This window comes from Medicago sativa, chromosome 6 (assembly GCF_051527215.1).
Source record: "Medicago sativa cultivar Bolivia chromosome 6, Bolivia_mono, whole genome shotgun sequence".
In the NCBI taxonomy this organism is placed as follows: domain Eukaryota; kingdom Viridiplantae; phylum Streptophyta; class Magnoliopsida; order Fabales; family Fabaceae; genus Medicago; species Medicago sativa.
Window position 1 is genome coordinate 56984770 of NC_140754.1, and position 72089 is coordinate 57056858.

The window sequence follows — 72089 nt, forward strand, 5'->3', positions numbered from 1 at the left end:
ACCAAGCCTATTTCGCTGACATGATTACTAGAAGATGCATAGAGGATTGAAACTACTCTTCGTCTCAATAATTGCAAAGACTATTTCACTGTTTTGCAATTATTGTCTAGATTCACTTGTTCCAACATCAAGACTCCGCTCTCGCTTTATGAATTGATGTTTGGGATGATGGATTAACGATTATCAAACCCTCCGCTTTTGCTTCCACAGTTTGATAATTGTTAATCCACGTTAAGACGGTGAATCTAGATTAGAAATTAGGGTTACATAGAAATTAGGGTTTAGGCTTGTTTTGTTTAGGATTGAGTCATTAGACTCCCCAACAATCCCAAGACGAAGAAGTCTACTCACTCATGTTCATCGTAGACATGGGGGAAGAAGAGAGATAAACAGTAAAATAAATTGCAAAGAAAGTAAAAAGGAAATAAATACTTTTTATTGAAATAATACTTGAAATAAACAAAGTAAAAGGTGATTGTTTATGGTGGAGAGCTACTCTATTTATAGCTTTACAATCGACTTAGAAACTAAGCAACTAAAAGGGTAAAACAGTAAAGCTGCAATAGGGTAACTTGGGCCCGAAGAAAAAGCAGCAAAAGAGACTCCTGGAGGTGGCACGGCCGTGCCACATGTTGGCACTGGCCGTGCCAAGCTTCTGACTTGGTGGGAACATATTTTTGTCCCGTATCTTCGTATTCTTGCGCTGTATTTGCTCCAGTCCTCTTTCTTTTTCTCCAAGACACCTTCCACCATATATTTATTCCTAAAATAAAATAAAACATAATTTGAAGTAAAATATTCTAAACTAAAATAAAATGCAATAAAATAAAATCAAATCTAAAATAAAACTAAACTAAATAAGGCAATAAATAATACTATCTATGACTCATCAAACTCCCCCACACTTGAATCTTTGCTTGTCCTCAAGCAAAAGGCAGCAAACATAGCAGCAACAAAAGATTTGATTATGGCAATATTAAGAACAAATGTCTCAAAAGAAAGGCTTTGCTTCAAGTACACTAATTACAATTTCAAATACTTCTCATGAACCTATTCTACCCAACATCAAGTCTCAAGTGAGTGTGTGTGTGCAGTCCAACCCTTTTCTTGCTCCTGTATAAGACAGATATTATGAGGAATAGGTTCTATCCTTAGTGCTTAAAGTAACCGAGAAAAGTCCTTTCTTCATTTCATATAAGAGTGATGGGAATTAAAGTTAAGATTGAATTAATTTAACAATTAAGCACAAGGGGCTGCAGATGCTTAGGGGCTATCTATCCTCGTAGGAAGTCTTCTCGGATGTAATTGTCCTTTCCCCCTAGATTCAAAATCACCCTAAGCAGTGCTGCAAATTTATTATTTGTTTCATCTCCGCGTAGGAAGTCTTTTTGGATGTAATTGTCCTTTCCCCCTAGCATTGATGAATTTTGTTTCATTTAAGTTCAAATTAAGGAGTCACCACCACAATTAGGAAATTAGGATGTAATTGTCCTTTCCCCCACATGTTGGTGCCATTCTCCTGCCCCATTTAACATTAACAAATTAAAAAGAATATAACAATTAAGAACAATTTGGTTAATTTTCCCACACAAACTTATACTACTTTTACTCTTAAGACTTTAAAGGGTCTAAGTTAACACTAAAGATAGAACGTGTTCCTTAAAATACCTATTCATACATTTGCTCAAGGATTGCAACCGGGTGCTCTTCTCATTGGAGAATTTTCACATTAAAACAAGATATGGGTATAGCAAGAACATAAGAAACACAAGAAACTACTTTTATGTACAAGAAACAACCTTTAGAGAAGAGACAAAACAAAAAATTTTCATGCCATATTTACATTAAAAACAAGCTACTTGTCATGCCTCTTGCTATAAAAACAAAACAAAAGAATAAAGTTCAAGGGAGTTTGGAAACACTACGACTCTAGACACTTTATTAGCCCCCCCCCCCCCCCCCCCCCCACACTTAGGGGAAGCATTGTCCTTAATGATTCAAAGAAAAAGAAATTAAAAGAAGAAGAAGAGGAAGAAATAGAAAGAGAAGAAAGAAGGAGATGAGTAGAAGAAGAATGAGAGAGATAGGAAGAAGAAGAAGAGAAGAGAAGAGAGGAAGAGGAAAGCTCACATTTTTTTATTGAGGTCCGTAAGGAGGACCTTGAAGTTGGAGGTGTTGAATCATCCGACGGAGCATCTCATTATTTTCATCATTGACGCGGTTGCCCCTTTGAACTTCATTGCGAAGGCCGGAGATCTCAACACCTTGCCTTTGTTGCTCGGTGCACATCCTCTCGATTTCATTGTGAATCCATGTCCATCTTTGATTTTCATTAAGCTCACCGGTTTCATGGCCATGGTGCCCCTCTTCATGGTGCAAGTTAGCACCTTCTCCTTCATCATGGTTCAAGTTAGCACCATCATGGTGCAAGTCATCTTGCTCACCAAGAACCTGCACATCATTAACATACAACCAATTTTCTTCCACCTCGGTGGTAGTCCGAGATGGGTTAGGCAATAAAAACATGATTGGCACATTTAGCTTAAGTTGGTAATGGAGGGGTGGACGATGTTTGATGAAATTCATAGCAATAAGGGTCTCTATGTTAAGCCTATTGTTTCCCTCAATTGGTTTGATCCCCTCATCTTCACCCACTCCAAAACACCTAGCTATGTATGTAATGATTCCACCCACCACTATGTCTCCTCTACCGGTCGGTCTAGTACCGACAAAGTCTAGGTGATCAATCAAATAAAAACAAGTATTGACGGGGTGGTTGTAGAGCAATGCCCATAACATGAACAACTCATCGGTTCTAGTGTTTCCTAGCTCAGTTCTACCCCAAACAGTGCAAGCCATTACCCTCTGAAGGTACCTAAGTACGGGGTTGTGAATGTTGCTAGCTTTGTTCGCCCTAGGGACGTATTTGTTAAGACCGGTGATTTGTTTCCAAAAGGCAGCTGGGTCATAGTTAGCCGGTTTTAGACTAGGATCCCAATGATCATGAATATATCCTTCATTTGCAAAACCTAAGGCTTCACAAAAGTGCTGAAGTGACATGTCATAATCAATATTCATTAACCGGAAAACAACTCTATGGTTAGGGTTATCATAATCCAACTTATCTTTGGTAAAATCTATTGAGCTCAAGAATTCATAAGTGAAATTTTCATAACCCCGCATAGGTTTCAGCAAATCAGTCCATCCTAACTTTCCTATCAGCCTAGAAACATCATCAAAAAGCTCTAGCACATCCAAAGTATTGGGATCAGGATAACGAGAAGGTTGCAAGTGTTTAGAGATGAGATTTTTATACCTGTCCCTTTGCTTGTTGTTTTTGAACTGGATCCCATGATTCTTCACTTGTGCTTGCTTCTTTGGGGGAGGTCCTCCTTGAGAGCTTGCTGGTTCTTTACCACTTCTTCTTGAAGCCATTGACCCTTGTTGGAATTGGTTTTGAAGTTTTAGGGTTTGGGAAGATTTTTGGTGGAAAGGATTGGTTTAGGGTTGGGGTTGATGTTTAAGGAAGGTTTGTTGGTTTGGATGTGGAGATTGGTTAAGGTTTTGTGGTGTTTGGGTTAGGTTTTGAAAGATTAGGGTTTTGGTGAATTATGGGTTTGGATGGATGAAAGATGTTTTTGATTGGTGGTTTTTGTTTTGGATAAAGTTTGTTGTTGATTGGTGAAAGAATTGAGTGGTTTGGTGAATAATTGAGGGATATATGAAGGTTTGAAGGTTTGAAGGTTATGGAGGTTTAGAGAGAAGTTTGAAAGATGAAAGAGGGTTATGGTTTGTGAATGAGGAAGAAGAAGAGAAAAAATATGAGTATATAGGGGCTAGAGATCGGGCACGGCCGTGCCACCCTTGGCACGGGCCGTGCCAACATTCTGACTTCATGCTTCAATTTTGCTTGAAAAATCTGGCACGGCCGTGCCAGTCTTAGCACGGGCCGTGCCAACCATCTGGTCCAGGGGGCTTCAAAAATTTTCATTTTCTTGAATCGTATTCGGACAATTACCTACAAAACAACCTAAAACAAAGAAAAACAAACAAAACAAAAGCAATTAAATGCGTGGGTTGCCTCCCACGAAGCGCTCTTTTAATGTCATTAGCTTGACGGTTAGAAAGAGTCCTTAGAATGGATCAAAGATATCATATTGTGTAGATGACGCTATAAAACGTTCTTTCACAACATGATCGTTAAGCATGCAACAAGAGTAAAGAGCGGGACCTTTCATAACATTTTCCAACTCGTATCCTACCATTTGATCACTCACTTGAAAGACTATCCTACCAAGTTTAACATCAATGAGAGCTCCCGCAGTTGCGAGGAAAGGTCTACCTAGGATTATAGGGACGTCGTCGTCCTCTTCAATGTCAACGACTACAAAGTCAGTGGGGATGTATATCCCCTCTATTTTGACGGGTATTGTTTTATCTTGGTTTTCGGGTGTCAAACATTGATTACGTTTGAACCTTTTAAACCGGTGATATCTTATTTTTTCTTGGGAAGGGAAAAAGTAAGCAAAACCCTTGAGAATCGAGGTCCGGGAGTTGTTTTCGCTACGGGAAGGTGTTAGGCACCCATAACGACTATAGTATCCTATAGGAACCGTCTTTATTTTCTACGCGCGCGCTTTATTTTTAAATGCTATTTTGAAATGCTATTTACACCTAAAGTTTGCTAAGTGAAGAATTGGAGGGAGAAGAATGTTTTTTTTTGGATTTTTATTTTATTTGAATTGAAGGAATTTTGTTCCTTGCCTACGTACCCGTTTAAGGGATCAAATCCACCGTAGTTCTCTTCCAAAAATGTTTTTGTTTTTGTTGGTTGATTTTAAGTTTGAAAATGGGATTTTGAAGAATAGAAAGAGGCCTCAAGGGCATGAGTTTGTAAAAAGTGGGGTTGGATTAGTCATTTGCAAAAGAAGTCAAATATGATTATTTTTCATTGAATTTTGATTAAGAAAATAAAAGGGAAAATTACAATGGGATTTTGATCCCAAGGTTTATTTAGAAAATGGTTTGAATGATGTTTGTTCACATTTTTTGGAAATTGATTTTTCTAAGTATAAAGCCTAAACATTCATCTAAGCATACAATCCTAAACATACATCTAAACATGCATATCCTAGCTATATCTAAAGTGAAGTGTGTGCATGTGTCGGTGCTTGTGTCGGTGTACATTATTAGAGTCCATTGTCCTTTACATCATACCCTAGATACATTCTATGGCCTCTTTGCCAAGAAATTAAAAGCATGAAAGTAAAATTTTACAAGAATTCCTAAATCTTTACATTCTAACTTTTGTATGGAATTGAAACTTAAAATGCAAGAAATAAAAGTGGAGAAAGAGATGAGATGTGGAATGAAAAGGGAATGCTTATGGAGAATATGAGAAATGAAATGAAATGGTTAGTAGCATAAGGCAATATCAAGGAAATAAAGCAAGAGAAACACTAGAACATAAAGGATAGAAAATGAGTGCAAACATGACTAAAATTTGTTCATAGAATGCAAGAACCATATGACCTATAATTCTCACATTCCAATACATTTTTAAAGGTTTAGAATCAAGTCTTGGAATGGGAATTAAGGCAACATGATTTACTTGGCATTTTAAGACAAATTTTAAGCATATTTACATTATTTAACTAAACAACTATCTTGTAAGCTAAGTAACTAACTAAATTCTATACACAAGTATCAAAATCAGGTTCAAACAGTGGCTAAAGCTCCCTCAAATCAAGTGGCATAGGTCACAAGTGTTCATCAAGCAATTAGGACTAAAATCAAACAAATTTTCATTCATTTTTAGCACAAAATATCACAAAATAGTAGGAAAATCACCACATTATCTTTTACCAATTTTATTATGCAAAATTATCACAAGAACACCACAAAATTATCAAGAAATGTGTATGAAAATTTTTAGAATTTTCCACAAGATTTTTGGACTCAAACTACATATGATCTTCACAATTTTTTTTACAAAAAAGGTAAACATTTCACAAGAAAATACTACGTACTTTTCAATCAAGATTTTAAAACATAGTCAACATCACAAAAAGGTCAAAAACAATCAAGAACACATAGAAAACTTTTTAGGAATTTTTTAAGAGGATTTTTTGTAAAGACATGGTGTAAACAGCACTGAACAGTGTTAGAATAGCAAGAAAACCATGAAACAAAGAATCAAACAGACTGATCAAGCCCAGGCCCACGTCCAGTTGGGAAACGGGTTAACAGGAGGCCTAGGGATCGTTGGATTGATCCGTCTGGATCAGATCCAAGATCCAACGGCCACATCATGCGCAAGTACACATTAAGAGGATGCACGCGCGCGCGTGGGAGGACAACATAGTATATAAGCAAAAACCTCTCACAAATCTTCATTCTTCTCTCCCCTTTCTCTCTCTAAACCGAATTCACTCTCCTTCTCTCTCTAAACACTCTGCAAATCAATTTTCTGGAATTATATGAACATGATGAAGATTCCGGCGGAAGGTTGAAGTTTCCGACGACGGTTACGGTTTCCGGTGACGGAACCGCCGCGTCGGAACTTCAACAAACGTGTTTTTCAAAGTCTTTTTACATCAGGATGCTCGAAATCTTCTTCTCGTTCCTATTCCGTAAACGATTTCTCCAGAAACCTTGTGTATAATCCTAGATCTATGAACTTGTTCTCGGAAATTTTGAAAGAAAGAGAACGAAAACGAGGAAGGAGAAGTAGGTTACCTGTGTTGATGTTTCGATCTTGGAGTGGTTTGAGGTGTAACTGATTCGATCTTGTTGAATCTGCTTCTTGTTGAGCTCGAACTTTTTCTTCTTCGTGTTCTCTGATCAATTTTCCTTCGACACCTCTTTTTCTCTTCTCAACCTCCTCTTTCTGTGATCACACCGAAATTCTGTGTTGGAATTGCAGAAAGTGGCAATTCGATGATGAAGATTCAATTGAATCTCTGAGAATTGCGAAGGAATTTGCTCAAATCTTCTTCGATTTCAATTCTGGTATGGCTGTGATTGATTTGTGTTGTTCGCGAATCTTGTTGAGTTTTGCTTCGAATTTTTTGTGTTGTGATGAAATTGATCACGATTTGATGTGGTTTTTTGTGGATTTGGTGATAATGTTCAGTGATGATGATTGTGTGTTGATGAGAGATTCGATTCTGGAAAAGTTTGTTATGGTTTATGGATGAAGATGAAGATGAATCTTCATCTTGTTCTTGAGAGTTTGTTACTGATTTTCGTTCTTTGATCTGGTGAATGGAGGAGAGAGAATGGGAAAATTGTTTGTGATGAGTTGGAATGTAATGATTGCCTCTGTGATGAGTTGGCTTTTTATAAGTGATGACTTGTGCAATCTGGACAAATAAAAAAACGACATGTGGCATAACTTTGTAACAAACTCCTGGACAAATGGACAAATGAGGAACTGACATGTGTACAGACTTGATGACTTGGACAAAAAGGACTAAAATGCAATTTTTTAGGAATTTTAGGACTAAAAAATAAAAATAAAAATAAAATGAATTAAAATTGGTAATTGGAAAATAACGTAAAGTGGAACGATTAAAATTGACAAAACGGACTAAAACGAACCAATGGCCTAAATGAGGTACTTTAAAGTACCTCTCTCTGCCGAAATTTCGTGTGAAATGACCAAAATGCCCCTGGGGCTGAAAACGACTAAAAATGACTCAGATGCAATTGAAAAATGGATTTTTAACAGAAATTGAATCAAAGACTCATACAAGCAAAATTAAAAGACTCAGAGACAATTTTTAGAATTTAAACAGGACTTTAACACATGAAAAGACTAAAATGCCCCTAGGGGCAAAACTGACTCAAAATGACTTCAAGTGCAATTTTTGAAATGGTTTTTGACATAGAATGAAACAGAGACTTATTCTAACCAAATGAAAAGACTCAAACAAATTTTTAAAAGACTGAAAGAAATTTTGACATAGGAAATGACTAAAATACCCTTACATGTGAATTTTGCAAATAACATTGAAATAGAATGCAGAGAAAGATGCAGTTGATCAGAGACAGTTCAAATAGCTTGTAATGCAAGAAAAGAAGAATTGAACAAGTATTTTTAGGTCCAAAATTAGGGTATAACAGGTATGTCCTTGACAAATCCTACAAGTTTCATGGTAGAACGATCTGCTAACTTCAATTCCATTTCGGTAGGTTTCAACTCTCCTATCCCTATCCTTTTAAGAAGAGACAAAGGCAGCAAACTAACAATAGCTCCTAAGTCAGGCTTTGTTTATGGTTTCATTCCCAATTTCACACGGTATGGCAAAGCTACCTGGATCTCTAAGCTTAGGGGGTGCTTCTCGGATGATTGCACTAGTTTCCTTAGCCAAGGCTATTGTCTCATTATGCTCTATAGCCCTTTTCTTTGAAAAAATTTCCTTTAAAAACTTGGCATATAGAGGCATCCTAGACAAAGCTTCAGCAAAGGGAAGTTTAATGCAAATCTTCCTAAGTATGTTAACAAATTTTTCAAACTTACCCTCTAGTTTAAGCTTTTCAGGATTTAAGGGGGATGGAGTTTTGTTTTCTTCAAGCGGTTTTGCTTCTTCTATCACAACTTTATCACCTAAAGGCTTGACATTTTCCTTCCCAATGTTTTTAACCTTAGCAAAAGTTTCACCTAACTTACTACCCCTAAAAGATATGACATTAACTTGGGCTTTGGGATTGGCTTCGGTTTGACCAGGAAAGACTCCCGGTGTTTGGGAAGATGTAGCCACTTGTTGGGCTATTTGGGCGATTTGCGTTTCAAGCATTTTAGAGTGAGTAGCAATAGAATCGACCTTGGTATTGAGCTTGGAAAGAGAATCATTCAGAAATCCAGTTTGGTTTTTAAGTTCTTGAAGTTGTTTGTTTTGGTTGGCAATAGAGTTTTCCAACAAAATTTCCAAATTGGATTTTTGAGTGAATCTTTGGTTGTTTGCATAACCGGGTGGTGCTACTTGTCCATAGGGATTTTGGTTTTTATAAAGATTTTGATTTTGTCTCATCCCTTGGTTGTATTGAGCATAATTCATTTGCTCAACACCATTAATAGCACTACCTAGTTGGCAATCAACACCAGCATGACCAGTTATACCACATATTTCACAAGAAGGAGTAGAAGCAGAATTGATAGCACTAACATTGAGTTTTTCAAGTTTTTCGGTTAGTGTATCAATTTTAGAAGCAAGGTGGTCATAGTTAGAGACTTCGTACATACCTGCCTCCTTTTTGGAGGATGAAGAACTAGTGGTGGCTCTCTCGTCGGTCCATTTGTAATGATTTTGAGCCATGTCTTCAATCAAGGCATACGCCTCCGTGTAGTTCTTGTTCATAAGTGCTCCACCTGCAGCTGCATCAACAGACATCTTAGTGGTATAAGACAAGCCATTATAAAAAGTGTGGACTATAAGCCACTTCTCTAGGCCATGGTGGGGACAAAGTCTTAGCATTTCTTTGAAACGCTCCCACGCATCATAGAGAGATTCCCCATCTTTTTTGTTGAACCGCGTGATTTGGTCTCTAAGTTTAGCGGTTTTAGATGGTGGAAAGAAACGGGCAAGGAATGCTTGCCTCATCTGATCCCATGAAGTAATGGAACCGACTTCGAGGGAATGGAACCAAGCGCTAGCTCTATCCCTTAAGGAAAAGGGAAAGAGATGAAGTCTTATGGTTTCTTGGTTCTCCTTCATGGTTCCACTAATTCGTAGGAAAACAGAGATGTGAAGATTGGGATCCTCAGTGGGGGATCCCGAGAATTGGTTTTGCTGCACCAAGTTAAGTAGGGCAGGCTTAATTTCAAAATTGTCATCCTCAACCGTTGGGTACACAATAACAGCTTGTGGCTCAGCCGTAGACGGCGTTGCATACTCTTTGAGAGTGCGATTGGCCATGGCGGTGTTATTTTGTGTCGCTCTCCTCCTTCTATGTAAGAACCTTTCGATCTCGGGTATGAATACCGCTCGATTTCTAGTTCTTCGCATAAAAGGTTGAGAACCCAAGAAGTTAATGATAACAGAAAAATAAAAAGTTAAAAATAAAAATAAAAAGAAAAGAGAAAGAAGAGAGAATTCTAATCACTAAGAAAAAGCTAATTAAATTAGTTAACTCCCCGGCAACGGCGCCTAAAACTTGATAGGGCCAAACCGCAAGTGCACGGCCTATCAAAGTAATAGTAGTAAGAAGAGTATCGTTCCGCTAGGGAGTTGTGAATTCAATTAACTTTTAGAGAATGATTAGAAGAGAGAAAAGTTTATAAGAAGGGGGTTTAATTGCTGAAAGTAAATAACAATAATGATAAAGGGCCTCGGGATCATTGGTTCATCATAATGACAAATCTTTCACTAGACAAGACCTAAACATCTAATTTCATGGTTTACACACTAATTTCTAAAGACCGGTTTCCCTTAGCCCCTCACCTTTCCGATGAAAGTCCGGTGAGAGTTTACTTCTAGCAACCAAGCCTATTTCGCTGACATGATTACTAGAAGATGCATAGAGGATTGAAACTACTCTTTGTCTCAATAATTGCAAAGACTATTTCACTGTTTTGCAATTATTGTCTAGATTCACTTGTTCCAACATCAAGACTCCGCTCTCGCTTTATGAATTGATGTTTGGGATGATGGATTAACGATTATCAAACCCTTTGCTTTCGCTTCCACAGTTTGATAATTGTTAATCCACGTTAAGACGGTGAATCTAGATTAGAAATTAGGGTTACATAGAAATTAGGGTTTAGGCTTGTTTTGTTTAGGATTGAGTCATTAGACTCCCCAACAATCCCAAGACGAAGAAGTCTACTCACTCATGTTCATCGTAGACATGGGGGAAGAAGAGAGATAAACAGTAAAATAAATTGCAAAGAAAGTAAAAAGGAAATAAATACTTTTTGTTGAAATAATACTTGAAATAAACAAAGTAAAAGGTGATTGTTTATGGTGGAGAGCTACTCTATTTATAGCTTTACAATCGACTTAGAAACTAAGCAACTAAAAGGGTAAAACAGTAAAGCTGCAACAGGGTAACTTGGGCCCGAAGAAAAAGCAGCAAAAGAGACTCCTGGAGGTGGCACGGCCGTGCCACATGTTGGCACTGGCCGTGCCAAGCTTCTGACTTGGTGGGAACATATTTTTGTCCCGTATCTTCGTATTCTTGCGGTGTATTTGCTCCAGTCCTCTTTCTTTTGCTCCAAGACACCTTCCACCATATATTTATTCCTAAAATAAAATAAAACATAATTTGAAGTAAAATATTCTAAACTAAAATAAAATGCAATAAAATAAAATCAAATCTAAAATAAAACTAAACTAAATAAGGCAATAAATAATACTATCTATGACTCATCACACGGCCCGATCAAGGAGAAGTATTGTACCTAGATCTCTAAGTTTCCTCTAACGCAGTCAGTGCCGTCCTCATTAGAGAAACAACGGAGGGACAGAAACCAGTATACTTCACCAGCAAAGCATTGTTAGGACCTGAAACGAGGTACCAGAGAATTGAAAAGGTAGCTTTCGCACTCCTCACAGCAGCCCAAAGATTGAGGCAGTATTTCCTAGCGCACACAATAATAGTTAGGATAAACCAACCCATAAGACAAATCTTGGGTCGCCCAGACGTAGCCGGCCGGATGATGAAATGGTCACTCGAATTTTCCGAGTTCGACATCCGCTACGAATCCAGAAAGGCACTGAAGGCACAAGTGTTCGCCGACTTCCTCACCGAGTCGACTTTCCCAGCTGAGGATAATTCCGAAGAATGGACCGTCTTCATAGACGAATCATCCAACTCCAAGGGAAGCGGAGCCGGAATAATTGTCGAAGACAACAAAGGTATATTTCTCGAAATTTCCCTCGCTTTGTCTTTTCCAGTTACCAATAACACTACAGAGTGTGAGGCCTTCTTAGCTGGCTTGCGAACTGGCAATGACATGGGAGCCCGAAAGGTGAAAATCTTCACCGACTCGCAACTCTTGGCTTCCCAAGTCACCGGAGAGTTCCAGGTAAAAGAGGACCACCTCCAAAAGTACGTCCAGTTGGTACTAGAGAAAATGAAAGAGTTTGAAACCGTCAAAGTAACCCACGTTCCTCGCGAACAGAATACTCGGGCGGACATTCTTTCAAAACTAGTAAGTACACGAACTGCGAACGGAAATAAAACAGTCATCCAAGAGGTTCTCAGCGAACCGAGCATCTAGGATAGAAGGAATCTCCCTCAAGAGATCAACACGATCATCAAAATGGAAGACTGGATGGGACCCATCTCTCGATACATAGAGAACGAGGAACTCCCTTCTGACCCGCAAGAAAGGACAAGATTGAGGCGAAGGGCTTGCTCATTCACTTTGATGGAAGGTACTCTATACAAAAGAGGCTTCACCATTCCCCTAATCAGGTGTTTAGGACCCAACGAGACCCAAGAAGTCCTTGCCGGCGTTCATAACGGTATATGCGGACAACACCTTGGTGCCAAAGCTCTCGCAAAAAAGATCCTACGAGCAGGGTACTATTGGCCCGCCATGTTAAAAGATGCCCAAGATTACGAGAATCTCTGCGATAAATGCCAGCGACATGGGGACATGCATCTAGCACCTCCCGCTGAGCTAACATCTTTGGTTTCTCCTTGGCCTTTTGCTTGGTGGGGCATCGACCTTCTGGGACCGTTCCCTAAAGCCACCGGGCTGCTAAAATACCTCGTAGTCACCATCGACTACTCAACAAAGTGGATCGAAGCCGAACCACTGGCTAAAATCACAGCTAAAAACGTACTCCGTTTCTTCAAGAAAAACATCCTAGCAAGGTTCGGAGTACCTGCTCTAGTCATATCCGACAATGGTACACAGTTCACGGACCAAAGGTTCCAAGACTACGTACGGAATATCGGCATCAAACAAAGCTTCACATCCGTCGAACATCCTCAAGCCAACGGCCTCGCCGAGGCTGCAAACAGGGTCATTTTACGGCGGATACGAAGAAGGCTAGACACGGCCAAAACTCAGTGGGCTGAAGAGTTACACGCGGTCCTCTGGGCCTACAGAACTACTCCCCATTCCACGACTGGCGAGTCACCCTTTCGACTCACGTACGGGACAGAGGCAGTCTTACCCATTGAGCTAACCGAACTCACATGGCGTACCGACGCCAGCACTAACTTCCCAGCCAATACGACAAATCTACGTGAAGAGCTCGAATTCGTTGATGAAGTCAGGATTGGGGAAACCCTACGAGAGGCAGCGCTAAAACAAAAAATAGCCGCTAGCACAGCAAAAAGGTCATGAAAAGAGAATTCGAAGTGGGCGACCTCGTTCTCCGGAGAAACCAGAAGGATTCTGAAGAAGGGAAACTCGCCGCCAACTGGGACGACCCCTACATGATCCTAATGAAGACCGGAACGGGGGCTTACGGACTTGAAGATCTCCACCAAAACGCAATTCCAAGGACATGGAATGCAGAAAAACTCAAAAGGTATTACACTTAGATGGCAGACAACGCCAATTCACTCTAGTATACATACTCAGTTCAATGCAGCGAACTCTTCGCTCTCAAACGAGCAAATAAACGGATGAGGAACGTCGTGCCACTCCAAATCCAAAAAGAAAAAGGATGAGAGGAATTTACACAACAAGTTCTTTCACTCCTCAGTACGTGCGCTTACCGCTGCGACATCACTGCTCGGCATGTTAGGTAGAACCCCAGCTCGCGATGGGTGATTCACGCCTCAGTGCGTTAAACTTAGAATGGTTTCTTCGTTCATCCGCTGTTACACGTCCATAACTTTGGACACACATTCAGATAAATGATCTCTTGGATGTGCAGTACTTCCAACTAATACTCCGCGTAAATAGTTAGAAAACTCCTTCCCAAACTCTTCCTTGCAAAACAACGCAAAGGTAAAAACTTTCCAAACGAAGTTACCTGGGAAGAAAAGGGCAAAACTTTGATTTCATCAAGTCATAGTAACAAAAGCTAGGTAGGAATGCTAAACTCTCCAGTCATTAAATCACTTCGTCGAAATAATGACTGTAGGGGGTAGTCCATCCCACCGCAGCAAAACACACTTCGGCTTAAGAGTTCCGCATTTCAGAAGCGGACAACAAATACAAGTCGAACAATTAAGGGCATATGAATTATTGCAATCTGTCAAACACACAAGATAGATAATTCGCCCTCAACAAATACTTCAAACAGTATTAAAAAGCCTCACACAACGAGCATTCAAATTCAAAACATTATACTTGAAAGTAAAACATACATTTCGGACAAGTGTAATTGAGAATGAAACAATTATATTATAAAAAGTGCTAAAACCACGAAGGGCGCACAATGTCATTACAAGCTTAATCGTTGAAGAAATTAATTACAAGGCCTCATCAGGCATGGGCTTCATCAACATGCCCATTGTCTTAATCGGGATCGGGGTGGAGGAGTGATCACCCCATCTTCCACTTCACTGAGGGGATGAATTCCTTCGACATTCAGCTCGATGCCCAGGTTCACCACCTTCAGCTGAGCCACCTCCCGGTCAAAACCAAGCTTGACGACGTCCACCAAGCTTCCTTCCAGCTCATCCTCTCCAGGGAGGTCCGCCTTCCTCAGAGCCTCCTCCAAAGACGCCTTCTCCTCAGCCAGCTTTTGGGAGGAGTGGGTTGCTTGCTCAAGAGCAGCCTGGGCCTTAGATAACTGCTTCTTCAAAGAAGCCAGTTGACGGTCACGCTCTTCAGCGACGGACCTCTTGCTCCTTTGATCCTCCTAAAGAGCAGCAACCTTGGCGGTCAAAGCATCCCGCTCCCGCACCAAAGCATCAACCCGGACTTCACCCTCCTGTTTTATCTTGGTTTTCGGGTGTTAAACATTGATTAAGTTTGAACCTTTTTAACCTTTGATATCTCATTTTTTCTTGGGAAGGGAAAAATAAGAAAAACCCTTGAGAATCGAGGTCCGGGAGTTGTTTTCATTACGGGAAGGTGTTAGGCACCCATAACGACTATAGTATCCTATAGGAACCGTCTTTACTTTCTACGCGCGCGCTTTATTTTTAAATGCTATTTGAAAAATGATATTTACACCTAAGAGTTTACTAAGTGAAGAATTGGAGGGAGAAGAAGATGTTTGAATTTTGTTTTATTGGACTTGGAGAAGTTTTGACTTCTTGCCTACATACCCTTTTAAGGGATCAAACTCCATGTAGTTCTCTTCCACAAAGATGTTTTTGTTTTTGTTGGTTGATTTTAATTTTGAAAATGGAATTTTGAAGAATGAGAGAGAGAGGCCTCAAGGGCATAAGATTGTGAAAATATGAGGTTGAATTAGTTATTTTGCAAAATGAAGTCTAAGTATGATTAAAATTCATTATGGTTTTTGTTTAAGAAAATAAAGGGAAAATCAATGGGATTTTGATCCCAAAGTTTATTTAGAAAATTATTTGAGTGAAGTTATTCATATTTTTTGGAAAAGAGAATTTTTCTAAATATCGCGATTCCTAAGCATACATCTAAGGCATACATTCCCTAAACATTCACCTAAAGTAACCATGTGATGTGTGTGCATGTGTCGGTGCTTGTGTTGGTGTACATCATTAGAGGCCATTGTCCTTTACATATGCCCTAGTTTACATGCTATGGTCTTGCAAGAAATTAAAAAAAAGGTAAAGTACAAGAATTCCTAGGTTTTACATTCTAACTTTTTGCATGAATTTTAAAGTGCAAGAAAATAAAGACTAAGAATATAAGATGGAGGAAGAAATGCTTATGGAATGTATGAAACATGAAGTAAAGTGGTTAGTAGCATAAGACATAATAGAATGGAAATCAAAGGCAAAAGAAACACTAAAAAAACTTGACAAAAGATAACAAGGCTCTTAACCTAAAAGTAGCAAAGTATGCCTAAAGTTTACCATAACATCAAAGCAAGTATATGACCTATAATCCTCACATCATGACAATTTTCAAAAGGTTTATTTCAGCCACAACATGAAAATTACAAAGTGATATCAAGCCTTAAAAAATTATGACTCATTATACGCCTATTTCACAATTTATTTTCACAAACAATACCCCATAACTCGTAACCCAAGCAATCAACAAATTGCATTCACAAATAGTAAAAGAGGACACAAATCAGAGGCAAACATATCACAAGATTGCATATCACATATCAACATCAAATTGACAAAATATCATGTCAAAACATAGCAAGTATTCACAAGAATTTAACAAGGAAATCAAAGACATTACAAGAGATATCACACATATTTTTTCATCAATTTTAACATGTAAAACATTCACAAAAAATATCAAGAAACACACTAAAACACATAGGAATTTTTTAGGAATTTTTTTATCAAAGTTTTTTTGGGCTATCAAGGGTGTAAAAATCAAATCACAGTATTCAAATAGCAAAAATACAGGCACAAACGAAGTCCACATCGAACAAAAGCCCAAGCCCAAGGGGGAAAGGGACCTGGAGCATCCAAACGCATCAGGAGCGTTGGATTGATCCAGTCCAACGAAACCCTAAATCTAACGGTGAAGGCTCCAGGTTCAGGGGTGAACCAGACTGGTTCAAGTGAACCGGTCTGGTTCAAGCCCCTTTATAAACATAAGAGGCCGGTCCAACCTCATTTGCCTTCTTCGTTTCTCTCTCTAACTCTCTCCTTCTATCTCTAGCTTCGCCTGATTCTCTCTTCCTCTCACCGGTTTCTGAAAGAAACTGGTCGGAGAAGATGAAGATCGGCCGGAATCTTCATGATTCCGCCGGAATCTTCATCCAAACCACCGTCACTTCCAGATTCCGACGAGATCTAACTCTCACCGTTTAACACAAAACAAAACCCTAACCTACACTACTTTTGATGCTGATTTCGAATATGAGTCCGGATTTTACATTTGAACGATGAATCTTAGTAGATCTACATATTCAAGCTTCGGTTTTAACATTTTTTAAAGTTTTTTTTGAGGAAAACGACTTCAAATCCATAGATCTATTTCGATTCATCGTTTAATCTTTCATAGAAGTCTTCGATGAAGTTTTAAAGCAAGAACGAAAGGGTTTTATGAGTCTCACCTGAACTTAAACGGAGATTTGAGTGAGACGATGAAGAAAAACCTTGCGAATCCTCTATGAGCCTCTGGTAAGTGTTGAACCGAAAATAAATCGGTGATCTCTCTTCTTCTTCTTCTTCACCGGTTCAATTCCTCTTTGATTTCTCTTCTTCTTCTTCCTCAAACCTTCTTCTTGTGATCGTTTTAGACTTGAATTGCAAGAAGAGGAAAGAAACAGTTCGATGATGATGATTTTCGTAGGAAATCACTGAGAACAAATGCGAATTTAACTGAATTTGACGAAGATTTTTCGAATTGAAACGGTTTTGATTTCGGTTTTCTGAAAGCTTGTGTTGATTTTGCGTGTTTGATGATGAATTTGATAGAAAATTGAGTCAGTTAGGGTTTGGTGATGATGAAGATTGATGAAGTTCTTGATGAACTTCAACAATGTTCTTTGATTCTGTTGAGTTTCGATCTAACTGCCAAGAGAGAGAAAATCTCTTTCTGTTTCTTGTGATTTGATGAGTTGGCAAGTTGTGAATGGAATTGTTGCTGTGCAATTGGTGATGTGGCCTATTTATAGCTGACATGTGTATTGCCTTGACCAATGGACTCGTGACACCTGGACTGGGCTCATTTGGCTCGGCCTTGGACTAATTTGGGACTTGGGACCCTTTTGCAATTCTTGAAAGTTAAAGGACCAACCTGCAAAACTAAAGAAAAAGACTAAAACAAACTTGATACAAAATAAGGACCATTCTGCAATTGTTAGAAATAATGGGACTGGACTGCAATTTAAAAAAGGGCTAAAACGTAAATTGAAAGAGACTTTTAAAAGGAAGATAAAATGGAAGAAAGGACTAAAGTGCAATTTTAAAATCTTGAAGGGCTGAAATGCAATTAATAATAAAATTGGAATAAAATTGGTAAATTGGAAAAATCGTAAAGTGAAACCAATAAAAAACACAAAATGGACTAAAATGAACCAACTACTAAATGAGGTACTTTAAAGTAACCTCTCTCTGTCAAAATTTCATGTGAAATGACCAAAATGCCCCTAGGGACTAAAACGACTCAAAATGACTCAGATGCAATTTTAAAATGGTTTTTTAACAGGGAGTTAAAGCAAGAGTTTATACAAGCAAATTAAAAGACTCAGAGACAATTTTTAGAGACTAAACAGAGTTTTAACACTGGAAATGACTAAAATGCCCTTAAGGACTAAACTGACTCAAAATGACTCAACTGTAAAAATTTTTTAAAAGGGATTTTGACATGAATTAAATCAAGGACTTTATTAAACCAATTGAAATGACTCAAAGACAATTTTCAGGGATTAAAAGGAAATTGGACACATGAAATGACTAAAATACCCCTTTGTTATGAATTTTGCAAATAATATTGAAGTGAAGTGCAGAGAAACATGCAATTGATCAGAGACAACTTCAAAATGACTTGATATGCAAGAAAAACATTTGGATGGTCTTAAATGTAAAAAGACATAGACAAATTCACAGTTTGAAAAGATTTTTGAAGCTAAACTGGGAGATAAGGCAGAGTAAAACATCAGTGTAAAGCAATAGCAAATTGGCAATCTTTCAAGAGTAATAGACATATATCAAAGATGGAAAAATATTCTGAGCAAGTATTTTTAGGTCCAAAATTAGGGTATAACAGCTGCCCCTATTTAAGTTTCTTTGTCCGGAGGGTCAAGAGACAAAGTCTTTGACTTGACGGGACGAAGATACTTAAATATTAACATTTGCACTGTTTTCAGACATTGACTGGGTAGACAAAACAGGGGACAAAAGATAGGTACAAGCTGTCCTTTGGATCGAACTCGCCACTTGACCATGTAATACAAACAGAAGGTGGGCACAAGCTGTTCTTTGGATCGAACTTGCTGCTTGACTGGGAATAGAGGTAAAAAACAGGTACAAGCTGTTCTTTGGATCGAACTTGTTACTTGACCCGAAACATAGGCATATAGGAAGATTCAAGCTGTTCTTTGGATCGAACTTGTCGCTTGATTGAAGATACAAACAGATAGGCAGGTACAAACTGTTCTTTGGATCGAACTTGCCATTCGACCTGGAGGCATAGACAAAAAATTGATACAAGCTGTTCTTTGGATCGAACTTGCTGCTTGATCAATATCACAACATGTAGGTTGGTGCAAACTGTTCTTTGGATCGAACTTGTCGTTTGACCGATAACAAAACATGAGTAGGGTACAAACTGTTCTTTGGATCGAACTTGTCGTTTGACCAGAAACACAGGCATATAAGCAGGTACAAGCTGTTCTTTGGATCGAACTAGCCACTTGACCAATAACAAGACATATAGCAAGATACAAATTGGAAGTTTGATTTGAAAAGATACAAATTGAGAGCAAGTTGATATTGACTTGATTTGAAGATAGACATGACCATTATTGTTGGCCCAAGAGCGAATTGAGAGTGAATTAATCATTTATTTAAATTGAATTGGAAGTTTGATATTGAAAGAGACATTGAAATTTGAAAACAATCAGAGCCATAGACAAAGACATGGACATATACATTGAATTGAATTTAGAGTTTAACAGAGACGTAGACATTGAATTGGAGAGTTGAAATTGAGTTGAATTGGAAATTGAAATTGAGTTGAATTGAAAGTTGAGATTGGACTGAGTTGAAAGTGGAGATTGGAGATGCAACATGTATGTATGGTTTAACAAGATCATTAAATGTATGAGCACATAAAATGCATGATTATGCATGTATGAATGCTTGAAATGAATGATTGGTTTATAGTTTGACAGAGAAGTTTCACAGAGACAGATGAAACATTGGAAGATTGGGCACGTAGTGGCTCGTGCTATAACATATTCACATGGAAGTCCTCTTTGGAGAGACTGTCGTTGAAAGACGTATCGAAACCATGGCTGAGGGCAATATATCATATCACATATACAAAATTTGTAGAAGAGGGAACTTTGGAAAATTCTTTGATACAAGTCGCCATTGCTAGGCGTGTCAATGCTGGGTAAACATTGGATGTTCGCATCTGTGGTCAATGCTTTTCATATCATTTTTCATTCTTTCCTTTTTATTCTTTCATTTTTCAATCCCATTTTTGCCTGAATCGCCCTTTCGGGTTTTCGACTCACCGGGAATAAATTCTTTTCATTGCCCCATTTTTGCCTGAATTGCCTTCATAGGTTGTCAATCAGCGGGGTGCTCATTTTTGCCTAAGCCGCCCTTTCGGGTTTTCAACTTAGCGAGCTTTTCTTTTGCATTTTTTTCACTTTCATTCTGTTTTTTCCTTCTTGCCATTGACCACAGATCATCCTGGGGAACACCTTGCTTGTAACATGTATTGGAATAGACATTGACACTCGTTTATTCATGCATGTTTCACTGGAATATACCTTATTGCTCATGTTTGTTTTCAAAATAGACAGGAAAAGATTTTTCAATTTCCAAAGATGATTGTTTTGGACATTGACATTATCAAATAGAAAGAAAATATTTTGTATATAGCATTGAAAGTAGCAAGAAAGTAGAGTTTCAAACAGTAGCACAGGCTCAAATTGATGTAGAAGAGTGAGAGTCAGCTGAAGGCATAACTCCACGGTTTTACAAAGCTTGGAAAATGGTAATTTTATTGGTTGGTGGTATATTGAACACGATGACCGCTACATTTCATATAAATTTTGAATTCGCAAGTACAGAAACTTCTGATGAAGACGATCATTGACAGCTGCAGATGCCCCAAGGGGTAATGGTGATTTGCCAGATATAGTTACTTGTCTTTCATTATCAATCTCATTTTTGCATGAACCGCCCTTTCGGGTTTTCGGCCCATCGAGACGCTCATTCTTGCCTGAGTTGCGTACAATCTCAGGGAGCTTTTTCATATTCATTTTTTGTCCCTAACTTTTGCCTGGATCGCCCTTTCGGGTTTTCGATCCACCAGGAAGCGCATTTTTGCCTAGGCCGCCCTTTCGGGTTTTCGACCTACCATGCTGTTCTTTTCATTTTTAGACAAAGTATTTCTTGACTATATCAGCATTTACAGGATTCGGAAGTTCAACACTATCCATGTGTGTAAGGATCAAAGCACCACCAGAGAAAGCCTTCTTGACAACATAAGGACCTTCATAGTTAGGTGTCCACTTGCCCCTTGGGTCGGGTTGCTGGCTTATCCTCCTTTTCAATACAAGTTTGCCTTCCTTGAATTCTCGAGGTCGGACTTTCTTGTCAAAGGCATTCTTCATTCGTACTTGATACAACTGTCCATGAGCCATAGCATCCATACGTTTCTCTTCAATCAAATTCAACTGATCATACCGACTTTGACACCATTCAGCCTCAGTTAATTTTGCTTCCATGATCACTCGAAGAGATGGAATCTCCTCTTTCAGAGGGAGAACTGCTTCCATACCATATACCAAAGAGAAAGGAGTTGCCCCAGTTAAACTGCGCACTGTAGTACGATAACCATGCAATGTGAAAGGTAGTATCTCATGCCAGTCTTTGTAAGTAGTGACCATCTTCTGAACAATCTTCTTGATATTTTTGTTAGCGGCCTCAACTGCGCCATTCATCTGAGGTCTATAAGGAGAAGAGTTGTGATGTTCAATCTTGAATTCTTCACATAAAGCTTGCATCATGCTATTGTTCAGATTGGAACCATTGTCAGTGATGATCTTGTTGGGAACACCATATCGACAGATGATGTTATTCTTGATAAACTTCAATACCACTTGCTTGGTTACATTTGCATAGGAAGCAACTTCAACCCACTTGGTGAAATAGTCAATTGCCACTAGAATGAAACGATGTCCATTAGAAGCCTTTGGTCAATTCTTCCGATCATGTCAATGCCCCACATAGAAAAAGGTCATGGGGAAGAAATAACATTGAGGGCATGTGGAGGCACGTGAATTTTGTCAGCATAGATCTGACATTTGTGGCATCTCTTGGCATGTCTGTGGCAGTCACGCTCCATGGTTATCCAGTAATAGCCGGCTCTTAACAGCTTTCTTGACATAGTGTGACCTGTAGCATGAGTCCCAAAGGTGTCGTCATGTACATCGTGCATCAATTTCTCAGCTTCTCGTTCATCAACACATCTCAATAAGACCATATCATAGTTCCTCTTGTATAGGATTTCTCCGTCCAGAAGGAATCTGCTAGCCCATCTCCTCAAAGTCTTCTTATCCCTATTGGAGGCACCAGGTGGATATTCATGATTTTGCAAGAACTGTTTGATATTATAGTACCAAGGTTTTCCATCATTCCTTTCTTCATCAGCCTGACCTGGCATATTTTCAATAGTAAACACATGAGCGGGTCTATCGAGACGCTGCACCTTGATTACGGGCACGTCATTCCAGTGATTCACACGAAACATGGAAGATAAAGTAGCAAGAGCATCAGCCCTTTGGTTTTCATCCCGAGGGATATGATGCAGCTCAACCTTTGTAAACTATGTCAATAGACGTCTTGCATAGTCACGGTAAGGGATCAGCTTCTCATGATGAGTCTCCCATTCACCCTTTATCTGATTAATAACAAGTGCAGAATCTCCATAGATGTCAAGATGCTTAATTCTCATATCAATGGCTTCTTCAATGCCCAAGATGCATGCTTTATATTCAGCCACGTTGTTCGTGCATTCAAAAGTTATTCGTGCAGTGAAAGGAATGTGGTGCCCCTGCGGAGTTACAATAATGGCTCCAATCCCTTTACCATAAGCATTAACAGCACCATCAAACACCAATCCCCACTTGCTATTGGGATCTGGCCCTTCATTTATCAGTGGTTCTTCACAGTCTTTTGCTTTCAGATACATAATCTCTTCATCAGGGAAATCAAACTTAATCAGCTGGTAATCATCAAGAGGTTGACAAGCAAGATGCTCATCAAGAGGTTGACAAGCAAGAGCTTTGTACACAATATCATATTCAGACAACAACATTTGCCAACGCGCAATCTCTCCAGTAACAGCAGGCTTCTCAAAGATGTACTTGATGGGTCCATTCGGGATATCAACCAAGTTGTATGATTCACCATATAATGACGTAGGCGTTTGGCAGCCCAAGCTAAAGCACAACAAGTTTTTTCAAGCATTGTATACCGAGTCTCACAGTCAGTGAACTTCTTGCTCAGATAATAGATAGCATGTTCCTTCTTTCCAGTCTCGTCTTGTTGACCGAGAACACAACCCACGGAATCGTCTAACACTGACAGGTACATAATCAAAGGCCTTCCTTCCACTGGCGAGACAAGGATAGGTGGTTCCAACAGGTATTCTTTGATACTATCAAAAGCTTCCTGGCATTCATCATTCCATACTACAGGCTGATTCTTTCTAAGCAATTTGAAGATTGGTCCGCAGGTAGTAGTCATGTGAGATATCAATCTTGAAATATAATTCAGGCGTCCGAGGAAACCTCTGACTTGCTTTTCAGGTTGAGGGGCCGGTATCTCTCTGATAGCTCGGACTTTGTCAGGATCAACTTCAATGCCTCTTTGGCTGACAATGAAGCCTAACAACTTTCCAGATCTTACACCAAATGTACACTTGTTAGGATTCAACAGCGGTTTGTACTTTCTTAATCTTTAAAACATCTTTTTCAAATACACAACGTGCTACTATTCATCACTTGATTTCACAATCATGTCATCAACATATACTTCGATTTCTTTGTGAATCATATCATGAAACATAGTAGTCATGCCTCTTTGATAGGTAGCACCAGCATTTATCAGGAGGACATTCAGGCCTTGTCGGTATCCGATGCTCCACAATCTTGGGATCTAGACCCGGTATGTCTTCATAGGACCATGCAAAGACATCTGGATAATCATGTAGAAGCTGAGTAATCTTCTTTTTCACTTCTGGCTCAAGTGCAGCACCAATCTTGATCTCTCGCTTGTTCTCTTCAGTACCCAGGTTGATAAGCTCAATCTCTTCCTGGTGAGGCTGAATGGCTCTCTTTTCTTGGTCAAGCAGTCGAGTGATCTCATACGGTATCTCTTCATCATCCCCCTCATCTTCAGCTTCATATACAGGGAATTCAAAATTTGGTTCAATCTGAATAATATGATTGGGATGATTTTAAAAAAATGTTTTTCATGCAGATTTTTGAAATTAATAAGAAAATACAGATGTTTTGGTTTTTTCTGGCATTACCATTATTTCCAAGAAAAAGGCATTAAAAAGTATAAAAACAAAGAGTCGCGGAAAAGACGACAACTTTTATTGATAACGGCAATGCCGAAACAAACATGCCCTTACAAGGATATCACTTTCGCCTTGGGCAGAGCGAAAGGATTGTTATTTTGAAAACAAAGAAAAACATGAGCAACACGACACATTACATGGAAGCATGCACACTACAAGAAAATTGCCATATACCTACGGAGGTTTATAGTGACGGACGAAAATCCGTAGGTATTGATAAGTTTTACCTACGGAAGTGGCTGTATGTATAGATATCTAAAAAAATAAAATAAAAATAAAAAAATAATACAAGAGAGCGCGCCTAATGAAACTATAGACCGGGAAAGATCCCGCTTTTTCCAATTTTTCCCACCTCTAAATTGAAAATATATAAAAAAAAACCCGACTCCATTCTTCACGTTCCAGAAAAACATTTTCACGTTCCAGAACACGGTTTCATTCTTCACCCGTTCCAGAATCCAAATCGAAATCTCACTCTTCCAAATCCTCAAATGGCCAAATCAAAACCTCACCTTTTCTACCCGATTGAAACCTCAGCCTCTCTTGTTCTTCTACGTTCCCAAATTGCAACACTATTCACACCCAAATCGAAATCCTTGAAGATCAACTGAAAGAATCTGAAGTCAAATCCCTCTGTCTCAAAGCAAACGAGATCCTGTAAGCCATCAATTGTCAAGTTTCTTCTATTTTTACTTTCTGTAAGTCATCAAAGGACAAAATTCTATTATTAGGTTTTCACTATTTTCACTTGATTTTTTGATTTATTTTTACTATAATATTTGATTTTTTTATTTGTTTTGATTACGTTTTTAGTATGATAGTATTTTTACTTACTGGGCACACTGTGATAATTGGGCACACTGTGATAATAAGTAGTAACAATTATTTTAATGAGAAGTTATTTTATTTTTTGGGTATCTTTCACAGAGATTTAGTAGGTTTGGGTTAATGTATTTGCTCTTATATACTGGCATAAGTGTTGTGAGACTGTTATTTGGCAATAACTTATCAAAACAGCTTATGCCATGATCATAAGCTGTTTTCAGCTTATTCTCATAAGTCTTCGAAGATAGGCTATTAAAATAACTAATAGTTTATGCAAAAGCAATATAACTTGATTTTGGCAAGAACTAATAGTTTTGTAAGACTGGTGTTTGGCAAAAACTTATGAAAACAGCTTATGACATGTTCATAAGCTGTTTTTAGCTTATCCTCATAAGTCATCGAAGATACTGATTTAACTTGGTTTTCCCATTTACTCTTTGACAAGGATACCAAAGCTACCAAACTCTCCTGCCAAACATAGTCTTAAAGTTCAGTATTATAAATTGTGGCTGCCACATGTGTCCACCGCTTGCAGAATCGCTTATGACCTATATGAATTGTGGTCATTGCTGCAAGCAAGCTCAATATGGTTGATTTCATATTGTGGCTGCCATTCCACTTACTCTTCTACAATTTGCATATAATATATAGTTACTTCATAATCAATGTCACCACATTTGCATCATTATACTTGTAATTGTGTATCCATGAATCTGCAAACCAATTGGTTTTCAGCTTCTTCATAATTTTATTATACTTTCTTCACTTTAATCAGAATTTTGGTTTTAAAAGATTCAGTAAATGTCATTGCATTGTATAGTTTCATTAAAATATTCATCATGCTTGTAGTTCTGTATCCATGAATCTGCTAACAAATTAGTTTTTTAGCTTCTTCATAATTTTATTATGCTTTCTTTTATTGAGTTTAATCAGAATTAGGATAATAGTATAGCATCATCATTAGGATCATGTAATCTGATTTTTAAAAGATTGGGTAATTTTTATTTGTCTATCACAGTCTTGCATAATGTTATTCTTAGTTCTTGTAATTTACAGTTTTACATGTATAGGCTGTTAATTAATCAACCTTTTAATGCGTACAATTGAAAAACTGTGAGCGTGATTCTTAAAACTAATGAATCAACATATGAATACACAGTTAGTTAGTTACCTATATTTCTCATTTGTGTCCTTTAACTCTTTTCTCAATACTCTTTATATTTCAATCTTCACGAACCATATCTTATGTCTCTGAGGGCATTATTAAACTTGCCTTCAATGCTATTTTCTTGATTCAGGGTTTAGGATTTATACAAACAAGCTTGAACCTAACACTTTTAATATAATGTTACCATGAAGTTGATAAACTTTTATTATTAATCTCTGATTAGTCAGCAAATCTATAATCAGGAAAGCTATGATAATGCCAACTAGCTTTTTGGTATTTTTTTGTGATTCAGAATCCTAGACCATTGGTTTGGTGAAGTTAACGATGAAGGAAGACAGTCCATTCCCACAAATTCAGATTCAACAGATGTGCAAGGAAGTAATGGTGCGGAAACTGGTTCTGGTCCTAATCATACAGAAAGTGTCATCCATGAGTCTGTAGAATCTCACTCCATTCCTTCTGACATAGAAGCTGAAGAAGAAGAACGTATTGTCGAAGGTATAGATTATATACCATTTTCTATTTTGTTCATTTGTGTTATTATTTGAATATGTTTTTATGTTATTATGTCTTTCCTTTTACTTGTGAATGTAGAACCAAAACGACGTAGAGGTCCAACAAGAATGTTAGATATATGGGAATTGGATGATGATTTCATAATTGTTAAGTTGGATAACTATGGACGACCAATTGGTGACGAAGGGACGGCTTTTACCCGTTTCTTAGGTAGTATTGTTAGAAGGTCTCAATATGCACCCATCAACATCAAAACTTGGAAAGTTATGCCCTCAGATAATAAAAAAGCGATGCTGAAACAAATAGAGGTATTAAGTTTTCAAGTTTTTTAATTATTTGTGTATCAGAATTTGTAATATAACTTACATTTTTTATTTAACATCTCTCAATGTGTAGAAACGATTTGAGTTTGTTCCTCCAATAACTGATGAATTGCGAGGAATTATAAAATCTGATTTGAATGAAAAATGGAGACAATGGAAGGGTGATTTAAAGGCAGCTGGATTTGACTCAAGTAAAACAGTAGATGAAATTGTATTTGGAATTGAGTTACCTGATGCTAGGATTGACGAAGCTCAATATCGTGGGTTGGTTGAATATTGGTTCTCTGATGAAGCAAAAGTAAGTCCAAGTCATACATATTATACGTAATACACTAAAATGCTTATCATTATGACTAATATTTTATACCAATTGCAGAAAGCGAGTGCAATCAATAAACGAAATCGTGCCAAGTATCAGGATGTCCATTGAATGGGGACAAAAAGTCTCCCAAAATTTATTGATGAAAAGGTTTGATTTTTGTATTTTTCATTGGATGACCTGTATTTAAAAACAATAAACATATAACCTGTTTGTTTGGTTTTTAGATGAAAAAGGGAAAAGGAGTGATGTCTGGCGTCAAGATATTTACATTGAAACTCGCACACGTAAAGATGGGTCAATTGTCAATGAAAAAGCTGCAAGAATGATTGTAAGCATCTAACATTTTTGGAACGCAGAATGATTCTCTGTTTTTCTGAATTTTGAATCGAATGCCTGTTATACCATTTGAAAGTATGATATCTTGCTGTTGTTTGATTTCTTGTAGTAATTATGATTTGGTGAGATATGGAAAACCAGGAGTGAGTAGAGTATTGTTTGTTTTGTGGCTTGTAAAATATAGTTTAGGTGCTTTAGCATGTTAGCAACAGGATCAACAAATTAAATGCTTGAGTAAATATTTTTGTCACTATGTTTTGCCAACTGCTTTTGTATTAACAGCAGCGCCAAGAAACTCTAATGCCTTTTCATGCCTGATTGCCAACTATTTTAAATTCTGATTTGGGTTTCAGGAAGAACTAGAAAAACATAGTAATGAGTCTGGAACATCTCAATCAACTCAAAACAAGCAGGGTTCTATGTCTTGGAAGGATGACATATTTTCTAAACTACAAGGAGCTGCAAAGAAGGGGCGCGTGCGATATATGGGTAAGTTACCTAAATCTAAAAAAATCAAAGGTTGATTTGTCTGAAAATGAAGAGCTGCGTGATAGAGTTAAGACTATGGATGGCTTGTTAGAAAATGTCATGACTTTGATTCAAAGTCGATTTTCTGGAGAAGATGTGAATGAGATAATACAAGCTGCTAGACAGGTACTTCTGAATTTACTAATCTTCGTATAAAAATACAAGTTGCTTCATTGATTTAAGAGAACATGGAATTTATATAATTACATGTTTATGAAAACAATACTAGTTTTGTGTTTGAGTTACACAATTCGTTGAATTTCGCACATGGTGGTTCGCACCATTTAGCAATACTTTTGATGTAATACTAATCTTTATCTGCAATTTTCGATTTTTTGTGATATAGGTTACTGATGCTTCTAGTGTTCCTAACCCTTTGAATTCCCCTAGTCCAAGCAATAATGAAGATAATGAAAATGGTATTCAATTAAATATCACTGAAGTTGTTAATATTTTCTTTGTTTTTTAGGAGTCATATTCTCAATGATGAATTGTGTTATTATTCATCTTTTCTTTTTATTTCTTCTAGGTGAAGATGAGGAGGCTAATATGGAGACTTGAAGATGGAAATTTGAAATTGGAAACTAGGCTAGACATTGTTTTGGTTTTTTTCTTTATTGACATAGTTATAAGGCTTTGTATGCCTAATATTGTTCTGTCTTGTTTTGGTTAATGCTCTAAAGTACAATAGGATTGACATGATTTAGCTTTTGTTAATTTCTATGTTTGGAAGAATTGGTGTTAATCTTCAATATATATGGTATGGAATCTTTTTTTGGTTTCTAAATATATCCATTTAATTGCCTAGTTTGTAATTTGATTAATTTTATAAAATAAAATTTTCAAATAATATAGCATCAAGAACGTGATGTGTACACTAATTGCAATGAAATGCGTACGGTAACAAATTTATACGAACAAATGATAGGTCTCGGCAAGTTTTTAGTGACGGAAATTGTTGTAGGTAAAAACCATTTGCAGTTCTATACCTACGTCCAAATCTGTAGGTATAAAGCATTTGTAATTCTGATTGGGTTCTATACCTACGCCCAAAATCCGTAGGTAAAGCATAATTGTCTAGTCCAACGACTATTGATTCCGTAACTATAGGATGTAGTGACGGCTCAAATCCATAGGTATAACACCAGTATCCACCACGAAAAAAATGGCCGTAGGTATAGGTATTTTGACATATACCTACGGCAAAAGGATATTTACCTACAGTTTTTGGCTGTCACTAAATGTCAAGTTTCTTGTAGTGGCATGACTAAAGGGACACCAACGGCCTCCCAATTTCTCACGGTGCCTCCTGGTACAACAAATGTAGGCACATAGCTACTCTCAACAGCATCTTCAGCAATAGCATTAACGAACCCAGCACTATAGAAAGTTCCTGTTGAAACGCCCGAGGTCGGGGAGAACCCAAGGCTCTCTTTACGCTTGTTCTCCTGAATCTGTATCACTTTGCCCCAGCCAGCAGCTTGCCCTTCTTGAACAGTTTTCTGGGCGTCTTTCAATGAAGCCATACTAGCACTAGCTCTCCGGGGTTCTGCACCATCAACAGTCAAGCCTTGAAATGACGTCCCTTCAGTGGACCCTGCTTCAACACAAGAGAAAGATGACACTTGGCTAACCAGATACGCTTCTTCACCATGTACAGTGACAAGCTTACCATTCCTCACAAACTTGAGCTTCTGGTGCAGAGTAGAAGTTACTGCCCCAGCGTCGTGAATCCACGGTCTTCCGAGGAGACAACTGTAAGAAGCATTGATGTCCATAACCTGGAAAGTGATCTGGAACGTCTCAGGACCAATGGTAATTGGTAGATCTACCTCTCCAAGAACATCCTTGCGAGATCCGTCAAAAGCCTTAACCAAATAACTACTTCCCCTTAGAGAGAGTCCATGATGACTCAACTGTCTCAGCGTAGACTCAGGCATTACATTTAAGGATGATCCAGTGTCCACCAATACATTGGATATCATGTCAGACTTACAGTGTACTGAGATATGCAAAGCTAAGTTGTGGTATTTCCCTGCTTCGGGGAGCTCATCGTCACCAAACCCCAAGTTATTGCAAGCAGTAATGTTACCCACTATCCTATTGAACTGATCCACAGAGACTTCATGATCAACATAGGCCTGTTCCAGTACCTTCATTAACACTTTCCTGTGAGCTTCTGAGCTCAAGAGCAGAGACAAGATGGATATTTTTGACGGAGTTTGCAGCAGCTGGTCTACAATCTTATAATCGCTCTTTTTAATAAGCCTCAGAATTTCGTCCAGATTAGACTCTTCAATGGACTGGCCTGATGGGCCGGTGTTCTTGTCAATAGGAGGAGCATCTGGTGGAGTTATTGTGGCAACAGGTGTAACCACCTTCTTTTGGAACAAAGGTGGACGAACTTTTTCGCTTCTTAAAATTGTAACTTCTCCGGCAACGTTATCAAACGTAGCTGGGGATACCAGAGGCACTTCTACCCCACTCTCAATCATAGTTGCATCATACTTGTAAGGGATTGCCTTAGTAGAGGCATAAGATACTGGGCCAGGTAACCTGATCGCTAAGGGTTCAACATCCCTTGTCTGAGATACCCTTCCAGCAGGAGAATCATGAAACACTGGCACAATTACACAAACATCACTGGCAATCAACTGTTTATAATCCATTAGGCTCTGTATATCATCTTGCACCACACAACAACCCATAGGATTTTGAAGACATTCTGAACAAGAAGCATGATCGTGATTGAACAAAGAAGCTTGGCAAAGTTTGACATATAGTGGCAAGGAGTAGCGACATTACGGACATCTAAAGTGGGAGCTTCTCGAGGAACACGAACTCCTTCGAAAGCCTCGATCATGTTAACGGCAGCATGGTTTGGAAGTGGATTGTCAAGAACATGAGGAACACTATTTTCGAAAGTCAACCGTCCTTTGTCTATTAAGTCTTTTACAACATATTTCGGAGCGTAGCAACCCTCAACATCGTGGCCTTGAGCGCCCTGATGGAATTCACATGTGAGATCTTATCGGAACCTGGGAGGCAATGGCGTAGGCGGAGGCTTGCCTGGTCTGGTGACGCAGTGTCCTTTAGCGAGTAGGGTTGGGAGCAGATCAGCATACCGCATTGGTATTGGTGGAAAATAAGTCTTGGGCCAAGGACCCTGTTGTTGCTACTGCTGCTGTTGAGCGGGAGACTGGTGTTGTACCTGCTGAGCAATGGCATTAACGGGCACTGATGGTTGACCCGGTGGCAGAGGGTATTGCTGGTAGAACGGTGGGAAGAAAGGATGTTGAGAGTACTGCATATATTAGTAGGGCAGGGGTAACTGGGTAGCAGCTGTAGACTGGTTACCAGATACCATCCCTACTTCAGATTCTTTCTTCTTATGGTGGCCATTACCATACTTCTTTGGCGCGCTAGCTGAGGACTCACCTTTTTCAAGTATAATGATCCCTTCTCTGACAGCTTCGTCTAGACGAGTTCCCATAGTAACCATATCAGAGAAATTATTTGGAGCAGAGACTATCATTCTTTCAACATATTCCTTCTTCAAAGTTTTCAGGAATGTCTGTGTCAGTTCTTCCTCATCAAGCCGAGGAGAAACACGGGCAGCCGCCCCTCTCCATCTTTGAGCATATTCACGGAAAGTTTCCTCTGACTTCTGAGATAAAGACTTAAGATAATCTCTATTCGGCTTCAAGCGGGTGTTAAACTCATAGTGATTTTCAAAAGCAGCAGCGAGTTCCTCAAAAGTATGGATATTGTCTTTGCTTAAACCAGTGTACCAGTCTGCCGACGTACACATCAGCGCATCATTATCTGCGTAGTTGGCCATCTTTCCGACGTACCGAATGACATGGCTATGTGGACAAGAAGTTCCATTGTATTTGTCAAAATCTGGCACTTTGAACTTCTTAGGAACCTCAAATCGGGATACCAGGCATAGATCACGAGCCTTAGCAGAAACATCGTTCCCACGGCTAGCTTTGACCTCACGGAGTTCTCCAGCTAACTCTCTTAACTGTTTTCTCATAGCCTCCATTATAGGGTCTTGTCCACGCGGTGTATCAACATCGATTACCTGTTGCACAATGTGTACAACAAGATCGGTAACAACAGTAGTCACTTGAAGCATAGAGATAGGTGTAGAGGCAAAAGTTGTCACAGGAATCTGTCCTTGATTGCCAATACCAGAAATACCAGCCGCAGTATTAGGAGCATAGAAAGCTGAGAGTCCATAAGGGCGTCCATTGGGCATAACAAACCGAGCATCAGAAACAACAGTAGACAGTGGGATAGATGGAATCATTTCAGTAGAAGCTGGGACAGATGTGGCTGGTTGTTCTTGTGTAGCCATCATAGTAGACATAGCGTCATGAGCCTTAGCCAAATCTTCTTTCATAGCAGCCAATTCGGCAAGGAGCTGAGCATTCTCTTCTTCAAAGTTAGCCATATTTCTTCTCTTATACAATCTTGTTTGATGAACTCTATCTGGTTGGTAAACCTTACGAGCACGAGCCACTTTTCAGACTGCGGCAGAAGAACCAGGAGGCAATGAGCATGAGGGAAAACTTTTGTGACCAATGGATGCATATGATGCATGAGATGTGTAAATGCATATGCAAAAGAGACTCTTTTTGTGTTATCGAAGGGTTTTAGACAAATTAGAAAGTTGTAAACATTACTAAACAAACTGAAACATTTAAACATCACAAGGTCTTACAAGATAGCTCCCTTTGAAATACTAAGCCAAGGGATAGACTTTGAAATGTAAGACAAAAATAACAACTGGGCATAACAACAAGAAATGGAACTCCTCAAGCATAGGAAGTGGAAGCATCATCCCTGGACTCAGTCTCAGACTCATAACTGCAGTATCGGGCATAGAAGTTACGGGCACCCCTAGCCCTCTTGGAGTCTCTCATAAGCAACTCATCCTTTTCTTCAATTTCTCTCCTAGCTTTAGCCAACTCTTTCTTCATTGTCAAAACCTCGTGAGTCTTCTGTTCATCTTTCCCATCCAAAGTCATGATCAAATTCTCAGCCTCATTGTATCTAGTCTTCCACTGATGCTTCTCTCGGCTCTCCATAGCTTGATGCTCCTGATACATCTCCTGAGTAGGTGGGAGTAGAGGCAAAGGCATGTTTGGAATAGATGCAGACTGTAACACTCTAAAAATTAATATTTAATTGTTGAATTATGCTAGTTGGAGAAATTCTTGTGTTTAAGATTAAATTGATGTTATGATATTTAGAATTTATGTTGAATATGAGAAAATAGATTATGATGGTTAATGACGTACTATGAGGATCATCAAGTTGAGGAGGAAAACAAATAAATAAAAAAAAATTATATAGGAAAAGGGGGAGGTGTCGAATAGAAGTAAATAATTAAGTGGGGGAGGGAGGAGTAAAAATAATAGGAAATAGAAATAGGCAGAATAATAGTAGGAGGTAGCCCAAGTATAAATAGAGAATTAACAATCAGAGTTCTCATTATCTTCTGAACGTGAAAAGGAAATAGAAGAGAGGAGCGGAGGCAGAGAAAACCCTAGCGTAACAAGGTCAAGCCAAAACCAGATTCTTCAAAGAAGTTGAGGTAAGGGGGAGATTCCTACCACTTTAGGTTGTTTAATTTATGATGATCTATTTAGTATGATGTATTAATGTAATACGATTTATGATGGAATTAAGGTGATGAACAATGGTAATGATGTTGTTGGATGAATGGAATTTACGAGATCAATTTAGGGTTTATAATTTGTGGTTTTAATCTTGAAAGAGTAGGTGACCCGATGAGATAATGGAAAAGTTAGTGTGTAGTTGTAAGGGTAACCCTAGGTAATGTTCCCTATCAATCTAGGATTAAACGAGGTCAAGAACAAAGGTTTATAGCCAAGTTAGGAACATATTCGAGGGTAAAAACGCTGTTTTCTGAGTTCTGGAATCGTCCCAATCGTGCCACGATTGAAGCCCAACGTGCCACGATTTTTCCAGAAACGAAACCCATTTTTGATCTGTCCAAACGTGGCACGATGGGAACTCAACGTGCCACGATGCACTGCAGACTTAGACTATTTTTGACCTATTTACATGCCTCCAAAAGGTTCCTAAGATGAATAGTAAGGCCCCAAATCAATAAACTTAATTGAGGTGGATCTAATTAAGGGTTATAGGAGTAAATCTCTTTTGCCATAATATATTTAAAATAAGATGGTCATCAAAAGTATTAGAGAAGAGTAAAGGCAGAGATAAGATAAGTTAGAAATAACATGAACTAATGCAAACCAAGAATATGAAGATAGAATTATAGGGTATAGACGGCAATAATGAGGGACTAATACATGAGGATAGAATCTTAAGAACGTGAGAAGCTAAAGGTATAGACGGAAATCATTATGTGGGAACAGAATAATAAAAGTCTTAATGATTGAAGGAGAAGAATATAATTGTGTTTTGTATGAGTAATTAGATGTAGAGGTCGAGTGTATACTAATGAAAGGCATAAGTTTTAAATATGATATGAGTATGATAAAAATCATGAGTTAGACATGAGTAGACGAGTGTATGGCATTAAATAATGGTGAGTTACTAATGACGTAAGGTGATGATGTAAAATAAAGTTGTTAATGTTAAAGACGAATGGTGTGGAATGACGTATGACGAAAAATGACGAATGACTATGATGTAAGGATGATATGTAGTTTATGGGTCTTCTAAATGATGTTTTGAGTATGTCTTCATGCATCATATCATATTGCATAATGACGAATGACGAATGACGGATGTAAGTTCAGTAACATACCTCTGACTTGCATCATTATGACGTTAGGATCCGGTACCGGCATGCATGTAGGTCTAGGAAGGAAGTATGTTGCATATAAGTCGTAAATAGGAACAATGTGGTATGTGCTAATGATGTGAATTGTTGTGAATGTTAAATTTGAGTGCTTTATGATGTATGTGTTTTTATGGCTCTATGAAGAGAATGGTGTAAATACTATGTAGGGAGGACTGATGATAAAATGATGATATAACTATGACGATGTGACAATAAAATTTATTTTTCTTATGTATCCTAATGTATAATATGATGTGATTTCTCACCCCTTGCTGTTGTTTTTTGTGTTTGGTGTCTGTACTCTTTGGGTACAGATATTAAGGAAGAGGAGAATTAGCTTTGTGGGACGCTTAGAAGGTGGCAACGGGAATATACCTCCGTAGCTATTTATCTTTACCATTAAGTAGTCGAATAAATGCGTGCTCTGATTCTGTAACACTATGGTTGGGGTTAAACGTTGAATGTCTTTATTTTATGAAGTTTAAGAACCATGACTTTTATGTTACTAATAAGCAAATGCTGATGGAGGATTTGATGCTTTTGAATTATGAAGTATTATTTAAAAGTATTTTCTATTGTTGAGTAAGATGCACTATTTATTTTTATTTAAGGTATATCAGACGAATGACGAAGTGTAACATCCGTTTTATCTTAATTTATACTTATTATTTAAAACAAGAACAATGTCGGGAATTAGGGTGTTACATAGTTGGTATCAGAGCAGGTCGGTCCATCCGGCCTAGGACTTAAAAATGATATTCTACCCTGTAGGCGACATGTGTATAAAGCACTGTAGATGCCTAACTTTTTAGTGTGCTTGTCTTGACAATGCAGATACGATATGGCTGGGAGGAATGATCAAGCAATTGCAAATGCCATGACTGCAGTGGCTCAAGCCTTGAACAATGCATTGCAAGGACAACAGAACCAACAGGGAGAAGCTGATGAGCTCCGTCTGGACCGGTTCATGAGAAACAAACCGCCTACCTTCAAGGGGAGGTATGATCCTGATGGTGCACAGAACTGGTTACAAGGGATTGAAAGAATTTTTAGGGCGATGGCGAGTACTAACGCACAAAAAGTTAGACTAGCGACACATATGCTGGCAGAGGAGGCTGAGTTCTGGTGGGAGAATGCTCGTCAGAGGCTTGAGGGTGCAGGTAATGTGATTACATGGGAAATCTTCAGGGAAGAATTTTTGGGAAAATACTTTCCTGCTGATGTGCGTAACAAAAAAGAGATTGAATTCCTTGAACTGAAACAAGGGAATATGACGGTGGCTGAATATGCTGCGAAATTTGAAGAGTTGTCCAGGTTTTGCCCCTACATTAATGCAGCAGATGCAGAGGTTTCCAAATGTTTAAAATTTGAGAATGGACTACGCCTCGAAATCAAGCAGTTCATCGGTTATCAACAGATTCGTCAATTCTCTTCGTTAGTGACTGCCTGCAGAATCTACGAGGATGACAGTAAGAAGAGGACCAATCATTACAAAATTGCCAGTGAGAGGAGGAGTAGAGAACAGGGTCGTAGCAAGCCTTATAGTGTTCTAGCTGATAAGGGAAAACAAAAACTTCAACATAATGGTACGAGTGAAAAGGAAACAAGTGAGGGAAACAATCGCCCTCCTCTGAGGTGTTTTAGTTGTGGTGCTGAGGGTCATCGTGCTTCAGAGTGCAAAGAAGGTGTTAAGTGTTTTAACTGCAACGAATTGGGGCACATTAGTACTAATTGTCCAAAGCCGAAGAAGGTACAGAATGGAGGAAAGGTGTTTGCTCTGAGTGGGACAGATGTCCCTAGTTCTGACAACTTGATTCGAGGTACTTGTTTCATCAACAATTTCCCTTTAATTGCTATTATAGATACTGGAGCTACGCATTCTTTTATTTCTCTTGATTGTGTTAAAAGACTAAACCTTGTGGTAACTTCTATGTCGGGTAGTATGAAAATAGATACACCAGCTAGTGGCTCAGTAACAACCACCTTGGTATGTAGGAATTGTCCGTTGTCTATTTATGGAAGAAATTTTGGGATGGACTTGGTTTGCCTACCTCTGAGTCAACTTGATGTTATTTTAGGAATGAACTGGTTGGAATTTAACCGTGTTTACATCAATTGTTTCACTAAGACTGTGTTGTTTCCTGAACCGGAAGAGGAAAGAAATTCAAAATTTGTAACGGCTGGAGAGATAATGACATCTTTGAAGGAGGATGCACAATTATTCATGATGTTTGCTTCTCTGAAGTTAGAAAGTGAGCCCAAGGCTTTTGATCAACTAGTAGTGTGTGATTTCCCAGAAGTATTTCCAGAAGATATTAGTGACTTATCACCGGAGAGGGAGGTTGAGTTCTCCATAGACTTAGTACCTGGGACTAGACCTGTGTCAATGGCACCCTATAGGATGTCTACGACAGAGTTGGGTGAATTAAAGAAACAATTGGAAGAGTTACAACAGAAAAAGTTAAAATGATTCGAGAGAGAATGAAGGCGTCGCAAAGTAGACAGAAGAGCTATCATGATAAGCGAAGGAAATCATTGGAGTTTCAGGAAGGGGATCATGTGTTTTTAAGAGTCACCCCGGTGACGGGCATTGGACGTGCTTTGAAGTCTAAGAAGCTTACTCCGCGTTTCATTGGCCCTTATCAGATTATAAAGAAGGTTGGTGAGGTGGCCTACCGAGTTGCTCTACCGCCGTCACTTTCAAATCTTCATGAAGTGTTCCATGTGTCCTAACTTAGGAAGTATGTTCATGACCCATCTCACATAATCCAAATGGATGAGCTACAAGTGAGGGACAATCTGACTGTTGAAGCATTACCTTTGAGAATAGAAGATCGGGAGGTCAAGGTTTTGAGGGGCAAGGAAATTGCATTGGTAAAGGTGATATGGGGAGGGCCAACCGGAGGAAGCGTAACATGGGAACTGGAGAGTCGGATGAAAGGTTCCTATCCAGAGTTATTTCCTTCAGGTAAATTTTCGAGGACGAAAATTGTTAAAGTGGGGGAGAGTTGTAACACTCTAAAAATTAATATTTAATTGTTGAATTATGCTAGTTGGAGAAATTCTTGTGTTTAAGATTAAATTGATGTTATGATGTTTAGAATTTATGTTGAATATGAGAAAATAGATTATGATGGTCAATGACGTACTATGAGGATCATCAAGTTGAGGAGGAAAACAAATAAATAAATAAAAAATTATATAGGAAAAGGGGGAGGTGTCGAATAGAAGTAAATAATTAAGTGGGGGAGGGAGGAGTAAAAATAATAGGAAATAGAAATAGGCAGAATAATAGTAGGAGGTAGCCCAAGTATAAATAGAGAATTAACAATCAGAGTTCTCATTATCTTCTGAACGTGAAAAGGAAATAGAAGAGAGGAGCGGAGGTAGAGAAAACCCTAGCGTAACAAGGTCAAGCCAAAACCAGATTCTTCAAAGAAGTCGAGGTAAGGGGGAGATTCCTACCACTTTAGGTTGTTTAATTTATGATGATCTATTTAGTATGATGTATTAATGTAATACGATTTATGATGGAATTAAGGTGATGAACAATGGTAATGATGTTGTTGGATGAATGGAATTTACGAGATCAATTTAGGGTTTATAATTTGTAGTTTTAATCTTGAAAGAGTAGGTGACCCGATGAGATAATGGAAAAGTTAGTGTGTAGTTGTTAGGGTAACCCTAGGTAATGTTCCCTATCAATCTAGGATTAAACGAGGTCAAGAACAAAGGTTTATAGCCAAGTTAGGAGCATATTCGAGGGTAAAAACGCTGTTTTCTGAGTTCTGGAATCGTCCCAATCGTGCCACGATTGAAGCCCAACGTGCCACGATTTTTCCAGAAACGAAACCTATTTTTGATCTGTCCAAACGTGGCACGATGGGAACTCAACGTGCCACGATGCACTGCAGACTTAGACTATTTTTGACCTATTTACATGCCTCCAAAAGGTTCCTAAGATGTATAGTAAGGCCCCAAATCAATAAACTTAATTGAGGTGGATCTAATTAAGGGTTATAGGAGTAAATCTCTTTTGCCATAATATATTTAAAATAAGATGGTCATCAAAAGTATTAGAGAAGAGTAAAGGCAGAGATAAGATGAGTTAGAAATAACATGAACTAATGCAAACCAAGAATATGAAGATAGAATTATAGGGTATAGACGGCAATAATGAGGGACTAATACATGAGGATAAAATCTTAAGAACGTGAGAAGCTAAAGGTATAGACGGAAATCATTATGTGGGAACAGAATAATAAAAGTCTTAATGATTGAAGGAGAAGAATATAATTGTGTTTTGTATGAGTAATTAGATGTAGAGGTCGAGTGTATACTAATGAAAGGCATAAGTTTTAAATATGATATGAGTATGATAAAAATCATGAGTTAGACATGAGTAGACGAGTGTATGGCGTTAAATAATGGTGAGTTACTAATGACGTAAGGTGATGATGTAAAATAAAGTTGTTAATGTTAAAGACGAATGGTGTTGAATGACGTATGACGAAAAATGACGAATGACTATGATGTAAGGATGATATGTAGTTTATGGGTCTTCTAAATGATGTTTTGAGTATGTCTTCATGCATCATATCATATTGCATAATGACGAATGACGAATGACGGATGTAAGTTCAGTAACATACCTCTGACTTGCATCATTATGACGATAGGATCCGGTACCGGCATGCATGTAGGTCTAGGAAGGAAGTATGTTGCATATAAGTCGTAAATAGGAACAATGTGGTATGTGCTAATGATGTGAATTGTTGTGAATGTTAAATTTGAGTGCTTTATGATGTATGTGTTTTTATGGCTCTATGAAGAGAGTGGTGTAAATACTATGTAGGGAGGACTGATGATAAAATGATGATATAACTATGACGATGTGACAATAAAATTTATTTTTCTTATGTATCCTAATGTATAATATGATGTGATTTCTCACCCCTTGCTGTTGTTTTTTGTGTTTGGTGTCTGTACTCTTTGGGTACAGATATTCAGGAAGAGGAGAATTAGCTTTGTGGGACGCTTAGAAGGTGGCAACGGGAATATACCTCCGTAGCTATTTATCTTTACCATTAAGTAGTCGAATAAATGCGTGCTCTGATTCTGTAACACTATGGTTGGGGTTAAACGTTGAATGTCTTTATTTTATGAAGTTTAAGAACCATGACTTTTATGTTACTAATAAGCAAATGCTGATGGAGGATTTGATGCTTTTGAATTATGAAGTATTATTTAAAAGTATTTTCTATTGTTGAGTAAGATGCACTATTTATTTTTATTTAAGGTATATCAGACGAATGACGAAGTGTAACATCCGTTTTATCTTAATTTATACTTATTATTTAAAACAAGAACAATGTCGGGAATTTGGGTGTTACACAGACACATATGTCATGGCGGGGTAAGGCATGCCAATCTTCTCAGCCTGGTTTATCACCCACTGAGTATAGGTCTCATGAGAAACACCGGACCTCACACCCATATGCTTCACCTCTTTCTTCCGAAGCTTGGACCAAGCCTCTATGAAATCTTCTCTTATTCCTGTGGGAGCATTAGAGTAATGGAAGAAGTAAGGAGATGTAGCAAGATGGATGGGCTTCTCTTTCATCGAGAAACCAAATTGTCGCAAGGCGAGCTCCGGGTTATAGTTGATTCCACCCCGGGTACCAAGAAGAGGTACATTAAGAAACTTTCCGCCACCGAAGATCATTTCTTTGACTCTAGCAGCGGGAGTGAGCCAAACCACTTCATTAGGGGTGAGAGCCATGATCCTCTGTGAAATAGTCCAATTCACTGGATTATCATGGAAAGACTTTGGAAGGTGCGAAATAAACCACCTATAGAGGAGAGGTACACAGCAAAGAATGTATCCACGACCCTTGCCGGATCGATCATGAATAGCATGGTATGTGTCAGCTAGCAAAGTAGGAACCGGATTCTTGGAGTGGAAGATCATAATAACATTCATATCCACGAAGCCATCAAGATTAGGAAAGAGAATAAGCCCATAGATGAGTAGTGCAAGAATAGCCTCGAGAGTGTCCTGACAAGTGGTTTTGAGGTTGGCTTTCTCAAGTAGATACTCCAAAGTGAACCCTCGGATGTGAGCCTTAGTGACAAGATTCTTGGAGACATCGGTGGTCTTGAGATGAAGATCACGGGCAATAACCAAAGGAGTAGGAGGATTCTCAAGTCCCGCGAAAGGTACCCCCTTAGCAATAGATAGATCCATCAAGCAAGAATAAGCCTCGAGTGTGGGCACCAACTGAAAGTCGGGAAAAGTGAAGCACCGATAGTCCCGATCATAGAATTGCACTAGAGTGTGCACAAGCTTCTCATCCACATTAGTCCGGAGAATGGTAAGTAAATCCCCATAACGGTGTCGGAAACCAATCGGATCCTTGATCTTAAGTGCCAAATCTCTCAAACTAGCCAAATCCACTTCTTTGAACTTGTAGGACTTAGTCTTCCCCATTCCTACAATGTTTACAAATTCAATTTGTCTAGGCCCTTCGATAAATGCATGGGAAGAATTTATGCATGTATGCATGTATGCATGATTATGTTCAAGTACGGAGAAAACATGGTGGGTTGAAATTCAAAGTCAAGGGGTCATGGGTGGACACGGTGTTCGGTGAATCTAGGGATTTGGATAATAGTAACCGAGTTCTGAAAAGGTTCCCAAGTTGCAACCTCTCTGACATATGTCATGGTGCCATGAGACAAACACTCGCTCCATGATTATCCGTAAGAAGGTCTAACTTGAGTGTAGTATCGCGTGACGACTAAAACTCGAGACAACACTTGGTCTAGCCTCCGCACTACATCCTAGAAAATGGCCATGGATGGGTTTGGTTATCTACGGTTCATAGCGTCATAGAACAATTAGAAGTAAAGTGCCTAAATGCGACAACACGCGCCGACAACATCACCCCCAAAATGCCTCAGCTATGTGGGATTGATCGCATAATCCAATACACGAGGCAACCCTCGAATGAATTGTCGATTATATCCCCCCTAAATCCTAAGTTCGCTCAGCCCGGGTGTAGGACTTTTGATATTCTCACCCCCACACGTTTGCAAGAATCTAAACAATTATTCACATAAGGAAGCAAGTAAAAGAAGCAAGTAAAACACAAAGCGCAAGCGTGAAAATAAAGACTAGGCGTAACTCTCGAATATCCCCAGTGAAGTCGCCAGCTGTTTTATCTTGGTTTTCGGGTGTCAAACATTGATTAAGTTTGAACCTTTTTAACCTTTGATATCTCATTTTTTCTTGGGAAGGGAAAAATAAGAAAAACCCTTGAGAATCGAGGTCCGGGAGTTGTTTTCGTTACGGGTGTCAAAATGATATTTACACCTAAAAGTTTACTAAGTGAAGAATTGAAGGGAGAAGAAGATGTTTGAATTTTGTTTTATTGGACTTGGAGAAGTTTTGACTTCTTGCCTACATACCCTTTTAAGGGATCAAACTCCATGTAGTTCACTTCCACAAAGATGTTTTTGTTTTTGTTGGTTGATTTTAATTTTGAAAATGGAATTTTGAAGAATGAGAGAGAGAGAGAGGCCTCAAGGGCATAAGATTGTGAAAATATGAGGTTGAATTAGTTATTTTGCAAAATGAAGTCTAAGTATGATTAAAATTCATTACGGTTTTTGTTTAAGAAAATAAAGGGAAAATCAATGGGATTTTGATCCCAAAGTTTATTTAGAAAATTATTTGAGTGAAGTTATTCATATTTTTTGGAAAAGAGAATTTTTCTAAGTATCGCGATTCCTAAGCATACATCTAAGGCATACATTCCCTAAACATTCACCTAAAGTAACCATGTGATGTGTGTGCATGTGTCGGTGCTTGTGTCGGTGTACATCATTAGAGTCCATTGTCCTTTACATATGCCCTAGTTTACATGCTATGGTCTTGCAAGAAATTAAAAAAAAGGTAAAGTACAAGAATTCCTAGGTTTTACATTCTAACTTTTTGCATGAATTTTAAAGTGCAAGAAAATAAAGACTAAGAATATAAGATGGAGGAAGAAATGCTTATGGAATGTATGAAACATGAAGTAAAGTGGTTAGTAGCATAAGACATAATAGAATGGAAATCAAAGGCAAAAGAAACACTAAAAAAACTTGACAAAAGATAACAAGGCTCTTAACCTAAAAGTAGCAAAGTATGCCTAAAGTTTACCATAACATCAAAGCAAGTATATGACCTATAATCTTCACATCATGAAAATTTTCAAAAGGTTTATTTCAGCCACAACATGAAAATTACAAAGTGATATCAAGCCTTAAAAAATTATGACTCATTATACACCTATTTCACAATTTATTTTCACAAACAATACCCCCATAACTCGTAACCCAAGCAATCAACAAATTGCATTCACAAACAGTAAAAGAGGACACAAATCAGAGGCAAACATATCACAAGATTGCATATCACATATCAACATCAAATTGACAAAATATCATGTCAAAACATAGCAAGTATTCACAAGAATTTAACAAGGAAATCAAACAAATTACAAGAGATATCACACATATTTTTTCATCAATTTTAACATGTAAAACATTCACAAAAAATATCAAGAAACACACTAAAACACATAAGAATTTTTTAGGAATTTTTTTATCAAAGTTTTTTTGGGCTATCAGGGGTGTAAAAATCAAATCACAGTATTCAAATAGCAAAAATACAGGCACAAACGAAGTCCACATCAAACAAAAGCCCAAGCCCAAGGGGGAAAGGGACCTAGATCATCCAAACACATCAGGAGCGTTGGATTGATCCAGTCCAACGAAACCCTAAATCTAACGGTGAAGGCTCTAGGTTCAGGGGTGAACCAGACTGGTTCAAGTGAACCGGTCTGGTTCAAGCGCCTTTATAAACATAAGAGGCCGGTCCAGCCTCATTTGCCTTCTTCGTTTCTCTCTCTAACTCTCTCCTTCTCTCTCTAGCTTCGCCTGATTCTCTCTTCCTCTCACCGGTTTCTGAAAGAAACTGGTCGGAGAAGATGAAGATCGGCCGGAATCTTCATGATTCCGCCGGAATCTTCATCCAAACCACCGTCACTTCCAGATTCCGACGAGATCTAACTCTCACCGTTTAACACAAAACAAAACCCTAACCTACACTACTTTTCATGCTGATTTCGAATATGAGTCCGGATTTTACATACGAACGATGAATCTTAGTAGATCTACATATTCAAGCTTCAGTTTTAACATTTTTTAAAGTTTTTTTTGAGGAAAAAGACTTCATATCCATAGATCTATTTCGATTCATCGTTTAATCTTTCATAGAAGTCTTCGATGAAGTTTTAAAGCAAGAACGAAAGGGTTTTATGAGTCTCACCTGAACTTAAACGGAGATTTGAGTGAGACGATGAAGAAAAACCTTGCGAATCCTCTCTGAGCCTCTGGTAAGTGTTGAACCGAAAATAAATCGGTGATCTCTCTTCTTCTTCTTCACCGGTTCAATTCCTCTTTGATTTCTCTTCTTCTTCTTCCCCAAACCTTCTTCTTGTGATCGTTTTAGACTTGAATTGCAAGAAGAGGAAAGAAACAGTTCGATGATGATGATTTTCGTAGAAAATCACTGAGAACAAATGCGAATTTAACTGAATTTGACGAAGATTTTTCGAATTGAAAAGGTTTTGATTTCGGTTTTCTGAAAGCTTGTGTTGATTTTGCGTGTTTGATGATGAATTTGATAGAAAATTTAGTCAGTTAGGGTTTGGTGATGATGAAGATTGATGAAGTTCTTGATGAACTTCAACAATGTTCTTTGATTCTGTTGAGTTTCAATCTAACTGCCAAGAGAGAGAAAATCTCTTTCTGTTTCTTGTGATTTGATGAGTTGGCAAGTTGTGAATGGAATTGTTGCTGTGCAATTGGTGATGTGGCCTATTTATAGCTGACATGTGTATTGCCTTGACCAATGGACTCGTGACGCCTGGACTGGGCTCATTTGGCTCGGCCTTGGACTAATTTGGGACTTGGGACCCTTTTGCAATTCTTGAAAGTTAAAGGACCAACCTGCAAAACTAAAAAAAAAAGACAAAAACAAACTTGATACAAAATAAGGACCATTCTGCAATTGTTAGAAATAATGGGACTGGACTGCAATTTAAAAAAGGGCTAAAACGTAAATTGAAAGAGACTTTTAAAAGGAAGATAAAGTAGAAGAAAGGACTAAAGTGCAATTTTAAAATCTTGAAGGACTGAAATGCAATTAATAATAAAATTGGAATAAAATTGGTAAATTGGAAAAAACGTAAAGTGAAACCAATAAAAAACACAAAATGGACTAAAATGAACCAACTACTAAATGAGGTACTTTAAAGTAACCTCTCTCTGTCAAAATTTCATGTGAAATGACCAAAATGCCCCTAGCGACTAAAACGACTCAAAATGACTCAGATGCAATTTTAAAATGGTTTTTAAACAGGGAGTTAAAGCAAGAGTTTATACAAGCAAATTAAAAGACTCAGAGACAAATTTTAGAGACTAAACAGAGTTTTAACACTGGAAATGACTAAAATGCCATTAAGGACTAAACTGACTCAAATTAACTCAACTGTAAAAAATTTTTAAAAGGGATTTTGACATGAATTAAATCAAGGACTTTATTAAACCAATTGAAATGACTCAAAGACAATTTTCAGGGATTAAAAGGAAATTGGACACATGAAATGACTAAAATACCCCTTTGTTATGAATTTTGCAAATAATATTGAAGTGAAGTGCAGAGAAACATGCAATTGATCAGAGATAACTTCAAAATGACTTGATATGCAAGAAAAACATTTGGATGGTCTTAAATGTAAAAATACATAGACAAATTCACAGTTTGAAAAGATTTTTGAAGCTAAACTGCGAGATAAGGCAGAGTAAAACATCAGTGTAAAGCAATAGCAAATTGACAATCTTTCAAGAGTAATAGACATATATCAAAGATGGAAAAATATTCTGAGCAAGTATTTTTAGGTCCAAAATTAGGGTATAACACCTCCAGCGAAACGTTGTTTAGGGCAGCAGCGACCTCCAAAGCCTTCATAGTGGCAATAACCCCATCAGTTATCGCCTTACTCCGGCCAGCTGGACCCAGATCCTAGACGATCTTCAGCTCAGGATCATCCAAGAAAAGGGTCGACTAAGGGCCACGCAGCTTCGGTTTGGACCACACCTTCGAAAGCTGGAGTAAGTCTCCTTTTTCAGAGCGGACAGGGACGGCCTTGATCGACGTGAGTGGATCCTCAGAAGGCACCCTCACCCTCTGCCTCTTTGCAGAATCCTGCACCACAGCTTCAGAGGACGAGCCAGGAGCAGAACTAGCAATAAGATGCTTAAGAGATTGAAAAATTTTCGCCTTCTTCTTGGTCGATATCTTCTTGCTCGCCGCATTCACGAGGGCCCCTAAATCCTTCTTCATTTTTCCTGCAATACAAAGATAAAGAAGCTTCGTCAGATTAGGGGAACAAAATAAGAATGTGACAAAAAGCAAACAGTTGAAAGATGGAAGAAAATATAAACTACCGAGGCAAACCTCAAAGTTCTCGGAAGTCAGCAACTCGTGGGTATTGATGGGGCGGGGCTCTGTTACAGGGGTCCCGTCCGCACTCATCTATGGGTTACCCCGTTTGTCAGTCTTAACCCTCTGCGGGAGAGACTAAACAAAAGCCCAAAGTTGATGACCCAGGCTTCTCTCTTCATCAGTAAGGTTGGCGATGGTTCGACCAAAGTCCCTCGGTTCATAGGCAAAGTGGTCCTGAGACCAGCACAAGTGGAAGAAAGGACGGCACTCCTGCTCGGCATCCTTAGCGGCTTCCAGGAGGTTGTCCAAAGCGGCCGTACTTTTCGGCCGGATCAAAAAGAAACGCTCTTTAAAGCTCCGGACCTTTCCGGCAAAAATCTCACACATCTTCTGGGTTTGGCGAAAGGAAACCCAGTCTGCGCCTCTTTGCACGGTGAAGAAGGAGAAGAAATCATTCTTAGAAGCTGGGATGCGGAGATAATCGCACAGCAGCTCGAAAGCCCTCATGAAGGCATAAGAATTGGGATGGATCTGAGAAGGGGACAACTCGGTCCAACGAAGCATATCCTGCTGCAAATTGGAGAAAGGAAGCTGGAAACCCATGTCTTTGAAAACCACCTCATACATGGGAAAGACATGATTCTCATACTCCAAACACACCCGATCAATCGTGCTTGGAGGAATCAGCTCCCAATCTTTAGTATCGCCTAAAGCCCCAAAAGGGATCTCGCCCACGCCATCAACAGCGAAGACAGACTATGTTTCTAGAGGTTCCTCTCCTAGCCAGGAAGTAGTAGACTTTCCTTTTTCCGCCATGAAAAACCTGAAAAAGCAAGGGAAAAAGTGAATCCAACATTCACATCCACCCTTCCTTCACCCATCAGGTCATCCACGGCAAGGAAGGGATCAAAACACTACCACTAGAAAACACGAGGAATGACAAGTCCAACTCAAGCGTCGGGAGATCAAATCCCAGCGAACAGACCCAAAGGCTTATAGACGAAGCCCAAGCCTGTCGCCAATGTTCTTCTAAATGCTAATAGAAAACAGACAGCATACTTGCAAAGACTCCTGATGCATGGTGGAAACCGCCATATCCAACGGCAGAAACCTCCGAGTCGGAAAAACTTTTGCCCTAAGAGCGTACATTCCTACGGTTTCTAAAAAGAAGCAGAAACTAAAGGAAACACAAATGAAAAAACGAAAAGATGAGTATCAGAAGGTTACCTATTACGATGGATGGTTTGGACTTGAAGTAGAAAGTTGAATGACTGGAAAGGTTGTGCCTTTGAGAAACTCTAGAGAAAACTTCTAACTCTCTGAGAAAATGAAACGAAGTGGTATTCCAAACAAACGTTTGGGCTATTTATACTCGTTTCATAAACCACTCAAAAGTCACGACTTTCTATTCAATACAGCCCTTTACATACGACTCTACTTCCCCGTAGCATTCCTACGGTCCAGATCTGATCAAACCATTCATCCAAGGGCTCTGATTGTTGGTAGCGGTTCATGGAACTCAGGATTGAATCAACGGTTATGATGACACCTAGGAAGCACAAGCCGAGAACACTCTACAGACTATAGGTACTCAAGTACTACAATAGCCTTTACACATGTCATTCAGAAACCAAAGGTCATGTCTCTTCAACTTTTCCCTTGAAACGGGAGCATTAATTACGGAATGACATTCGACCAAACTCTCTAGCAAGGTAATCTTTCCATCCGATCCTCCGTTCCGAACATCAGGATGTCGAGCACGACTCATCAAAAATGGCAAACTCATTCAAGCACAAGACGAACAGGGCTAGGGAAGAACGAATCCGCTCGTCTCGCCCTACTAACGCTCTGGACCACCCGCACAAACTACACTCTTAATCAAAAGACCCCAGGTCTGGCGAGCAAGACTCTCTTTACCCTTCAATGGGAAAGATGCTCGACAAGATAATATCCTCCAACGGTCGGTCACCAATGACCAAACGCCCGTACTTAAGTCGTCACTCTTAGTCAAGAGCGACGACTTGGGGGGACTACTGTTCTAGACCGACCCAAAAGATCTTTGGCCCATTAGCTTAGGCCCAATACAATCCAAAGCCCAAACTCCACGTTTGGCATCATTGCTTGTAACATACCCTCTCTCCCTGAGGGGGGTGCACGAAGCAAACGAGACCGGTTCAAACAACCCTCAACGTCTCTTTGCACATTCTGCACGTTCCTGCAATAAACTCTCTGGCGGTTACACTTCCAACGATTTTGTGACCGCCAGAGCCAGGTGTTCCTCCTCAACGGCTCTCCAGCCCTCCGCCTCTATAAATAGGAAACTCAATGCAGTCCCCAAGGTAGAAGTCTTTCTTCCTCTCAAACCCTCACTATCTGAATCTCTGCTGACTTGAGCGTCAGAGTGCCTGCAGGTACACACCCCCCATTCGCACCAACAAGCATTCCAACACAGTCTACCACCGTAGCAACCACCTCATCCAGAGCACCGGCAGTAACCTTCTGGTCATGTACGATCAGATATATTTGTTATTTGGTGTTAAAATATTATATACATATATATATATATATATATATATATATATATATATTGATGAAATATGCTATTATGTGTTATTTGGGGTATTATATATTTAGTGGGAGACTATATTTAGTAGAGAAATATAATTATTAGAATAAGTAAATTTGGGGGTTGAAATAGAAAGATGAGAGTTATTAGGTCTAATTAGATTTAAGAAGAGAAGTTAGTATTATAAATAGAGGAGATATTAGGTTGAAAGACTAACATATGCAAAAACAAGGATTTGGAGAAAACAAGTTTTAGAGAAAAGAGAACAAGAGGTGAGAAGAACCAAGAGAAGGGCTGCCAATCGATAATTCTAAGGTAAGGGTGAGACTATCATTCGGTAATATTAATTCTGTAATTCTGAATTTGCAATTAACATGTTCTAGGATTATTTTGTGAGAATTTGCAAATTAGGGTTCTGAGAGAGAATTGATGATTAGATGATGAGAAGTTGTTAGATTGATGTAGAAATTGTGTACAAATCTTAGATAATCCATGGGTAATCATAATCATAGAGCTTGAAGTGAATTTATGTTGTTCTTGAAGGTTTTCATGAAAAATGGGTCAAATGGTGATTTTTGTTGAAAGGGTGTTTTATTTCAAGTTTTATATGGATTTGGGTGTCTTTTCATGTTTAGAAACGTTGAAACAAACTTTGGGACCAGATTTGGGCTTAGGGGATACAAAATTGAGATTTTGGGATGAAAAATGGAGTTTTCCCGAGAGCTATCTCTGACAGCATTCTCTGTTTCTTGTTTTTGCATCTTTTTCACACATTTCGGTTTTGAATTGACTTTAGGTGTAAAAACTAAAGTTGTAGGTGTAAACACGAAAGTTTTGAATTGGAGTTATGGTCAAATTACTGCACGTATGTCACAGTGAATTTTTATGGACTTTCAGCACAACTTTTCCGAATTTAAAATGAAAACTGGTATTGATCGGTACGGAATTGTGTTTTATCTTGGTTTTCGGGTGTCAAACAATGATTACGTTTGAACCTTTTTAAACCGGTGATATCTTATTTTTTCTTGGGAAGGGAAAAAGTAAGCAAAACCCTTGAGAATCGAGGTCCGGGAGTTGTTTTCGCTACGGGAAGGTGTTAGGCACCCATAACGACTATAGTATCATATAGGAACCGTCTTTAATTTCTACGCGCGCGCTTTATTTTTAAATGCTATTTGAAAGTATTTATTTAAACCTAAAGGTATTCTAAGTGAAGAATTGGAGGGAGAAGAATGTTTTTGGATTTTTATTTTAGTTGAATTGAAGGAATTTTGTTCCTTGCCTACGTACCCGTTTAAGGGATCAAATCCACCGTAGTTCTCTTCCAAAAATGTTTTTGTTTTTGTTGGTTGATTTTAAGTTTGAAAATTGGAATTTGAAGAATGGAGATTGAGAGGCTTCATGAGCATTGAGATTTAAGAAAAAGTGGGGTTTGATTAGTGATTTGCAAAAGAAAGTCAAAGTATGATTAAAGTTCATTGAAATTTGATTAAGAAAATAAAAGGAAAATTCAATGGGATTTTGATCCCAAGGTTTATTATGAAAAATGTTTGAGTGATGTTATTCATATTTTTTGGAAAATGATTTTTCTAAGTGTAAATCCTAGGCATTCATCTAAACATACAATCCTAAACATACATCTAAACATGCATATTCTAGCTATATATATCTAAGGTGAGGTGTGTGCATGTGTCGGTGCTTGTGTCGGTGTACATTATTAGAGTTCATTGTCCTTATTACATCATGCCCTAGTTTACATTCTATGGTCTTGCAAGGAATTAAAATTGCATAGAAGTAAAGTACAAAAAGTCCTAATTATTACATACTAAGCCTTGGTAAAAATTAAAGTGCAAGAAATTAAAGGTGAATATGAGATGAGATGAGAATGCTTATGAAGAATATGAGACATGAAATGAAATGGTTAGTAACACATGACAATATCAAAAGAAATAAAGCAAGAAAGACACTATAGCACAAAGTATAGAAAACAAACCAAAATAAAGGCAAAATGAGTGCAAACATGACTAAGATTTGCTCATAAGATGCAAGATCCATATGACCTATAATTCTCACATTCCAACACACTTTTAAAGGTTTAGAATCAGATTTTGGAATGGGAATTAAGGCTACATGGTTAATTTGACATTTTGGAAGCAAACTTAGGCATATTTGCATTATTTATTTACACAAGTAACTTGTAAACTAAGCAACCTACCAAGATTCACAATTATGCAACAATATCAAACACAAACAGTGGCTAAAACTCCATAAAAGTAAGTGGCATAGGTCACAAATGTTCATCAAGAAATTGGAATTGGAATCAAGCAAACTTCCATCCATTTTTAGCACAAAATATCACAAAATAGTAGGAGAATTAGCCACATTATGTTCACCAATTTTTAATATGCAAAATTATCACAAGAGCACCACAAAATTATCAAGAAATGTGTATGAAAATTTTTAGAATTTTTTAAAGAATTTTTATATAAAATTTCACAAATTTTTTAACAAAAATAGTAAACAATTGACAAGAAAATACCACACACTTTTTAACCAAGATTCAACATATGACAATATCACAAAAATATCAAAAAAAATGATCAAGAACACATAGGAATTTTTTTAGGAATTTTTAAAGGTTTTTTTAGGCTAAAAATGTGCAAGAAAATCACTAATTTTAACAAGAATAGAAAAAAAATGCTTCAAATATTTTTCTCAGGCTTTAACACAAAAAAATGTCACAAAAATGTTAAGAAAAATATCAAGAACACATAGAAAAATTTCTAAGATTTTTTTGTGAACAAATTTGGACAGGTAGGGATGTAAATAGCAGCACACAGTGTAAAAATAGCCAAAAAAATGAAGGAAGATGAAATTACCAGCAACCTTAGGCCCAAGCCCAACACTAATACTGGATCTGGATCATCCAGATGCCTCAGGGGCCATTGGATTGATCCAGATCTAGCAAACCCTACATCTAACGGTCTAAACGTAGGGGAATCTGGCAAATCACACCTGGCACATGAATCCGACAGATCACCAGCGTACACGTGGCACACCAGCACATCTAATGATCAAAACGCAAGAGAACATGGTGTGGATCCAGGGACGCGCGCGCGTGGGATCCAGAACAGGTATAAAAGCAAAAACAAGGGGAAAAAGCACACAACACCTATATGACTCTCTCTCTAACATAGTTTAGAGAGAGAGAGTCTGCGAAAATTCTTTCTTCTCCGATCAGACCAAAAACCTCCGGTCACCCTCAACCTTATTCCGACGCGGTGGCCGGTGGTGGCACCACCGCGTCGGAGCTCGATCTTGCTCCGATTTGACGAACAAAAACAGTTTTAAGCGTATTTTCTTCTTCTTTCTTTGAATTCGAACTCAGTTTTTAGGAAAAGCCTTCGAATCGGAGCAGATCTATGAGCTTAGGATCCTGTGGTTCTTGTTCTCAAATCAAAGAAAAACGGTGTAAAACATAGAAAGAGATTATGTACCTTCGATTGAATCAGTGAAAGGACGAAAGAGGACTGGAACTTTAGGTATCTGCACCTTCGTCTTCCTCTTCGTTCTTTAGAGCTTTGCGATTCCTTTCCTTCAAATTCGTCCTCCTTCCTTTCTGATTTGCTTCGATTGGCTTTCGGTGTTGTTCGTTCTTGCTATGTTTGAATCTGATGTGTTGGAACTTTGTGATTCAGTGATGAATCAGTGAGTCTGTAACTGAATTGGTTATGGATTTTGACGAGGGAAGGTTGGTGATGATGAATGTGGTATTATGGAATTTGTTGCTAATGCGATTTTGTTGCAGGAATTGTGAATTCGATCTATTGAGAAAGTTAGGGTTCTGGAATTTTCTGTTGTGGTTGAAGATGAAGATTCATCTTCATTCTTCAGTGTTCTTCAGATTTTTCCCAGAACTTGTTACTGATTTTTCGGTTTTGATTTGTTTGGGGTGGAGAGAGAATGAGAAAAGGTGTTTGTGATGATGTGGAAAGAAATGAATGGATCTGTTGAATGTTGACCATTGAGTCAGCTTTTATAGCTGATGTGTAACTGCTGGACCTGTTAGATGATGACATGTGGCATAACAAACTTCCTATGGACAAATGAAAAGCTGACACGTGGCACTTGGACTAATGACTTGGACAATTAAGGACTAAAATGCAAATTTTAGGAATTTAGGACTAAAAAAATAAAAGGTAAAAATAAAATGAATTAAAATTGGTAATTGGAAAATAACGTAAAGTGAAACGATTAAAATTGACAAAACGGACTAAAACGAACCAATGGCCTAAATGAGGTACTTTAAAGTAACCTCTCTCTGCCGAAATTTCGTGTGAAATGACCAAAATGCCCCTAGGGCTAAAACGACTGAAAATGACTCAGATACAAATTTTAAGATGGATTTTTAACAAGAAATTAAAGCAAGAACTTATACACACAAAATTAACAGACTCAGAGACAATTTTAAGGGTTTAAACAGAGCTTTGACACATGAAAAGACCAAAATGCCCCTAGGGACAAAACTGACTCAAAATGACTTCAAATGCAATTTTAAAATGGACTTTGACATAGAATTGAAATGAAGACTTATTCAAACCAATTGAAAAGACTCAAACAATTTTTCAAAGACTGAAAGAAATTTTAACATAGGAAATGACTAAAATACCCTTTTATGTGAATTTTGCAAGTAATATTGAAATAAAACGCAGAGAAAGAAGTAATTGATCAGAGACAGTTCAAATGACTTAAAATGCAAGAAAAGGAGAATTGAGTTAGTATTTTTAGGTCCAAAATTAGGGTATAACAAATTGGTCTTAGGCGAAAACATGAAAGTTTTAGATAATTTTGTTAACTTTCCAGTGGATTTGGTTTGACATGAAAATGATGTTTGGTTTTAGAGTTATGATGAAAATAATACGAGGAGGTCTTAGCGAAATTGCACAGTGATAGCATTCTCTGTTTCATGTTTTTGTTCATATGTTTCTGTTTTGAATTGATCTTTGTTATAAACATGAAAGTTGTTGATAATTGTGATATCTTTCCAGTAGCCTTGGTTTCACATGAAAATATGTTGTGCATGATTATTTATGTTCTTACAAAGATGCATGATGAATTGTTGATACTTGAATACGATGATATATGATGAATTGTTGATGTTAATCGTTTGATGCTGTTGTACCATGATACTGATATGATACGAATTAATATGTGCTACATATGTTGCTGTTAATCTTTATTAAGATGTAAATGTTGCTCTAAGTCAAAGAGTTGTAAGATGTTCATGAAGTTTCTAAGACGTAAGATGTTGAGTCCATGCATACTCATTTAAAGATGAGGGCTCATGCCCTGGAGCTTTTGCTCAACGACGACGAGGGCTCATGCCCTAGGAGCTTTTACTCAACGACGATGAGGGCTTATGCCCTAGAAAGGTACCACATGCATTTGCATTTCATGATGATTCGAGATGGTTTAAGATGTTAAGAGTTGCATAGTCGAGTCTAGATGCATTGTCAAGTCAAGTTGTTAAGTTGTGATGTTTTAACGAATTACCTTGTGATGATGTTATGATTATTAATGATGATATGTGATGATGTTATGATTATTAATGATGATATGTGATGATGTTATGATTATTAATGATGATATGTGATGATGGTATTGATGATATGTGATGATGATTAAGACTGTCATATGATGAATAGTGATCCTAATCAATGAAGTTGAGGTGTTAGATATACATTGCTAAGATGAATTGATGATAACGATGTGTTTGAATATAATTGTTGAATTATATGAAGTTTATTTTGTTAAATGTAATTGATGAGTTATATGCTTAATATTGTTGCTTGTGAAATCTCACCCCTTCTGCTTGAAAATGTTGCTCATCGTATGGGTAACTTGCAGGTAACCAAGATTAGTTGCGGTCCTGAGTGGACTCCTCACAAGCGTGTCTTAGGTGCTCTGATACGTAACGGGATTAGAATTTGTTATTGCTTTCTGTTCCTTACGTATTATTTAAGAAGTTTTCGTGAACTATTATCGAACTAAGTTTCTTTGAGATTTTATGTTGAGGCCCTTGTGACAAAGATTATTTAAGATGTTGAAATAAATTCCGCTGCAAAGTTTTAGATATTACATTGTTGGATTTTGAAGGATAAATTATTATTTATTCCATTTATGATTTTTAAGAAGTGTAGCGTTCCGTTTAAGTTGTTAAGCTCTGATTTTTATTAAGAAATTTTTATGTTGAGAAAACGGGGTGTTACAATTGGTATCAGAGCAGGTCGGTCCGTCCGGCCAAGTAGATGATTCATTGTGTCGTGTGACGGTTGAATACTGTCGTTGTGTTTTCTAATTAATGGTTATGTTTTATTATGTGGTCATGTTTGACTGACTAATTTTAATGTGGTTCTTGTGTAATGTTTGAAATTACTATTTTGTTATATATTGTTTAAGATATTTAAGCAATAGTTAAATTCATTTTTCTCTTGTGCTTTGAATTTCGAGGACGAAATTCTTTTAAGGGGGTAGAGTTGTAACACCCTACTTTTATTATTTATTATTTTATTAAGATTAGATGTCTTTTTATAATTTAGTCGACTTATTTTGATGAGTGATATTTATTTAAGTTATATGTTGGTATTTACTAGTATAATATATTCGTTATTTTGTGTGGAAATATATATGTTATTTGATGTAGAGATAAATTTGTTGTTTGATGTTAAAATATTATATACATATATATTTTGATGAAATATGCTATTTAGTGGAAGACTATATTTAGTAGAGAAATATAATTATTAGAATAAGTAGTTTGGTGGTTGAAATAGAAAGATGAGAGTTGTTGGACCTAATTAGATTTAAGAAGAGAAGTTAATATTATAAATAGTGGAGATATTAGGTTGAAAGTCTAACATATGCAAAAACAAGGATTTGGAGAGAACAAGGTTTAGAGAGAAGAGAACAAGAGGAGAGAAGAACCAAGAGAAGGGCTGCCAATCGATAATTCTAAGGTAAGGGTGAGACTATCATTCGGTAATATTAAGTCTGTAATTCTGAATTTGCAATTAACATGTTCTAGGATTAGTTTGTGAGAATTTGCGAATAAGGGTTATGTGAGAGAATTGATGATTAGATGATGAGAAGTTGTTAGATTGATGTAGAAATTGTGTACAGACCTTAGATAATCCATGCGTAATCATAATCATAGAGCTTGAAGTGAATTTATGTTGTTCTTGAAGGTTTTCATGAAAAATGGGTCAAATGGTGATTTTTGTTGAAAGGGTATTTTAGTTCAAGTTTTATATGGATTTGGGTGTCTTTTCATGTTTAGAAACGTTTAAACAAACTTTGGGATCAAATTTGGGCTTAGGGGATTCAAAATTGGGATTTTGGGATGAAAAATGGAGTTTTCCCGAGAGCTATCGCTGACAGCATTCTCTGTTTCATGTTTTTGCATCTTTTTCACACATTTTAGTTTTGAATTGCCTTTAGGTGTAAACATGAAAGTTGTAGGTATGGATATTATCTTTCTAATGCAATTGGTTTGACTTCAAAAGGATTTATAGAACTTGAGTTATGGTCAAATTACTGCACGTATGTCACAGTGAATTTTTATGGACTTTCAGCACAACTTTTCCAAATTTAAAATGAAAACTGGTATTGATCGGTACAAAATTGGTCTTAGGCGTAAACATGAAAGTTTTAGATAATTTTGTTAGCTTTCAGTGGCTTTGGTTTGACGTGAAAATGATGTTTTGTTTTTGAGTTATGATGAAAATACTACAAGGAGGTCTTAGCGAAATTGCACAGTGACAACATTCTCTGTTTCATGTTTTTTCGTTTTGGTCATATGTTTCAGTTTTGAATTGATCTTTGTTGTAAACATGAAAGTTGTTAATAATCGTGATATCTTTCCAGTAGCCTTGGTTTGACATGAAAATACGTTGTGCATGATTATTTATGTTCTTACAAAGATGCATGATGAATTGTTGATACTTGAATACGATGATATATGATGAATTGTCGATGTTAGTCGTTTGATGCTGTTGTACCATTATACTGATATGATACGAATTAATATGTGCTACATATGTTGCTGTTAATCTTTATTAAGATGTAAATGTTGCTCTAAGTCAAAGAGTTGTAAGATGTTCATGAAGTTTCTAAGACGTAAGACGTTGAGTCCATGCATACTCATTTAAAGATGAGGGCTCATGCCCTGCAGCTTTTGCTCAACGACGACGAGGGCTCATGCCCTAGGAGATTTTACTCAACGACGATGAGGGCTTATGCCCTAGAATGGTACCACATGCATTTGCATTTCATGATGATTCGAGATGGTTTAAGACGTTAAGAGTTGCATAGTCGAGTCTAGATGCATTGTCAAGTCAAGTTGTTAAGTTGTGATGTTTTAACGAATTACCTTGTGATGATGTTATGATTATTAATGATGATATGTGATGGTGTTATGATTATTAATGATGATATGTGATGATGGTATTGATGATATGTGATGATGATTAAGACTGTCATATGATGAATAGTGATCCTAATCAATGAAGTTGAGGTGTTAGATATACATTGCTAAGATGAATTGATGATAACGATGTGTTTGAATATAATTGTTGAATTATATGAAGTTTATTTTGTTAAATGTAATTGATGAGTTATATGCTTAATATTGTTGCTTGTGAAATCTCACCCCTTCTGCTTGAAAATGTTGTTCTTCGTATGGGTAACTTGCAGGTAACCAAGATTAGTTGCGGTCGTGAGTGGACTCCTCACAAGTGTGTCTTAGGTGCTCTGATACGTAACGGGATGGGAATTTGTTATTGCTTTCTGTTCCTTACGTATTATTTAAGAAGTTTTCATGAATTATTATCGAACTAAGTTGCTTTGAGATTTTACGTTGAGGCCCTTGTGACAAAGATTAGTTAAGATGTTGAAATAATTTCCGCTGCAAAGTTTTAGATATTACATTGTTGGATTTTGAAGGATAAATTATTATTTATTCCATTTATGATTTTTAAGAAGTGTAGCGTTCCGTTTAAGTTGTTAAGCTCTGATTTTTATTAAGAAATTTTTATGTTGAGAAAACGGGGTGTTACAATTGGTATCAGAGCAGGTCGGTCCGTCCGGCCAAGTAGATGATTCATTGTGTCGTGTGACGGTTGAATATTGTCGTTGTGTTTTCTAATTAATGGTTATGTTTTATTATGTGGTCATGTTTGACTGACTAATTTTAATGTGGTTTTTGTGTAATGTTTGAAATTACTATTTTGTTATATATTGTTTAAGATATTTAAGCAATAGTTAAATTCATTTTTCTCTTGTGCTTTGAATTTCGAGGACGAAATTCTTTTAAGGGGGTAGAGTTGTAACACCCTACTTTTATTATTTATTATTTTATTAAGATTAGATGTCTTTTTATAATTTAGTCGACTTATTTTGATGAGTGATATTTATTTAAGTTATATGTTGGTATTTACTAGTATAATATATTCGTTATTTTGTGTGGAAATATATATGTTATTTGATGTAGAGATAAATTTGTTGTTTGATGTTAAAATATTATATACATATATATTTTGATGAAATATGCTATTTAGTGGAAGACTATATTTAGTAGAGAAATATAATTATTAGAATAAGTAGTTTGGTGGTTGAAATAGAAAGATGAGAGTTGTTGGACCTAATTAGATTTAAGAAGAGAAGTTAATATTATAAATAGTGGAGATATTAGGTTGAAAGTCTAACATATGCAAAAACAAGGATTTGGAGAGAACAAGGTTTAGAGAGAAGAGAACAAGAGGAGAGAAGAACCAAGAGAAGGGCTGCCAATCGATAATTCTAAGGTAAGGGTGAGACTATCATTCGGTAATATTAAGTCTGTAATTCTGAATTTGCAATTAACATGTTCTAGGATTAGTTTGTGAGAATTTGCGAATAAGGGTTATGTGAGAGAATTGATGATTAGATGATGAGAAGTTGTTAGATTGATGTAGAAATTGTGTACAGACCTTAGATAATCCATGCGTAATCATAATCATAGAGCTTGAAGTGAATTTATGTTGTTCTTGAAGGTTTTCATGAAAAATGGGTCAAATGGTGATTTTTGTTGAAAGGGTATTTTAGTTCAAGTTTTATATGGATTTGGGTGTCTTTTCATGTTTAGAAACGTTTAAACAAACTTTGGGATCAAATTTGGGCTTAGGGGATTCAAAATTGGGATTTTGGGATGAAAAATGGAGTTTTCCCGAGAGCTATCTCTGACAGCATTCTCTGTTTCATGTTTTTGCATCTTTTTCACACATTTTAGTTTTGAATTGCCTTTAGGTGTAAACATGAAAGTTGTAGGTATGGATATTATCTTTCTAATGCAATTGGTTTGACTTCAAAAGGATTTATAGAACTTGAGTTATGGTCAAATTACTGCACGTATGTCACAGTGAATTTTTATGGACTTTCAGCACAACTTTTCCGAATTTAAAATGAAAACTGGTATTGATCTGTACAGAATTGGTCTTAGGCGTAAACATGAAAGTTTTAGATAATTTTGTTAGCTTTCAGTGGCTTTGGTTTGACGTGAAAATGATGTTTTGTTTTTGAGTTATGATGAAAATACTACAAGGAGGTCTTAGCGAAATTGCACAGTGACAACATTCTCTGTTTCATGTTTTTTCGTTTTGGTCATATGTTTCAGTTTTGAATTGATCTTTGTTGTAAACATGAAAGTTGTTAATAATCGTGATATCTTTCCAGTAGCCTTGGTTTGACATGAAAATACGTTGTGCATGATTATTTATGTTCTTACAAAGATGCATGATGAATTGTTGATACTTGAATACGATGATATATGATGAATTGTCGATGTTAGTCGTTTGATGCTGTTGTACCATTATACTGATATGATACGAATTAATATGTGCTACATATGTTGCTGTTAATCTTTATTAAGATGTAAATGTTGCTCTAAGTCAAAGAGTTGTAAGATGTTCATGAAGTTTCTAAGACGTAAGACGTTGAGTCCATGCATACTCATTTAAAGATGAGGGCTCATGCCCTGCAGCTTTTGCTCAACGACGACGAGGGCTCATGCCCTAGGAGATTTTACTCAACGACGATGAGGGCTTATGCCCTAGAATGGTACCACATGCATTTGCATTTCATGATGATTCGAGATGGTTTAAGACGTTAAGAGTTGCATAGTCGAGTCTAGATGCATTGTCAAGTCAAGTTGTTAAGTTGTGATGTTTTAACGAATTACCTTGTGATGATGTTATGATTATTAATGATGATATGTGATGGTGTTATGATTATTAATGATGATATGTGATGATGGTATTGATGATATGTGATGATGATTAAGACTGTCATATGATGAATAGTGATCCTAATCAATGAAGTTGAGGTGTTAGATATACATTGCTAAGATGAATTGATGATAACGATGTGTTTGAATATAATTGTTGAATTATATGAAGTTTATTTTGTTAAATGTAATTGATGAGTTATATGCTTAATATTGTTGCTTGTGAAATCTCACCCCTTCTGCTTGAAAATGTTGTTCTTCGTATGGGTAACTTGCAGGTAACCAAGATTAGTTGCGGTCGTGAGTGGACTCCTCACAAGTGTGTCTTAGGTGCTCTGATACGTAACGGGATGGGAATTTGTTATTGCTTTCTGTTCCTTACGTATTATTTAAGAAGTTTTCATGAATTATTATCGAACTAAGTTGCTTTGAGATTTTACGTTGAGGCCCTTGTGACAAAGATTAGTTAAGATGTTGAAATAATTTCCGCTGCAAAGTTTTAGATATTACATTGTTGGATTTTGAAGGATAAATTATTATTTATTCCATTTATGATTTTTAAGAAGTGTAGCGTTCCGTTTAAGTTGTTAAGCTCTGATTTTTATTAAGAAATTTTTATGTTGAGAAAACGGGGTGTTACAATTGGTATCAGAGCAGGTCGGTCCGTCCGGCCAAGTAGATGATTCATTGTGTCGTGTGACGGTTGAATATTGTCGTTGTGTTTTCTAATTAATGGTTATGTTTTATTATGTGGTCATGTTTGACTGACTAATTTTAATGTGGTTTTTGTGTAATGTTTGAAATTACTATTTTGTTATATATTGTTTAAGATATTTAAGCAATAGTTAAATTCATTTTTCTCTTGTGCTTTGAATTTCGAGGACGAAATTCTTTTAAGGGGGTAGAGTTGTAACACCCTACTTTTATTATTTATTATTTTATTAAGATTAGATGTCTTTTTATAATTTAGTCGACTTATTTTGATGAGTGATATTTATTTAAGTTATATGTTGGTATTTACTAGTATAATATATTCGTTATTTTGTGTGGAAATATATATGTTATTTGATGTAGAGATAAATTTGTTGTTTGATGTTAAAATATTATATACATATATATTTTGATGAAATATGCTATTTAGTGGAAGACTATATTTAGTAGAGAAATATAATTATTAGAATAAGTAGTTTGGTGGTTGAAATAGAAAGATGAGAGTTGTTGGACCTAATTAGATTTAAGAAGAGAAGTTAATATTATAAATAGTGGAGATATTAGGTTGAAAGTCTAACATATGCAAAAACAAGGATTTGGAGAGAACAAGGTTTAGAGAGAAGAGAACAAGAGGAGAGAAGAACCAAGAGAAGGGCTGCCAATCGATAATTCTAAGGTAAGGGTGAGACTATCATTCGGTAATATTAAGTCTGTAATTCTGAATTTGCAATTAACATGTTCTAGGATTAGTTTGTGAGAATTTGCGAATAAGGGTTATGTGAGAGAATTGATGATTAGATGATGAGAAGTTGTTAGATTGATGTAGAAATTGTGTACAGACCTTAGATAATCCATGCGTAATCATAATCATAGAGCTTGAAGTGAATTTATGTTGTTCTTGAAGGTTTTCATGAAAAATGGGTCAAATGGTGATTTTTGTTGAAAGGGTATTTTAGTTCAAGTTTTATATGGATTTGGGTGTCTTTTCATGTTTAGAAACGTTTAAACAAACTTTGGGATCAAATTTGGGCTTAGGGGATTCAAAATTGGGATTTTGGGATGAAAAATGGAGTTTTCCCGAGAGCTATCTCTGACAGCATTCTCTGTTTCATGTTTTTGCATCTTTTTCACACATTTTAGTTTTGAATTGCCTTTAGGTGTAAACATGAAAGTTGTAGGTATGGATATTATCTTTCTAATGCAATTGGTTTGACTTCAAAAGGATTTATAGAACTTGAGTTATGGTCAAATTACTGCACGTATGTCACAGTGAATTTTTATGGACTTTCAGCACAACTTTTCCGAATTTAAAATGAAAACTGGTATTGATCTGTACAGAATTGGTCTTAGGCGTAAACATGAAAGTTTTAGATAATTTTGTTAGCTTTCAGTGGCTTTGGTTTGACGTGAAAATGATGTTTTGTTTTTGAGTTATGATGAAAATACTACAAGGAGGTCTTAGCGAAATTGCACAGTGACAGCATTCTCTGTTTCATGTTTTTGCGTTTTGTTCATATGTTTCAGTTTTGAATTGATCTTTGTTGTAAACATGAAAGTTGTTAATAATCGTGATATCTTTCCAGTAGCCTTGGTTTGACATGAAAATATGTTGTGCATGATTATTTATGTTCTTACAAAGATGCATGATGAATTGTTGATACTTGAATACGATGATATATGATGAATTGTTGATGTTTATAGTTTGATGCTATTGTACCATGATACTGATATGATATGAATTAATATGTACTGCATATGTTGCTGTTAATCTTTATTAAGATGTAAATGTCGGTCTAAGTGAAAGAGTTGTAAGATGTTCATGAAGTTTCTAAGACGTAAGATGTTGAGTCCATGCATACTCATTTAAAGATGAGGGCTCATGCCCTGGAGCTTTTGCTCAACGACGACGATGGCTCATGCCCTAGGAGCTTTTTCTCAATGACGTTGAGGGCTTATGCTCTAGGAGTATATTTATGCTCAACGACGATGAGGGCTTATGCCCTAGAATGGTACCACATGCATTTGCATTTCATGATGATTCGAGATGGTTTAAGACGTTAAGAGTTGCATAGTCGAGTCTAGATGCATTGTCAAGTCAAGTTGTTAAGTTGTGATGTTTTAACAAATTACCTTGTGAAGATGTTATGGGCTTTACTCCATCAGTTTGGTTTGAGTATGAGCTTTACCCCATCAGCTTGGTTTGAATTTGGGTTTTACCCCATCAATGGTTAAGAATGCGGGCTTTACCCCATCAGTGGTTTGAAGGGCTTTACCCCGTCAGTGGTGTGAAGGGCTTTACCCCGTCAGTGTTTGGTTCATCCCCAGTGATGTTATCCCCAATGAAGGGTGTCGGATGCTTGCAACATGACGTCGGGCCACTTTCTTCGGACCTGCCCAATCTTGTCTCAACAGTCTCACCATTATACTGTCAAATAAGTCTCATATGCATTCATTCATCCATGCATACATAACACGCATACAAATATCATTCATGTATAGTTGCATTATTTTCCTGCGTCTTACTCCAATACACAAGATGTCAATCTCAAAGTGTCTAATCCATAAATGTCACCAATCAGTATGTGTTCAAGTGGCAGGTCCCATCAAGTAATCACTTTACCGATACCAATCAGTATATTCGTCTTTACCACGGCAGTTGGTAATAGACAAGCTTTATCTCCCGTTCTTTCGTCGTTACCACGGGCAGTTGGTAATAGACAAGCCTTATCTTCTGTTTAATCGTCATTACCACAAGCAGTTGGTAATAGACAAGCTTTATCTTCTGTATTTCCGTCGTTACCACAAGCAGTTGGTAATAGACAAGCTTTATCTTCTGTATTTTCGTCGTTACCACGGGCAGTTGGTAATAGACAAGCTTTACTTTTGTCTCAAGCTTTATTTTCTGTCTCAAGCTTTATCTCTCGTCTGAGCTTTATCTTCAGTTCAAGCTTTCTCTTCCGCATTTTCATCAGTTACCACGGGCTGTTGGTAATTGACAAGCTTTATTTTCCGTCTTCAGCTTTATTTCCCGTCTCAAGCTTCATCTTCCGTCTGAGCTTTATCTTCCGTTCAAGCTTTATCTTTCGTATTTTCATCATTTACCACGGGCTATTGGTAATGGTCAAGCTTTACTTTCTGTCTCAAGCTTTACTTTCTGTCTCAAGCTTTACTTTCCGTCTCAAGCTTTATTTCATGTATCAAGCTTTAGTTGCTATCTGAGCTTTATCTTCTGTCCAAGCTTTATCTTCTGTTCAAGCTTTATCTTCCGCATTCTCGTCTTTACCGTGGCAGTCGGTAATAGACAGGCTTTATCTCCCCAGTGTTACTTATCAGCTTTTGTTCCCCAGTCGGTATATGTTTGTCGACATTGCATTCATAACTGCATTGCACGCATGCATACCATAATACTCATGAGCATTGCACTCTTAGCATCTCGACTGGTCCAAAAGTGGTGTACTTAAGTATTTAAGTCTCTTCGACCCATCGATTTAAAAGTCTTCTTTCAAATCTTCGTGACGAAGAAACTTAAATAGGGGCATCTGTCATACCCCAATTTTGGACCAGTTATTTCTTTTTATAGTCGTATTTTTTACAACGTCTCAAGCTCTTTTTTGCTTTAATTATTTAGAGTCACTTAGTCGTCTTTTAAATTTTTGGAGGCTTTATTTTATTTAGCGTGAAGTAAATTTCCTTTTTGTCCAAGTTTTTTGTATTTTAAATTATTTTGTGCGTCAACTTTTTAAAATATTTTACGCGCTCTTTTAAGTATTTAGCGTCCTATTTTTATTTTAATTTCCTTCAAAAAAATCTTTTAATTCAAAATTTCCGCTTCGCTCATTCTTAAACCGCTTTAAAAGAACTTTGTTCACATTTTAAAAACACCGCGTTCTTCTAGCAAATTCAGTCAAAATTTCGGCAGAGAGGTATTTTAAAATACCTCATTTACCGAAAGGGGCAATTTTATTATTCTTCTTTTTATTATTAATTACTTTTGGCTTTTATTATTATTTATTTTTATGTATCTCATTTCTTTTAAAATATCACGTGTTTGTTTGTTCACTTCTTAACTTCCTCTTTTTGGTACAATTTTTAACTTCCTTTTTATATTTCTTTTCTTAAAATCCTTTTCTTTGGGTCCAAGCTTTAGTGTCCAGCTGTCCATTACTATGTGATCCCTTGTGAGGGTATTGTGGTCTTTTTTCACCTGCAGAGTTTAACCTAGTTGGTCACTATAAATAACTCCCAATCATTGGAGAGAAGGGGAGCTGCACTGAATCCCATGGAAACACCAATCAAATTCGGCAGACTGCAATTTGAGATCAAACGCTTTTTTTTCATAAAAACTCTCATGAACAAAGTTGAACATTGATCCACCATGAACTTTTTTTTTTCCTTCACGTTCTTTTTAATCATGTGAGTCAACAACAAATCAATTTCAATGATTCAAATCCAGCAACATGAACATCTAATTCTGGCTTTCCCTTTCACGTAACAACAACTTCAACATCCTTTCATTTTCATAACAATCCAACAAACACTATAAACCTCAACCAACAACTCCTTTTCGGATCTATACCTCCAACAACACAAATTCGCTTCTGTTTCGGATCTGAACCAAAAAGGGAGAAAGAACCGCATCTCAAGCAAATCAGCGTGGCTTTTCACTACCAGTCGGAACCGAATCGGAACCAAGTCGGAGCTGAAGTTTCGAGTTAGAGGAGAAAGAGTAGACCGAATCAAAGTTAAAGAAGCCGATCTGAAACGATCTAAAAGGAGGACGTGAGCAAACCGGATCGAACTGAAGCGGGGTTACGTGGAGAGGAACGAAGCAGAATTTGTTTCAAGGAAGAAGACACGTTTGAAGTCTGTGAGTTGTTTTTATGCTTTGTCATGATTTCCTTTTGAAACTTATATGCTAGATCCAGGACATGTTATGGCTTTTCTTTGAAAACTAAGTGCAGATTTGAATAGAGGAGGTAAAATAGAGTGGTTTGGTATAAAAAGTTTTCAAAAAGAGAGTAAAAAATTACTCCGGCACGGCGGTGCTCCGGCAAACCACCGCGCCGGAGGTACTCCGGCCACTTCATGTTCATCTTCTCCGATAGTGACAGTTATAGAGAGAAGAGAGTCTGAAACTGTTTTGTAGGGAGAGTTTTGAATCGTGAAAATGTTTTTACAAGAAGGAGCAACCCTTTTGTACTTGCATCTAATCCATGGCTTTAACCCGCTCCAGTTTTTTTTGACCCATACCCATGCCCATTTTCAAGACTGGTTCAGGCTTAACCCATAGGCCCACTCTCTCTACATCTACAAGGTTCATTTTCTGCTTTTTGTTGCTAATACTACTTGCTGAACATACCTTCAGTGCGCTACTGCATTCCCTTTGTTTCTTTGAAAACCGTTTTCCTTACATATTAATTTTGTTCATACTTTCATGCATTTCTATTCAAGTTATTTTCCATATCATGCTTTATTTTGCTACATGGTTTGCTTAATTTCATGCATTTTAATTCAAAATATCGTTTATGTCATGCATTCATTTTATTTTATTATATAATTTGTCATCACATTGCATTTGCAAATCAAATAATTTTTATTTTTTTTTCGTCATGCAGTTGCCTTTATTACATGGCTATCTAATTCTTAGTAGTTTGTTTTCCATGCATTTCAACTTAAATATTCTTCCCATGCATTCGTTTTGTTATATAGCTTGTTTACTTCTTAATATTTGTTTTCATGCATTTTAGTTCGATTTTTTTTTCTTCTTTATCATGCATATTCTAAGTTCTGGCCATTTATTTTTAATCATAAACTTTAGTGTGTATAATAGGTTTTGATGTAATTTATTTTGCACATTTTTATTTCTTGCCTTAGAAATCATCTAGGAAGGGTATGTAATAGCGTAGTAATTGCACACACCGACACAAGCACCGACACTTCACCATTTTATTCGTTGCTTTATGCTTGCTTTATTATTCGCATCGTTACGTTAATTTACCGTTAGTTTAGTAAAACCGTTTTTATCTCAAAAATCAAATAAGCAAAAGTCAAATCATTTTCTTAATAAACCTTGGATCCAAATCCAAGAGATTTTTCCTTTATTTTCTTAATCAAATTCCTAAATGAATCTTAATCAAACTTAGACCAAATTTCTTAAATAAAATGAAACAACCTCACTTCTATTTTATTCTTCTATACCTTGAGGTCTCGTAACCCTTCTTAAAACCATTTTCAAAATCAAATTAAAATCATCCTAACCCACAAAAAAATTTTTTTGAGAGAGAACTACGGCGGTTTTGATCCCTTTTAAGGGTACGTAGGCAGAGGGTTTATTCCTTCCAAATCGATCAAATAAAAATAACAAAAACTCCTACTTCTTCTCCCTCCATTCTTTCACTTCAACTTTAAACAACAAATTTTCAAATAAAAATAAAGTTAGAAAGAGGTTCTCATGGAGTACCGTGAACGACGCGGGTGCCTAACACCTTCCCGAATCGTAACCGACCCCTGGATCCAAAAAAGGGTTTTTCAATCTCATTTTTCCCTTCCCAAGAATAAAATCGAGCAAGTCCGGTAGATTGAAGGTTCAAGTCCAATCAATGGATTGACACCCGAAAATCTTGGTCTACAAAATGGCGACTTCACTGGGGATTCTACGCGGGTTAAGCCCACCTTTCTATCTTTATTTCTTATGCTCTATCATTTGTATATACTTTGTAAATATTTTTACGTGAGTGGTAAGACAAAGTCCTATACCCGGACTTGAGTGAAACATAGGATTAGGACGGGGTAAAATCATAGTGACATACCAAGAGCATTCTTGGACCATGTTTACAAGTGATAATCCCACTCGGCGGATGCCTCATGGAAGGTAGTAGTCTTGTTAACATGAGCATTCGTGTTGGCGTTATTACTTTCAATGTGAGTGTCCGGTGAAGCCGTGGACCTTAGTAACCCTTAACCCCACTTGGCCTTTTAGGACGTAGTGCGGAGACTGAACCAAGAGCATTCTTGACTTTAGTTGTCACGCGATACTACACTCAAACTAGACTTCCCTATGGATGATATTGGACTAGGAGCATTCATACGCACCGATAAATTCATAAGGGTAGTTGTAATTTGGGAACTTGGTAGAACCCTTGTTACAAGTGCAATTGGAAACCATAGTCCTTGCCAAATGGCGTTACCTTCAGCTCTAACATTGTGAATCTAGCCCCACATGTATTCAATGTTCTTAGCATCATCACGCATTCATGCATTCATCCATAAACATTTTTTCCCATTCATAAAACTATCGAAGGATTTAGCCAAGTTTTTTGTAAACATCGAAGGAATGGACCTTTGTAAGAATGAATACCAAGCAATACAACTTCAAAAATCTTACCATAGATTTTGCTTTTGATTAAGAACTTCATCCTTGGGTTCGTTCTTACCTTTTGAAAAGGAAACCTATTACAATATCTTTACAAATCTTCAAAATGAAACCATGTTTACCTGCAATGTTTACAATTTACCTTGATAAATCCTTCGATAACAAAAAATTGTACATTTTTTTTTGCATAAACATATCATGCATCATGTTGCATTCATAGTTTCTAGTCCGTGTCTCATACTTTATCTCTATGTACAAAAGGAATCCGTCAGTAAAGTGGTCCGATGTCTTCATCCAAGTTCGGCTCGCATATGCAAACACTCATGCAAACACAAAAGACTGATCAGCTTGAGCAAGAGGTACAGGAGCTTCGTGGAGAGTTAACAATACTTCGGGCTGAGGTAGAGAAGTTAACTAGCCTGGTATCTTCATTGATGGCCGCAAAGGATCCACAGCTTGTTCAGCAAAGGTCTCAGCCATTAAGTCAGCCAATGTGCATGAAACAGTTCCAGAATTAGGCTCCTCAGCCGTTCACTACCCAGAATCAGGCTCCTCAGCCGTTCACTACTCAGAATCAGACTCCTCAGCCTTTTAATACTCAGAATCAGGCTCCTCAACAACTTATTCTTCAAAACCAAGCTCGAAAAGCATCGCAGTTTGACCGGATTCCTGTGAAATATATGGATTTGCTTCCTATCTTCTTTAAGAAGAGACTTGTTCAAACCAGACCGTCTCCTCGGGTGCCGAATCCGCTGCCATCTTGGTATCGCCCTGACCTCAAATGTGATTTTCATCAAGGGGCACCAGGTCATGACACTGAGCAGTGTTACGCTTTGAAGGAAGAAGTTCAGAAGTTGATTAAAAATAACACCGGTTTCTTCGAAGACCCGGATATAAAAGTGCTACTTCAGCAACAACATCTGGCTCCACACTCTGTTGCCGCTGTTAGGCCTATCAATACTGTTCAAAATCCGGGTTATCAACCCCAGTCTCAACAAAATCAACAACAGTATCTGGTTTCACACTCTGTTGCCGCTGTTAGGCCCATCAATACTGTTCAAAATCCGGGTTATCAACCCCAGTCTCAACAAAATCAACAACAGTATCTGGTTTCACACTATGTTGCTGCTATTAAGCCCATCACCAATACTGTTCAAAATCCGGGTTATCAGCCCCAGTTTCAGCAATACCAACAGCCGCCTCAACAACAGGTTCCAAGGACCCAGATCGATCATATTCCCATGATGTATGCAGAGTTGCTTCCAAAGTTGCTTGAAAGGAATTTGGTCTATACCAAGGCACCTCTTCCAGTGCCAGAAAAATTGACATCCCGGTACAGGCCCGACCACTTTTGTGCTTTCCATCAAGGGGCACCAGGTCATGATATTGAGCACTGTTTTGCATTGCAGAAGATAGTTCAGAAGTTGATCCGAAAAGACCTCATACCTTTTGAAGAATTTGATTTGGAATCTTCAAGTTAATCCGCTATCGGATCTTGGAATTTGATGTTTAGCTGCAATTGGGTCTTTGCTGATGTTTCTTTCTACTACTCATTTGTTCAAATTATATGTATGTTTGTTGCTTTATGTTTTTTTTTCAAAAAAATCCTTTCGTCCCACCCGAGACGGAAGTGAACTTGTTTAGGGCTTTTTGCTTTATGTATTTTCATCTTTAATTAAAAAGTCGCTTTGATCCCGGCTTTGTTTTTTATTTTGTGCTTTTTCTGGAAAAAATGGTAATACAAAAACCAAAAAATTTCTTTTCTTTAATCATTTCCGCATATCTGCATAATCATAATGTTTATATCAATAATCAAATCATGCATTAATAAACCAGTTGAACACTGGAACCTTGTACTTTCTCTCGATTTTGAATTCCTTGTATCCGAGGCTGAAAGGAATGATGATGAAGAAGTTTCCAATAAGATTTCTCGCCTACTGGGGCATCTTGGCCGTCAAAGCTGCAAATATCAAAAGATTGTCCAACATATGACATTCACTTACAAAGACTGGACAAGATACTACCATCTTCCTCGCAGGGATATTGTACTTCAGTACACACTTCAACAGGGGCAACCCCCCACCATCCCTCAATATACAACATAAAAGGCAATGCCACACATGGAAGTCAAAGTAATGTCAACAAAAGTTCCAACGAAAGCAAAGCTTGGTTGAATTTAAAAATGTTATTGCCATGTGCCATGGACAGTGTATCAAAAGGATAAAGCAAATATTCAACTAAGAAGGCTCGTCCCCGTGAATGTCAAGAATGTGGCTGTGTGCTCAAAAATATGTTATCTGGTTCCAGGGGCAAATGGATGCCAAATTACAAAGAATGGTGGTAAATTTATATGTCCTATGAATACCGATGCAGTCAAGAAATACTTTGTTTTAAAAAAAAAAGCTCGATAAGTCGCAAATCTGAAAAGGCGGCTTAGGCGAAAAAGAGCGTCTCGATGGACTGAAAACTCGAAAGGGCGGTCCATGCAAAAGTTAGAGACATGTGAAAAATGAAAAAGTGTTTATCCTGATAGGTTGAAACCCACAAGGGCGATCTATGCAAAAGTTAAGGATTATGACAAAGTAACTGCATTTGGTCAGACATTATTCACTTGAGGCATTTCAGTCGTCAAAAGACCGCCAACTCATGGCAAGGTAATTGCATCAAAATAGATATGATTCACTTGGGGCATCTTAGCTGTCAAGAGACCTCTGATATGAAACACCTGCAGATCAAAGACTCGGAACAGTGGAATTCAAAGTTGTTAGAGAGTATAGCGGTTAATGTGTTCAATGTACCTTTCCCATGTAATTACCATTTTCCAAACTTTTTAAAATCTGTGGAGCCACGCCTTTGGCAGGTTACCACTCCTTTACATTAATTTGAGCCTGTGCCCATTTATTTGAAATTCTCAGTTATTCTGTTTGCATAATTTTCTTCTATTTTTGATGTGAATACTCAAAGCAAAAATTTAAAACTTTTTTTAATTGTCTTTTGAAAAGCATAAACAACAGGTACATCTTCTTTGAACTTATGAGTAGTAGAAACATACATCAACATTCGTCCCAAGGACAGTTAAACTCTGCAAGGAAGGTATGAACAAGTGCTGCGAGATGACCTCTGTCAAAAAAAAAAAGAAAAAAGAGAATATAAATAAAAAAGCTCGCTAAGTTGAAAACCCGAAAGGGCGGCTTAGGCAAAAATGAGCGTCCTGGTGGATTGAAAACCCGAAAGGGCAGTCCAGGCAAAAATTAGGGGCATACAAAAAGAATATATTCCCGGTGGATTGAAAACCCGAAAGGGCGGTCCAGGCAAAAGTTAGGGATTTTCAAAAAAAAGATATACAAAAAAAACAATACAAAAAAAATGAAAAAGACAGAGGCATCACATTTCA

At 37.5% G+C, this 72089-nt stretch overlaps 2 protein-coding genes, 1 non-coding gene and 2 pseudogenes across 4 annotated transcripts; 4 read left to right on the forward strand and 1 right to left on the reverse strand.

The window, feature by feature from the left end:
• Positions 1 to 9450: 9450 nt before the first annotated feature.
• Positions 9451 to 9557, forward strand: LOC146915843 (small nucleolar RNA R71). The gene has a single exon (XR_015017080.1). It is a non-coding gene; the product is annotated as a small nucleolar RNA R71 (small nucleolar RNA).
• A 4857-nt stretch (positions 9558 to 14414) lies between these two features.
• On the reverse strand, positions 14415 to 20495 carry LOC146915844 (uncharacterized). Its single transcript, XM_085721454.1, has 2 exons — positions 20484 to 20495; positions 14415 to 14777 (listed from the first exon to the last, which is right to left on the reverse strand). The coding sequence occupies exons 1-2, from the start codon at positions 20493 to 20495 to the stop codon at positions 14415 to 14417; spliced, it is 375 nt and encodes a 124-aa protein (XP_085577580.1).
• A 6151-nt stretch (positions 20496 to 26646) lies between these two features.
• LOC146915845 (uncharacterized) lies at positions 26647 to 29112 on the forward strand (annotated as a pseudogene). Its single transcript, XR_015014775.1, has 8 exons — positions 26647 to 26798; positions 26895 to 27124; positions 27213 to 27437; positions 27516 to 27608; positions 27686 to 27789; positions 28151 to 28451; positions 28672 to 28744; positions 28855 to 29112. The product of XR_015014775.1 is annotated as an uncharacterized LOC146915845 (transcript).
• Positions 29113 to 36013: 6901 nt separating this feature from the next.
• On the forward strand, positions 36014 to 37642 carry LOC146915846 (uncharacterized). Its single transcript, XM_085721456.1, has one exon. The coding sequence runs from the start codon at positions 36014 to 36016 to the stop codon at positions 37640 to 37642; it is 1629 nt and encodes a 542-aa protein (XP_085577582.1).
• Positions 37643 to 66554: 28912 nt separating this feature from the next.
• Positions 66555 to 70229, forward strand: LOC146915847 (uncharacterized; annotated as a pseudogene).
• Positions 70230 to 72089: the final 1860 nt, after the last annotated feature.

Bases quoted from the DNA above. Each gene is read 5' to 3' on its own strand.
- LOC146915846 (XM_085721456.1), top strand. From the start codon at position 36,014: ATGGCTGGGAGGAATGATCAAGCAATTGCAAATGCCATGACTGCAGTG.